This window comes from Aegilops tauschii, chromosome 2, assembly GCF_002575655.3.
Source record: "Aegilops tauschii subsp. strangulata cultivar AL8/78 chromosome 2, Aet v6.0, whole genome shotgun sequence".
In the NCBI taxonomy this organism is placed as follows: Eukaryota; Viridiplantae; Streptophyta; class Magnoliopsida; order Poales; family Poaceae; genus Aegilops; species Aegilops tauschii.
In genome coordinates, this window is record NC_053036.3 from 306765159 (window position 1) to 306837247 (window position 72089).

The 72089-nt window shown below is 46.4% G+C and overlaps 2 protein-coding genes across 2 annotated transcripts; one reads left to right on the top strand and one right to left on the bottom strand.

Moving 5' to 3' along the window:
- Window positions 1-16255: 16255 nt before the first annotated feature.
- Window positions 16256-20982, top strand: LOC109750932 (uncharacterized). The gene is made up of 3 exons (XM_020309852.4): window positions 16256-19967; window positions 20052-20442; window positions 20590-20982. The coding sequence occupies exons 1-2, from the start codon at window positions 17045-17047 to the stop codon at window positions 20438-20440; spliced, it is 3312 nt and encodes a 1103-aa protein (XP_020165441.1). The 5' UTR covers window positions 16256-17044; the 3' UTR covers window positions 20441-20442; window positions 20590-20982.
- Window positions 20983-21758: 776 nt separating this feature from the next.
- Window positions 21759-28197, bottom strand: LOC109750933 (transcription factor PCF6). The gene is made up of 2 exons (XM_020309854.4): window positions 26570-28197; window positions 21759-22174 (listed from the first exon to the last, which is right to left on the bottom strand). Exon 1 carries the CDS (start codon window positions 27848-27850, stop codon window positions 26600-26602), a length of 1251 nt encoding a protein of 416 aa, XP_020165443.1. The 5' UTR covers window positions 27851-28197; the 3' UTR covers window positions 21759-22174; window positions 26570-26599.
- Between the last annotated feature and the right edge of the window lie 43892 nt (window positions 28198-72089).

Consider the following 72089-nt stretch of genomic DNA (forward strand, 5'->3'; position numbering starts at 1 on the left):
GAAGATGGTAATATTAGAGTCGTGCTAGTTGAGTAATTGTGAAATTGAGAAATACTTGTGTTGAGGTTTGCAAGTCCCGTAGCATGCACGTATGGTAACCGTTGTGTGACAAATTTGAAACATGAGGTGTTCTTTGATTGTCATCCTTATGAATGGCGGTCGGGGACGAGCGATGGTCTTTTCCTACCAATCTATCCCCCTAGGAGCATGCGTGTAGTGCTTGGTTTTGATGACTTGTAGATTTTTGCAATAAGTATGTGAGTTCTTTATGACTAATGTTGAGTCCATGGATTATACGCACTCTCACCTTTCCATCATTGCTAGCCTCTTCGGTACCGTGCATTGCCCTTTCTCACCTTGAGAGTTGGTGCAAACTTCGCCGGTGCATCAAAACCCCGTGATATGATACGCTCTATCACACATAAACTTCCTTATATCTTCCTCAAAACAGCCACCACACCTACCTATTATGGCATTTCCATAGCCATTCCGAGATATATTGCCATGCAACTTTCCACCATTCCGTTATTTATGACACACTTCATTATTGTCATATTGCCTTGCATGATCATGTAGTTGACATCGTATTTGTGGCAAAGCCACCATGCATAATTTCATACATGTCACTCTTGATTCATTGCCCATCCCGGTACACCGCCGGAGGCATTCATATGGAGTCATACTTTGTTCTAGTATCGAGATGTAATCTTTGAGTTGTAAATAAATAGAAGTGTGATGATCATCATTAATAGAGCATTGTCCCCAAAAAAGAGAAAGGCCAAAAAAGAAAAAGAAAAATAGAAAGGCCAAAGAAAAATAAATAAAAGGGACAATGCTACTATCCTTTTTCCACACTTGTGCTTCAAAGTAGCACCATGATCTTCATGATAGAGAGTCTCTTATTTTGTCACTTTCATATACTAGTGGGAATTTTTCATTATAGAACTTGGCTTGTATATTCCAACAATGGGCTTCCTCAAATGCCCTAGGTCTTCGTGACCAAGCAAGTTGGATGCACACCCACTTAGTTTCTTTTGTTGAGCGTTCATACATTTATAGCTCTAGTGCATCCGTTGCATGGCAATCCCTACTCCTCGCATTGACAACAATTCATGGGCATCTCCATAGCCCGTTGATTAGTCGCGTCGATGTGAGACTTTCTCCTTTTTTTTCTTCTCCACACAACCTCCATCATCATATTCTATTCCACCCATAGTGCTATGTCCATGGCTCACGCTCATGAATTGCGTGAAAGTTGAAAAAAGTTTGAGAATACTAAAGTATGAAACAATTGCTTGGCTTGTCATCGGGGTTGTGCATGATGAGAGCATTTTGTGTGACGAAGATGGAGCATGGCCAAACTATATGATTTTGTAGGGATGAGCTTTGTTTGGCCATGTTATTTTGATAAGACATAATTGCTTGGTTAGTATGCTTGAAGTATTATTATTTTTATGTCAATATTAAACTTTTGTCTTGAATCTTATGGATCTGAATATTCTTGCCACAATAAAGAAGAGTACATTGATAAATATGTTAGGTAGCATTCCACATCAAAAATTCTGTCTTTATCATTTACCTACTCGGGGACGAGCAAGAATTAAGCTTGGGGATGCTTGATACGTCTCCAACGTATCTATAATTTTTGATTGTTCCATGCTATTATATTATCCATCTAGGATGTTTTATATGCTATTTTATATGATTTTTGGGACTAACCTATTAACCTAGAGCCCAGTGCCAGTTTCTGTTTTTTCCTTGTTTTTGAGTATCGCAGAAAAGGAAAACCAAACGAAGTCCAATTGACCTGAAAATTCACGGAGCTTATTTTTGGACCAGAAGAAGCCCACGGAGTATCGGAGATGGGCCAGAAGAGTCCCGAGGCACCCACGAGGGTGGGGGCGCGCCCCCCTACCTCGTGGCCGCCTCGGAGACCCCCCTGACTTGTTCCCGACGCCAAAACCTCTTATATATACAGAAACCCCCAGAACATAACCTAGATCGGGAGTTCCGCCACCGCAAGCCTCTATAGCCACCAAAAACCAATCGGGAACCTGTTCCGGCACCCTGCCGGAGGGGGGATCCCTCACCGGTGGCCATCTTCATCATCCCGGCGCTCTCCATGACGAGGAGGGAGTAGTTCACCCTCGGGGCTGAGGGTATGTACCAGCAGCTATGTGTTTGATCTCTCTCTCTCTCTCGTGTTCTTGATTTGGCACGATCTTGATGCATCGCAAACTTTGCTATTATAGTTGGATCTTATGATGTTTCTCCCCCTCTACTTTCTTGTAATTGATTGAGTTTTCCCTTTGAAGTTATCTTATCGGATTGAGTCTTTAAGGATTTGAGAACACTTGATGTATGTCTTGCATGTGCTTATCTGTGGTGACAATGGGATATTCACGTGATCCACTTGATGTATGTTTTGGTGATCAACTTGCGAGTTTCGTGACCTTGTGAACTTATGCATAGGGGTTGGCACACGTTTTCGTCTTGACTCTCCGGTAGAAACTTTGGGGCACTCTTTGAAGTTCTTTGTGTTGGTTGAATAGATGAATCTGAGATTGTGTGATGCATATCGTATAATCATACCCACGGATACTTGAGGTGACCTTGGAGTATCTAGGTGACATTAGGGTTTTGGTTGATTTGTGTCTTAAGGTGTTATTCTAGTACGAACTCTATGATAGATCAAACAGAAAGAATAGCTTCGTGTTATTTTACTGCGGACTCTTGAATAGATCGATCAGAAAGGATAACTTTGAGGTGGTTTCGTACCCTACCATAATCTCTTCGTTTGTTCTTCGCTATTAGTGACTTTGGAGTGACTCTTTGTTGCATGTTGAGGGACTGTTATATGACCTAATTATGTTATCCTTGTTGAGAGAACTTGCACTAGTGAAATTATGAACCCTAGGCCTTGTTTCCTAGCATTGCAATACCGTTTACGCTCACTTTTATCATTAGTTACCTTGCACTTTTTATATTTTCAGATTACAAAAACCTATATCTACCATCCATATTGCACTTGTATCACCATCTCTTCGCCAAACTAGTGCACCTATACAATATGCCATTGTATTGGGTGTGTTGGGGACACAAGAGACACTTTGTTATTTGGTTGCAGGGTTGCTTGAGAGAGACTATCTTCATCCTACGCCTCCCACAGATTGATAAACCTTAGGTCATCCACTTGAGGGAAATTTGCTACTGTCCTACAAACCTCTGCACTTGGAGGCCCAACAACGTCTACAAGAAGAAGATTGTGTAGTAGACATCAAGGAGCTATCAGGACCCAGCGAGAGATCTGCTTCGATAGGTAGCACTGTCTTCTCTGAAGACCTTGTTTTCACTCCAGATTTTTCCATCACCCACTCAAATGGTTGATTCACAGGAAGAGTAGTTTAATGTACAAACATTGTTGACAAATGAAATGTAATGAAGAAAAGGATTGGCAAGATATCATTGAAATATATGATGCCTGGTTAAACAGGATGGCATTGCATATTTCACATATATTATGGTTGGCTAAAAGAGATTAGACTGCATAATTCTCATATATGATATAGAAACTAAACAGGTGGCATTACAGAACATGTCTAAACTAAGAAAATGACATATATGATGTCGGAAGTAGGCACTACAAGGCAACATATGCATGATATGACCAACATCATCTTGCCAAGTTAGAGCAAACACCTTGGGGGATAAATAGGAGTGGTCAGCTGCGTCTGAATCTGCCTCAGAACAGATATCTTCCTCTGGGTTACAATCTGGAGAGGGGGTAGGGTTTGCCATTGAACCCACCAAGGAGCGATGTCTGCATGACGTTGTATTGCCGCACAAAACTCTTCTCTTTTTCTCTACATGTTCAGCATGACTGTGTATAATATCTGAGATGGTAACAACCAGTGGATGGATCCAAAAATAATGATAGCAGGCTGATGATACCTTCAATTTAATAAGAAGACAGATGGTGATTGCTTTACTATTTGTTTCCCACCTAAGATGAACAACATAGGCATACCCTAGGTGAACCAGATAATAGACAGACATACTATTCATTGCTGGCTCGATATGTGCCCCACAAGTAATTTTAAAACTCAAGTTTGAACATTAATTTGGACCTGACTTGGAGTCTAAGAGGTGAACATGACGATAAAGTAGCAGGTAATATTAAGCAATGCATAACATAAGCAGAAACAAAAGAGTGCGACCTCTCTTGTGGACCTGTGTACTCCTCAGGTTCATCTACCGAGTCGATGATGGTGATGCAGTTGCGGTGGGTGCCGGCGGCAGGGAAGGAGATCTGAGGCGGCGAAAGATGGTCAGGAGTCGTGATGTCTGGTTTGGTGGATGCTTCTGTCGATGGAGCAGCTCAGGTGAGGTGGGCGACATCGCGACAGGAGCAGGACAAACCACACAAAGTTTTCTTCGACACCTATCTGTAACTAAAGTAATTCTATAAGGGCTCCTTTGGCTTGCAGGATTCTAAAAACGCGGGGATAGGAAAAACACCGGAATAGGATAGGAATGCACATGGGAAACAGAGCATTTGTAAACACATGATTTCTGTCAACTTGGGTGTTTGGTTCACAGGAATTGGAAGAGGAGAGGAATGCAAAGAAACATGGCCAAATTAAAGTGAAACCATATGAAAGTGTGTATAGTTAGAATGTTATTCTGCCAATAATGCACTTAGTCTTGTTTTCATGCATAGGATTTTGAAAAGTAGGTCCAGGTGGATGTTTTTCTCGATTCCTTTCAACGAAATGCATGAATAATTGAATAGTAGAGTGCCATAGGAAAATTTCCTATTGCTATGTTTTTCCTTCACTTTTTCCTTTGAACCAAAATAGCCCTTGTTAGATAATAACAAGAAATAAACGAGACACAAAGACACGGATTTTTACGTGGAAATCCTTGCGGGAGAAAACCACGGACGCACGAAGGCGCAATCACTATGAGGAGGAGTATTACAAGCACGAGACGACAGGCCGTCTTAGGTGCGACTACATGGAGTATATATGAGGGCAATACATGAGAGTCCTTGGAGGACAAGTAAACAAGTTGTACTCGTACGCGTCGATGTCAATGCAAAGGCCCACACCAGTTGTACTACGTCTAGTCCAACACGGTATAATTTGGATCACAATTTAACAGTCTCCACCTTGATCCAAATCCCTCCAGTAGTCGAAGAAAGTAAATAACTCCATCCAAATCAGCATAAACACCTTGTGCGTCAAAGTCCATAGGACTAGTGAGAAATACCAACTAAGCCTGAGCAAAGCTCAAACTTATTGGTAGGAACTGGCTTTGTCATCATGTCAGCGGGATTATCATGAGTACTTATCTTGCATACCTTTAAATTGCCTTCAGCAACAACATCTTGAATATAGTGAAACCTGACATCAATGTGCTTTGTTCTCGCATGATACATTGGATTCTTTGTAAGATATATGGCACTTTGACTGTCACAAAATATGGTAGGGCAAGATGAATCTCCACAAAGCTCAGCGTACAAACCTCTCAACCAGATAGCTTCTTTGCATGCCTCAGAAATAGCCATATACTCGGCATGAGTAGTGGAACATGCCACAATAGACTGTAAAGTTGCTCTCCAACTCACAGCACAACCACCAATGGTGAAAACATAACCTGTGAGTGATCTTCTCTTATCCAAATCACCAGCAAAATCAGAATCAACAAATCCAACAAGTCCATCTCTAGTTTTCCCAAACTGTAAATAAGCATTAGAAGTACCTCACAAGTATGTGAAAATCTAGTGAACTGCTTTCCAATGCTCTTTTCCAGGATTAGCCATGTATCTAGTGACAACACTCAATGCATATGATAAATCCGGACAAGAACAAACCATGGCATACATAAGTGAACCAACTGCACTTGAATAGGGAACTCTAGACATGTACTCAATATCTACATCTGACTTAGGACATAAAACTGATGATAATTTGAAGTGTGCAGCTAACAGAGTACTTACTAGCTTGGCATTATGCATATTAAAACGACGAAGAACTTTATCAATATATCCTTCTGACTTAGATATACTTTTCCAGATGGTCTATCTCTGGATATTTCCATGCCAAGTATTTTCTTTGCTGCACCCAAATCCTTCATCTCAAATTCATTACTCAATTGCTTCTTTAGTTCATTAATCTCTGACATACTCTTTGCAGCAATAAACATATCATCAACATAAAGGAGCAAATAAATAGTTGAACCATTGACAGTTTTGAAATAAACACAACTATCATAATTAGACCTTTTGAAACCTTAAGAGAGCATAAAGGTTTCAAATCTCTTGTACCACTGTCTAGGGGATTGCTTCAATCCATAAAGAGATTTCTTTAATTTACAGACAAGCTTTTCTTTTCCAGGAATAACAAAACCTTCAGGTTGTCCCATATAAATATCCTCTTCTAATTCTCCATGTAAAAATGCAGTTTTAACATCCAATTGTTCAAGCTCAAGATCATGCATGGCAACAATACTGAGTAAAGTGCGAATAGAGCTATGCTTCACAACAGGAGAAAAGACTTCGTTATAGTCAATACCTGGAATCTAACTGTAATATTTAGCAACTAACCTTGCTTTATATCTTGTCTCATCATTAGGAGAAACACCTTCTTTCCTCTTGAAAACCCACTTGCAACGAATAGGTTTCTTCTCTCTAGGTAAGTTTACTAAATCCCAAGTGCCATTCTTTTCAAGTGATTCCATCTCATCGTGCATAGCGATCATCCACTTATTACTATCACCAGAAACAATAGCCTCGGAATATGAAGAAGGCTCAGCATTACCTTCAATTTCTTCTGCAACAGATAAAGCAAAAGAAACAATATTGCACTCTTCAATTAACCTGTCAGGTTTATTAGTACCCCGCCTAACTCTGTCACGTGCAAGATTCCAACCGGATGGAACGATAGGCTGATTTGGAGTGGGAGTGACATGTTCATCATCAACGACGGGATCATCATGTGCATCAACAATTTCATTACCAGAAGTATCACCTGAATCAATAACATGCTCCACCTGAACAGTAGGATGCTGAACAATAGGCTGATGTTCATTCTCAACAGGAACATTAGTAGATGAAACATCATGTAACATAGCAGATTCATTAAAGATAACATTTCTGCTAATAACCACCTTCTGGGTTTCAGGATTCCACAATTTAAAACCTTTAACACCAGACTTATAACCAAGAAAGATGCACTTAACAACCCTAGGCTCCAACTTTCCATTATCAACATGAGCATAAGCAGTGCAACCAAAAACTCTCAACTGTGAATAATCAGTAGGTGAACCAGACCATACCTCAATTGGAGTTTTCTTATTAAGAGCAATAGATGGTGAACGGTTAATGAGATAACAAGCAGTGAAAGCGGCCTCGGCCAAAATCGCCTATGCATACCTGCATTGGACAACATGCAACGGGCTCTGGAAATAATGGTCCTGTTCATACGCTCAGCAACACCGTTTTGTTGAGGAGTATAAGGAACGATGTAATGTCTGACAATGCCTTCAGACTTGCAATAATTCTTAAATTACTTAGAACAGAATTCCATACCATTATCAGTGCGAAGTATCTTTACCTTCTTTTTAGTTTTTCTTTCAATCATAATCTTCCACTCCTTAAATGCTGAGAATGCTTCATGTTTATGCTTCAAGAAATAAGGCCAAACTTTTCTTGAATAATCATCAATAATAGTCAGGATGTAACTAGCACCACCTAGTGACTTTCTGCGAGATGGTCCCCATAAATCAGAATGCACATAATCAAGAATACCTTTAGTTGTATGAGTCGAAGTGTTGAACTTCACCCTCTTGTGCTTGCAGAAGATACAATGCTCACAAAATTTCAATCTACCAGGTTCATATCCATCAAGAAGACCTCTCTTATTTAACTCTGCCAAACCAAGTTCACTCATATGTCCAAGACGCATATGCCAAAGGTTAGCAGCATCACAATCAAAATTCTTTGAAATAACTAGAGTAGCGTTACCTGAAACGGTAGAACCTCGAAGGTAATAAAGACCATTGGTCGAACTTAAATCACCTTTCATCACAATAAGGGAACCTTTGGTGACTTTCAAAACACTATCCCCACCTGAATATTGTACCCCTTTGCATCAAGGGCACTCACAGAGATAAGATTTCTCTTCATCTTTGGAATATACCGAACATCTGTCAAAGTTCTGATTGTACCATCAAACATCTTGATTCGAACAGAACCTATGCCTTCAATCTTGCATGGTGAATTATCAAAACCCAAAACAGAACCAGCAGCAGTAGTAGAATCAAAAGTAGTAAACCAATCTCTATGCGGGCACATATGAAAGGTGCATGCAGTGTCAAGTACCCACTCATCATTGGTCTCAGCACATCCAGCAAGAACGACAAGAGCATCATCAGAACTATTATCATGAGCAACGTTAGCAGAATTTTCACCTTGTTTGTTACCTTTCCTCTTTTCCTTATTCTGCAACTTGAAACACTCAGAGATGTCATGCCCGTCTCTCTTGCAATACATGCAATACTTCTTGTCTCTGGATTGCGACCGGCCCCTGTAGCCGTTGTTACTTTTGCCTCTGTTTCCATTATGTGAGTTCTTCTCCTTTGTCCTGGCACGAACAGATAATCCCTCGGCTTGGGATGAACTTGAACCATCATGAGGCACCATTAATTTCATCTTCTCCTTAGAGTTCAAAGCTTCATAACTTCATTAAGTGTGAGAGTATCACGACTGTATAATATGGTGTCTCTAAAATTGGTATAAGAACTTGGCAGTGAATAAAGTAACATTAAAGCAGTATCTTCCTCTTCATATTTAATCTCCATTGCAGCTAGATCAGATATGATCTCTTTAAATTCTGAAATACGATTCAAAACATTACCTCCCTCCGGTAACCTGTGCAGGAATAATTTTTGCTTCAGATGCATCTTGCTGGTGAGATCTTTAGTCATGCAAATCCCTTCCAGCTTTAACCATAGAGCGGCGGTAGTTTTCTCGCTCAAAACTTCCTGCAAAATATTATTATGCAAATGGAGTTGAATTTTTGACAAAGCCTTACGATCAATTCTTTTCTCCTCATCAGTCCAGTCCTCAATTCGGTTATTTCCAAAACTATCCAGTGCTTCATCATAGTCGGTTTGTGCCAACAACACCCGCATTTTGACTTGCCATAGGGTAAACCTTGTGTCACGGTCCAGCGGCGGAAGATCGTACTTCATGGAAGCCATGAGTAGATAAAATGTGCACAAAGTAGTACAAGTCGGAAGAAATAATTCTTGACAGAATTAATATGCATATCAAACAAAAGTAGGATAAATAGCACCTGGTAGTATAGGCAGTGGACGTAGCAACAGGAGACTTAACCAAAGAACTGATTTTGGCTTCACGTGGAAGTAGTAGCTCACGTAGTAGATCTGAGGTGAATTAAACTAGTACTACTACTTTGCTTCTGGTCGGCGAGTAGTACTACTAGCGATCCGTCAAATCACCCTGGACTCCGCTGCCGTGTTGGTCTGATCTCGGGAGTAGCAGCGGCAGCAGATCGCGTCCGGACTTGGAGCCTGTAGCAGCGGCAGACCCGTCACACGTGACGAGCGTACGGTACACAAGGGCGGCGGGTAGTAGATCACAAATCGCAGCAGCGGCGTTGAGCGGCGCAGCAGCAGAAATTCTGTCAGATTGGACAACTCGCCGTGATGTGCGCGGCGGCGGCACACGCAACCCTAATCCTCTCGGTCTCAAATCTTCTCGTATCTAAACCTCAACTCTGTATACCACTTGTTAGATAATAACGAGAAATAAACGAGACACGGAGACACGGATTTTTACGTGGAAACCCTTGAGGGAGAAAACCACGGACGCATGAAGGCGCAATCACTATGAGGAGGAGTATTACAAGCACGAGACGACAGGTCGTCTTAGGTGCGACTACATGGAGTATATATGAGGGCAATACATGAGAGTCCTTGGAGGACAAGTAAACGAGTTGTACTCGTACGCTTCGACGTCAACGCAAAGGCCCACACCAGTTGTACTACTTCTAGTCCAACACGGTATAATTTGGATCACAATTTAACAGCCTAATGGATCGACATGAATGTAGAGTAATAAGTGATGCAACAAGTGCACAACCTCTTTGGCGTAGCCGTGTCGACCACAGTATCATTGGGTTGGTCGCTGAAGAAGTTGCGGTGGAGGTGGCTGCCGAGGTGTGGAGGAAGATCTGATGCGTTTGTAGATGGCGTACAGAGCACTGCTCTGTTGTGATGGATGGTTCCGTCGATGGAGCAGCTCCGGCGAGCCGTAAGACGTCGAGGCTGATGCAGTACAAGACAGACATCGTTAATCTCAAGTGGGATTCTAATAGCATCTCCAATAGATGATGTAAACTACATTACCAAAAAGTGATAGATGTAAAATTTACATCACGAAAAAACACCTAACTACAACAGATGAGGTAAAAACTGTTGACTCTGAACTTAACTGTCGAAACTGAAGTTTACTGTGGAATCTGAATGTTACTATCGGAACTGAACGCACTGGTAGCAGAGAGGCACTTCACATGTAGTTTAGGCGGCTCGAGCACTAGTAGTAGAGAAACAGTGATCTAAATCAGCAGGCGATCGGCGGGGAATAGAGTAGCAGATAGCAGCCGGAGCAGCAGCGCCTGGAGGAGCAGCGAACTAGAGTAAGAGCAGCAACTCGTGTAGCTGCAGCAGCCCGTGTACCAGCATTAGCAGCGAGAGCAAGAGCAGAGCAGCAGCACGAGCGAGGGGGGGAGTAGAGCAGCAGCGCGACCGAGCGAGAGCCGGAGCAGCAGCACCAGCTCCGGCTGGTATGGACGCCGCCGCCGAGGGAGCCTCGCACTGGGAGAGAGCCGTCATGGAGATGTCGCCGGCGGCGCCGACTACGAGGTAGCCGCGCCATGGGGGTGCGGAATCGAGCACCGGCGGCACCGGAGGTTAAGTTAAGGAGAAGGTGCGATGCGATGAGTGTACAAACTCTTTGGTGGCGCCGAGTAGGCCTCGGCTTCGTCTGAGGAGTTAGTGAGGATGTTGCGGTTCCGGTGGAGCAGGTTAAGGCGGCGCTGTGGGGATGGAGCAGCCGCGATAGACGAGGCGATCGTCGGAGCAGCTCCTTGGAGGTGGAGGACGGGGCGGCTGACCGGTGGGATGACGAGATCGACGATGGATCCTCGTCCGGGGCAGTGGATGAGGGACGTCGAGCTGTTGCGATGGATGAGGTTGTCGGGGAAGAGGCTCCGGCTGGGCAGCAGTGGGGTGGCGGATGAATGAGGGTGGGGTTTCGCGGCTGGATTAGAGAGGTTATGGCGGCCTGGGATTTCGAATGGTGAAAAGAAGGTGATGGGAGGGGCGGAACCATGACTTAGGGATGCGCTTGTCCAAAATGTAGGGTGTGTTACAAAAGTACTCCCACCGATTTGATCTAGCGTCCCTATCGGCTCAGAGTTAGAAGGGGGATTTCGCGTGTCGGGATTTGGCAGCTGGAGGGAGTTTTCGCGCGCGTTGTAATTTCGGAATAGCAAGGCGCGGGTTGTGAAGGCGCGAGTTTTGGGAGCACGATATCTGAATTTTCGGGATAACAAGGCGCGGGTTGAATTTTAGGGAGAAGCCTAACTTGTAATAATGTACGTACCAAAACAATTCGCATTTCCCGCAACGAAAAAAATGAAAAAAAAACTATCCACACCACATAAAGAGAGAGTCGTGTCCCATTTTACTGTACAAATGCTATTCAAAGCTATGAATCCTTTTTATGTTCAATTAAATTCTTTCGCTGGTTGTATAATGCATGTAACCTATTTATATGAATATTTTAGTGCATTCCAAATGTCTATACTACCGCTGCAATTTGAACTAAATTTGAATTCATTTCTCTATTTGAATAAGAATCTACAATTATGATTGTTACCAACTTAAACCAACATTCGTGTATTATCTTTACAACACACCACATGATTACTATAGAGATAGATATAAACTATGTGTACTATATGAACTCGAATTCAGAATTTTGAATACACTTGATGTTGATTCCAAATAATATTTGATGTACTAATTAGATCTCCATAATCTAAACCATGTTTCATATGTACATTGTGTTTAGCACGCAAAGTATAGTGCCCCGCCCCCTACATTATGACAAGTATTTAGCCCTGAGCTGCAAAAGCCACCCATTATCACAAATTCAAATAAATGTTCAATATATTATATGTAGTATAACATGTTCATAACCACACCATGAGTATCACCATTATATATATTCATGCATGCGTCGGTTTAAAACACTATGATATCTTCTTCAAATATCCCAATCCACTTTTATAATGAATTATGATCTCTATTCGTCTTTTACACCAACACAATCCTCTTATCTTTGTAGCTAGCGCTAACTTTCTCTCATGCATGCACACGCCCGCCTCCCTCTCACCCTCCCTCGGCATTCTCTAGCTCCATCGCGCACATTCGTCATTTCACTTTAGGTCGTTCACCCACGGTGTGTGTACCCCCAGCTCCATCTTTTCGGCACACACCGATCGATATACCTCTCTAGCCAGGTGTGCCTACCACAAACACAAGATTTCCCTCTTTTGTTCTCACTGTCCATGCCTCACTCCCGTCCCACTTTTTATCAATCTAATACTCGCACACTCCTTCCCCCTCGATATAGTAGGCCTCTCGCACCACCTCCTAGCTGCATCCCTCTCTCTCTATCCTCTCTCCGGGTCTTATTTGCTTCTAACACATACTCCCTCCGTTCCAAAATGTAAGTATATTTAAAGATTCCACTACAAACTACATACGAATGTATGTGGACATATTTTAGAGTATAGATTCACTCATTTTGCTCCGTATGTAGTTCATAGTGGAATCTCTAAAAAGACTTATATTTAGGAACGGATGGAGTACGTGCATGTATACCGACCGATCTCCCTACATATACCTAGGTCGACTATAACTCTTTTTCCCCATGCATCGATCGACATACCTCACAAGTTATGTCTCTCCCTTTCTTCAACAAAGGACGATTGATCTTCCGATGTAGTTACGTCTGCTTACCACAACCATATCGTCCGCCCTCATAATTCGTGTATGCCTCCTGACCCGTCTCTCACACGCACGTGCACAGATAGGCATGCATTCCCTCTCTTATTGATATTGCACGTGTGCCCTCCGTTTGTCTAGCAGGCCTCTCCCACCATTTGTGAGAAGCAACTCCACCACCAACCCCTCCGACACTCTAGCTCTATCTCTCTCCCAACCTTATTCCTCTCCTACACACGCACAGGTAGACACACGTATAAGCAGGACCCGTAGAAGTATTTATATAATATAAACATGTATATTGTTTCGTATTTAGACAGTTAAGAATTTCCATCCATTTTTTAACCATTTTCTCTCCAAACATGTGTCCGGATCACAACGCGGATGGATGGTTGGAGTCATTTTCGTAGGTGCATGCCCCTGCGCAGTTTCGATGTTTCTCTAGGGAGAGCTCTCTGGACTCCATTGCGACATAAGTGTAGCATGATTTCATTCGCGATCCGGACTTGGAACTTGATGTTGCCAACAAATCTGTGGGTCCATCATGAAAATCGATTTCATTCACGATCCGGACTTGGAACTTGATGTTGCCAACAAATCTGTGGGTCCATCGTGAAAATCGATTTCATTCGCGATCCGGACTTGGAACTTGATGTTGCCAACAAATATGTGGGTCCATCGTGAAAATCTACTCGCCATGCGCTTAAGCTTGCAACCCAGCCTTTTGAAGGGGTTGGGAAAAGCTTGGCTCCAACTAAGCATGGATCAAGGGTTTCGCGGTGGACATTTCTGCACTGCAAAGATCCGATCGGAAACGAAACAAAGTAAGTCAGAGTGCGTTGGAGAAAGGCTTGAATGCACAGCTGCCTCTGAGGTTACATCATATGAAGTGCAAATGCCAGACGCAGTGGAGAAAATAATTCTTGGCAATTGAGGAGGATAGATGAGTGCCGGGCACTCATCACCTGCTCTTGATCTAGTGGACATCCCCGATGAGATAGTCAGTGGCAACATTCAACAGGCAAAGGATGAGGTTTCTTTGGCAACTTGCATTGAACACTGCCCGTCGTTGCTTCGGCAGGAAAACAGTGCACCGCTTCATGATTTTGCCTTTATTTTCAAAAAGAAGATGATTTTACTTTACTTTATACCTAGGCACACTGTTCATCTCTAATCTATCCATCGCCATACATTGTTAGGCATGGCCTCCATACACTAGTGGCCTAATTTATCTGCCGCCGTAGATATGCTATGATCAGACATTTCGTCTGTATTCGGGAGAAAAACATCACTGTGTTCCTTTTTTTTTAGAAATGAAGGAGGACCCCCGGCCTCTCTGCATCTAGACGATGCATACAACCATTTTATTAATTATTCACATAGAATCTTACAAAGTCATACAACAGTAAGACTAAAGCCACCGTCTAGGCAACATCTGCCGCTACTCCTATCCAGTTGATGTAGGGATACTGATAGTTTGGGCCTAATACCAAACAGACCTCGCAGCCAAATCTAACATCTATGATCTGAGGTCCCAACCAGGACGCCTGCCGGGTATGGGGCACCCACCAGTCCGGCGCACACTTCAACCCGGACGCCTGCCGGGTATGAGGCCGCCGCAGCCACCTGCCACCAATCCATCTTCAGAGCTGTACTGTTGCATCTACCGTGCCAGGTCTTTCTGCCATCGACGCCACCATGACGCCAGACAGCGTCGTCCTCCTGCGCGAGTCCATCCTCGCACATCGGACGCCGAATCTGCACTGCGCTACGCCGTCGAGATCCGTCGCCATCAATGTGTAGGATGAAGCACCGCTCCACCTAAGATGCGGTCCACTGGTCCCTCGAGCCCGTGCACACCTCCAAGAACGACGCCCCCAAGGGGGGAACGACATAAGAACGCCGCCGTCTTCCGATCAACTGATTTAGGGTTTCCCCCGGAGGTAGCAGACAGTGACCTTGAAACTCTCCTCGGCGATGCCTTCAAGAAGGGAATGTCGCAAAATAGCGCCGCCACCGCCGGCTTTGGCAGTAAGCCGAAAGCAAGTTTTCACCCGGATCTGTTCGAAGGACCTCCATCAAGCACTCGTGCACGGATCGCCGCCATCTTTGCCGTGGACTGGACGATGGATCCAGGCCGCCACAGGTGCTCCTCGACCGCGGGGAGAACGCGCCTGCGCTGTCGTTGCCATCACATTCGCCGGCGGGCGCCCGCTGCTCCTTGCCGCCGATGCACATCACTGTGTTCTTGTTCTCGATACGATAGCTTTATTTAGGTTTCACATGCTCTGGAACACACATAGAATATACCTTGGTTGCCGAGGGCCTAACTTTCTTTGCATGTACAGACAAGGTATATTTGGCCGAACGGGAGACTGCTACTGCGAAGGCCGAATTCATGCAGAACGTTAGATATATATTGACCTCACTAAACAAACCAGATGCCTACCCTGCATGTGTACGTGCTCGATCTATACTGATTCTATATAGAGCATATCGGCTGTTGAATTATCTGCATGCATGGTACAAAAGTTCTTGGCCTAACCAGTGATGTGTGCCGGTATGTCAGCACATATTTTCATACGCTTAGTTATTTCAGATGACTGACCCGGTCAAAAACATATACTCCCTCCGCCCCATAATATTTTTGACACTAGTTCAAAGATGTGCTAAAGATATCAACAGGATTCCTTTGGAGAATCTGAATTCCGTAGCTTAATTATTACCTGATGTTGAAACGAAAATTATAGACACTGCCTGATGCGATCGCTGTGAAATGCTCATGGTTAGTGTGCGATAGATGTGATGTAAAATTTGGCTGGCTCTATGTGTTGCTGGCTAGGCTATCTAGCTAGGTCCAGGGGGTGGATCTAACTCAAGCCGACACCACATGAACCTAGCGAGCGAGCTGTGGAGATGAAATGACAGGTAGCTAGCTACTTGGCCAAAGATATGATTGAAAAGTAAACACTTTAAGAAAATGGTTTCCGTGAATTCCGTGAAACGCAAAGATACTCTCAACCGTTATCACCAGTGCCGGTGAAATAACTGAACCTGACGGTCGTGCGCATATACTTTTGATACACAGCGAGGAGATCACTGAAGAGTCTCGGTTTCTTTTTGAAAAGGGGATAGCCCGCGCCTCTGCACTATTGTGATGCACATATCCAATCGATGTTATTATTGCCTTATCATTCTTATTAATAGCTACATCTGATGTATTCCTAGGATTCGTTTGAAATTCTTCCCAACCAAAATATGAATCATAGCATGCTTATATAACTTTGAAGAGGCCAGCTCGTCCTAATAGTTGAGTGGGAGTGCATGCAAAATCTCGAAGCCCTAAGAAATGAAAAAGGTACGAGATGAAACACACGTAATCCTAGCCACAAAGTGTTTATGTTAACTCATCGCAAAAAAAAATGTGCTTATGTTAACGACACCTCTTTTTCCCAAACCAAAACGGCGCTTTCGGCTAGCGGGCGATCCACACGAACACACGTACTCCTACTTTACTGCGACAAGTCTACTTCTATCGTCTATGCGTCATCGTGTTCAGGGCGAGGCAATTGTGTGGCTGACGGCCGGGTCCAAGACACTCCCCACGCCCTTCCCCGCGCACCACCTGCTCGGGGAAATGCCAGCGGTCAATGCCATCGCCATGCGCCCACAGCACAGTGCACCTGCACGCCGCCCTTAAAGCTTCACTCCTCTGCTTACTGCCTCCCTCCCCTTGCGCTTGCGGGAGCGACCAGTGACCAGTGCCACCCACCTCGCCCATGGCCTGCTGTTTCCTGGTGGCGTAGTCATAGACTCATAGTGGGTGGGGAAGGAGGTCCATGGCACTCTGTTTCTTGCCGCCAGTCTAGTCTAGTAAGTGTTCCGCTGTGCAGCCCGAGCTCCTGCCTGAGTTTGGGTTTGGGTTTGTTTCTCGCGTACGGCAATGGCGACCGTGGCGCACTTCTTGCTCAAGATTTTTCTATTTGCCGTCTTGAGCTCGGCTGTGGCAGCGGCGGAGCAAAAGGAGACCGAGGCGGCGGCGCTGCGGGAGTTCAAGCGCGCGCTGGTGGACGTCGACGGGCGCCTTTCGAGCTGGGACGACGCGGCGAGCCCGTGCGGGTGGGCCGGCATTGCCTGCTCCTTGGCACGTGAGGTGACCGGCGTCACGCTCCACGGGCTCGGCCTCGGCCTCGGTGGAGCGCTCTCCCCCGCCGTCTGCGCGCTCCCGCGGCTCGCCGTGCTCAACGTGTCCAAGAACGCGCTGTCCGGCCCCGTCCCCGCAGGGCTCGCCGCGTGCCGCGCGCTGGAGGTGCTCGACCTCAGCACCAACTCCCTCCACGGCGCCATCCCGCCAGAGCTCTGCGCGCTCCCGTCCCTCCGCCGGCTCTTCCTCAGCGAGAACCTGCTCACCGGCGAGATCCCCGCCGACATCGGCAACCTCACCGCCCTGGAGGAGCTCGTCATCTACACCAACAACCTCACCGGCGGGATCCCGGCATCCGTCCGCACGCTGCAGCGTCTCCGTGTGGTCCGTGCGGGTCTCAACGACCTTTCCGGCCCGATCCCGGTCGAGATTAGCGAGTGCGGCAACCTGGAGGTGCTCGGGCTCGCGCAGAACAGCCTCGCCGGGACGCTGCCCCGCGAGCTCTCCCGGCTCAAGAACCTCAGCACGTTGATCCTGTGGCAGAACGCCTTGACCGGCGAGATCCCACCGGAGCTGGGGAACTGCACGAACCTGGAGATGCTGGCGTTGAACGACAACGCCTTCACCGGCGGCGTGCCGAGGGAGCTCGGGGCGCTGCCCATGCTCGTAAAGCTCTACATTTACCGGAACCACCTGGACGGCGCCATCCCAAAGGAGCTCGGGAACCTGCAGAGCGCCGTGGAAATTGACCTGTCAGAGAACAAGCTGACAGGAGCCATCCCGAGCGAGCTCGGCAAGATACAGACCCTACGGCTGCTCCACCTCTTCGAGAACCGCCTGCAAGGCAGCATCCCGCGGGAGCTCGGGAAGCTGGGTGTCATAAGGAGAATAGACCTGTCCATCAACAACCTCACCGGCGCAATTCCGATGGAGTTTCAGAACCTGCCCTGCTTGGAGTACCTGCAGCTGTTCGACAACCAGATCCATGGTGCCATCCCTCCTTTGCTGGGGGCGAGGAGCACACTGTCGGTGCTGGATTTGTCGGACAACCGGCTGACGGGCAGCATCCCGCCTCACCTGTGCAGGCACCAGAAACTCATCTTCTTGAGCCTGGGGTCAAACCGTCTCATCGGTAACATCCCTCCCGGAGTGAAGGCTTGCAAGACCCTGACCCAGCTCCGGCTGGGGGGTAACATGCTGACGGGGAGCCTGCCCGTGGAGCTGTCGGCGATGCAGAACCTGTCGGCGCTTGAGATGAACCAGAACCGCTTCTCCGGCCCGATACCGCCCGAGGTCGGCAAGTTCAGGAGCATAGAGAGGCTGATTCTGTCGGGGAATTACTTCGTGGGGCAGGTCCCCGCTGGCATTGGCAACCTCACGGAACTTGTCGCCTTCAATATATCATCCAACCAGCTCACCGGACCGATTCCTCGGGAGTTGGCAAGGTGCACAAAGCTACAGAGGCTTGATCTCAGCAGAAACTCCTTCACCGGCCTCATTCCTCGGGAGCTCGGCACACTGGTGAACCTGGAGCAGCTCAAGCTATCCGACAACAGTCTGAATGGCACCATTCCTGCAAGTTTCGGAGGCCTTTCCCGGCTCACGGAGCTGCAGATGGGAGGCAACCGTCTGTCTGGTCCTGTGCCAGTTGAGCTTGGCAAACTCAATGCCCTCCAGATTGCTCTAAACCTCAGCTACAACATGCTATCCGGTGAGATCCCAACTCAGCTAGGGAACTTGCGGATGCTGGAATACCTCTTCTTGAACAACAATGAGCTTCAAGGAGAGGTTCCTTCCTCCTTCACTGAACTCTCAAGCCTCATGGAGTGCAACCTTTCCTACAATAATCTTGTTGGGTCGCTTCCCAGCACCCTGTTGTTCCAGCACCTGGACAGCAGCAACTTCCTTGGGAATAATGGCCTCTGTGGCATCAAAGGAAAAGCTTGTCCAGCAAATTCAGTCTACGCAAGCAGTGAAGCAGCATCGCGCAACAAGCGGTTTCTTAGAGAGAAGATCATCAGCGTTGCCTCCATCGTCGTCATATTGGTTTCATTGCTGCTGATTGCACTCGTCTGCTGGCTCTTAAAATCCAACATGCCCAAGCTTGTATCAACTGAAGAGCGCAAGACTGGGTTTTCTGGTCCTCACTACTTTCTTAAGGAGCGGATAACCTATCAGGAGCTTTTGAAAGCCACCGGGAGCTTCTCGGAGAGTGCTGTGATTGGAAGGGGTGCTTCTGGCACAGTCTACAAGGCTGTCATGCCTGATGGTCGACGAGTTGCAGTGAAAAAGCTCAGATGTCAAGGAGAAGGTTCCAGTGTCGACAGAAGCTTCCGAGCCGAGATAACCACCCTTGGAAATGTCAGGCACCGCAACATTGTCAAGCTCTATGGTTTCTGCTCCAACCAGGACTCCAATCTTATACTGTATGAGTACATGGAAAATGGTAGCCTTGGAGAGTTGCTTCATGGCACCAAGGACGCATACCTCCTGGACTGGGACACACGGTACCGGATCGCCTTCGGGGCTGCTGAAGGCCTACGCTACCTTCACAGCGATTGCAAGCCAAAGGTGATTCACCGTGACATTAAGTCCAATAACATACTGCTCGATGAGATGATGGAGGCTCATGTGGGAGACTTTGGTTTGGCAAAAATCATCGACATTTCCAACAGCAGGACAATGTCCGCTGTAGCCGGTTCATACGGTTACATTGCCCCAGGTTCGGTTTATTTACTGAACTGTTGCACTAGGAATTACAGTTATGCGGTTTATGGCTTCTAATTATGTGCTTCTTGTGATGCAGAGTATGCTTTCACCATGAAGGTGACTGAAAAGTGTGATATTTATAGTTTCGGGGTGGTTTTGTTGGAACTAGTGACTGGGCAATGTGCAATTCAGCCTCTTGAGAAAGGAGGAGATCTTGTCAATTTGGTGAGGCGGACAATGAACAGCATGACACCAAATTCTCAAGTTTTTGACAGCAGACTCGATCTGAACTCAAAGAGGGTTGTGGAAGAAATGACTCTGGTGATGAAGATTGCATTGTTCTGCACTAGTGAATCGCCATTGGATAGGCCTAGCATGCGAGAAGTGATATCAATGTTGATTGATGCTAGGGCCTCTTCTTGTGATTCGTTCTCATCTCCAGCATCAGAATCACCTATTAAAGATGATTCTTCCTTTAGGCTTTAGAGGTATGATGAAATGATTTTATGATTTTGCTAAGGAGCTCAACAAGCAGCCTAGCTCCATCCTTATATTTTATTCTGTAATCAGATAGTAATAGCTATTAGGTGGAAGAATAAATATGCTCACATGAAGTCTATCTTGTTACTTGCCAGGCAAATATCTTCAGGCTTTTACCACTCATCTATCAAGGAAGGATCCACGGATTAACTAAGTACATAGCTAAAGACCATCTAGTGTATGCCTGAGCTTCGGGATGGAACAGGAAATCTATCTTTCTGACCTAGATTAACCACTGGTTGAAGCATTTGAAGTTGTATATTCCTACTTCAACAGTTGCTGTTCAAAAGAAGACAAATAATTCAAGGCGCTCCTTCTATGGAACACCCCAGATAGGCCGATAGGTTCAGCTCCGACAGTCGTTAAACGGACCACTCGCGCCTAAGACTGATACCGTAGCGATAGCAGTGTACTGTACATACTGCAAACAGCATACTAACATCATCGGTTATAGTACAATAAGTATATGCACTAAGCTTTCAATCTTCTTTTTCTTGCCAACTTACTGTGATAAAAGATAGAAATAAATTACCTTCGGAACATTCGTTTTGCCCAAATATGGACAAGCCTGAAGCTGCAGCCTGCTCAATGGTTAAAAGCTGATGTCTTGACCGTCTCTCCAGCTTCTGCAGGCAGTGGAGGGATAGACTTCAGATTTTTGGTGTCCTGCAGGGTCAGCAAGGCACACTATATTAGATTTTCTGCAGGCATGCCAGAAGGCAGGTTCAGTTGAAATGCATACCTGCTTTTATCATCAGTCTGCCACAGCAAACAAACAACATCCAAATAAAATATACTGTTCACTCAAGATTCAGACTTTCTTTCCCAGACACTTTGACACATTTTTTTACCCAGTTTGCATAAACATAAGACATCACATTTGCTTAAAAACAAGATAGAAATGCCCCTCAATAGTATCTCAGGCATGAGCAACAACGCAATGCCGTAGAGGAAAATCAAGAAATTGCGTCTGCATTTTCACAAGCTACTCAAACGGTAACCATATTTGAAGCTGAAATTAACATAACAGAAGCCTGCAGCAGTGCAGCAACACAGTGTTGACCAAGTTCAGCTAGTGCACACTTGCTGCAGATACATCACTGAGCAATACAAATTAAACACTGCAAAAAAGGTACTCCCTCTGTAAATTAATATAAGAGCGTTTAGATCACTAATTTACTAATCTAAACGCTCTTATATTAGTTTACGGAGGGAGTACATTTACACCTCGTCAGCGAACCGTATTCAGCACAAAGTAGAGACAGGGTCACACAACACACATAGTTCATCTTATAGATTGGATCAATGAGTTTAGTCACACAACACACGACGGAGAACAAGAAAAATTGACGGGGGATAACTCATCCCAACAATGTCAAAAGAGCTGCCGATTCAGGGCGGCGCACGTGCATCCGTTGACAAAGTTCTAGAATGCAAAGCATGGCAAGGGCACTCCAGCAAGCTTTTGCTCAGGAACCCTCACATCCACAAACAAGATTAATACAACAACGTGGAGTAAAAAAAAAGCACACGATCATCTGAGTAACGATGATGAGGTTCTTCGATGACCATGGTCGATGTCCAAATGATGGTCTGCTTCTAAGAGCGCCGGGAATCATCCCCCCTTGCCATGAATGGAGCTCACAGGAAAATAGGGAGATGATTGGCCATCTTCACTTCCTGTCAAACAATTATGATTTCAATCAGATAAAGGAGAAAGCTACTTATAAATCTACAGTAGAGATGCTACACAATGTAAGCTCAAAAGAACACGTGTAGAGATGCTACTTATAAATCTACAGTACAGATGATTGGCCAAGACTTGCACCTATCATCATCACAACTGTGGACATACGTTGTGCTATATATTATCAGATCTTTCACTCAAATGGTTTGCAGTACTGACAGGCATACAAAGGCTGACCTATGATATTTCAGTCTATATGACATTTACTTTAGCAGAACACTCATTTGGTCAATCTTGGTAGAAGAGCACCAAAACAATTTTAGGACCATCAATAAAAAAAAATAGCAGCACAGTTAGGCATTTATATTGGTGAGTAAAACATACTCCCTCTGTCCAGAAATGTAAGACTAACGGTCTCTTACATTTTGGGGCGGAGGGAGTATCTTCTTTGGTTTATTCTACCAGGACAGATGATAAAACTTCACCTGTCAGGTCCATTTTCAGCATAATGCCAATATATACTTCAAAACAGCATTGGACTACCATATTGTCTAATACTCCCTCCGTAAAGAAATATAAGAGCGTTTAGATCACTAAAGTAGTGATCTAAACACTCTTATATTTCTTTACAGAGGGAGTACTCCGTATGTTCTGGGAGCCTAAAGGAACGTGGTCAACAACAGCTTTAAAGATCTTGGGGACAACAGATTCTAGTTCCAGCAAGTACACCTCGTTAACCCACCTACTATGCATATCTTACGTAGAAATGAGACCTAAGTTGTAGTTAACTAAGCTAAGAAAATGAGCAACCTTTAAGCTGATTACCCCTAGTTTCTTGATAAGCCTAATTTCAAGGCAAGATAAACAAGTCCTTAGGTAGGATCATTTTAAATGCTCAGAATGTTTCCAGGTGGAGAGCTTTTCTAGAAATAAGGAAGGGGAAAACAAATTCAATAAGATCTAAAGGTCTAGCTTCCATTAGAATTTTATACAGCATCAATAAAGGCGAGCATTAAATATCAGGGCTCTGCTATAAAATGATTAACTCAACCTTCTGTGATAGCATGATTAATTTGCAGTGGCATTTATTACATTTCCATGTATATCAGAGCAGTACAGCACGCATATGTGAAACATGGTAGTTGGTGCAGAACTGGAGGGAAAAGGCAAGTTATGAGAAGCTTCTATAAAAACAAAATAATCTTGACAGTTTACAATGATATCCTCTACTATATCGCATTATGAATCTGATAGTAGATTCTAACAATGCCAAGCTGCAACTATGAAGGTAAATGGATCATTGGGAACAATTTTCAGTAAACTCGGTCTCCCACTGGTCTAAGTATGTCATTTGTCAAAACATAACTACACAAATCTAAATGCAACAGTACGTTCCAAATGATATGCCAGCGGAAATGCTTATCTCCACCAACTTGTATCTCCTCCCTATATTCTCTCCTCTCCCACTACCAAAAGTTTAAGAATTAAAAAATCATGGTTCTTTGAAATGCTATAAGATGTACAAAAAAAAAGTGTTAAATTTATGACTCGTGTCCTACACATAATAACAAATTGTGCATGTTTGAATTGCATATTATTCAAACCAATTTGATTGTGTTCTACAGAACACATACGGCCATATTCTTAGCACCAAACTTTGTAAGTGTACATCTTATAGCATTGTAAACATCCGTGTCAATACTGAACACAGCTTTTTATATCGGGTAAAAAGGAAAGAGGGTATAGGAAGGAGATACAAGCGGGTGGAGAAAATTCACTTTACCGAGCCTGGTGTTACTTTCAACGACTGTAGAGGCATTTCTTGTTCTCAAATGAGAACATGCACTACCACGCTAGCCATGCAAAAGATTACTATGAACATGTTGGTTGCTGTTCAGTATGTTATTTATGTACATATCTGAGGTAAAATGCAAAAGGCCAACAGGCACTACCGCGCTAGCCATGCAAAAGATTACTATGGACATATCTGTTACCGTTCACTATGTTATTTATGTACATGTCTGAGCTAAAATGCAAAGGGCTATTGATGGCGATTTAATTGAGTAAACAACTAAGTTATGCTAGCTCACTTAAGAGGTTTTTAAAAGCATTTAGGACCTAATCGCTCATATCTCTGGATTTGTTTATCATACTAAAGAGTTTTAGCACAAGTATGACACATTTCACAAAGCAATAGGCTGAAGAGTTATGATGGCTTATTTAACAGATAAGAGCACTGATTACATACATAATACTATGTAAACAAGGCACTGCAAAAATGAGGTAAGACTCCATGAATCATGTGACACAAATATAAACAGTGTGAATGATGTTCTATTATGTCAGAATGTGGTTTTGTCATAATTAGTGTAATTTTCAGTACTCCAGGATTAGCACTTGGAGATTCACAGTGAACCGTTCCAAGAGTAATCAAGTTTTGAACCCATGTTCATATCAATAATTGACCTTTTGTAGTTAGTACTGTCTTGAAAAGCTAGAGTTTGAGAAGATTATGGTGTATGGTTTGTCCTTCGATAAGATAAATGTCTTATTGATTGGTCTATGTATACCACACACTGAGATAATTTTGAGCGAATACCTAAAAGTTAGACCTAGCAACAAGACCAAAAAACTACTCCCTCTGTTCACAAATATAAGATGTTTTGGATATTTCAATATAGACTACATACGGACTGAAATGAGTGAACATACACACTAAAATGTGTCTGTATACATCCGATTCAGAAAAAAGTTGGAACATCTTACATTTGTAAACAGAGGGAGCATCTCTTATTTACCACATTCCCGCAAAAAAAATCTCTTATTTACCAAAGATCAGGAAATGCATAATGTAGTTTCCCTCCTTTCTATGGCTCTTTTCAATGCACAGAAACTCTTTAACCATCCACCACTAGCAATCTAGCACAATGGCTTAACAACACATAGACTGTCTACCATTATGGCCCGTCTCTAATATTGCAATACTCAACCAACAGAAGGTTATGAACACTGAATGAAACTCTTATACGAAAACAACTCCAATAAAAAACTATCTTACTTGGGTACTAAGAACATCTACAATCAGACCCCCCCCCCCCACTCCCACCCTAAACGACCGGGCGGACAACCCGGACCAAATTTTGCCACTCAACCGGACCCCTCAAACACAGCCCAGACGTCCGGCACACCTCATATCCAGCCTTTATTTGGGGTGGAATACAGGAAGGTCCGGACGCGGCGGCCACGTAGGATCCTGCCCACTCTGACCCACCCTGACTCCACTAAAACTCCACCTGGACCAAACCCTAGCCACTAGGCGCTTCCACTCTCCTCATAATCTCCTCGTCCACTCCACTTCCCCGTCCTCTCCCCTTCCCTCGCCGGAATTTGGCCGGATCCGGCAGCGGCTCCTCATTTGCCGACGACCCCGTGGATCATTGGGACACCCTCGCGGCAGAGTCGTACGAGGAGCTCGCGATCCATGTGGCCCCCGATCTATGAACTATGCCATGTTCAATTTATGTACGTACTATTTTGATCATGTTGCATTGGGGTTGCATGGATTTGGGGGTTCGGATACAAGGGGGGCAGCTGCCGACGCGGACAAATGAGGGGTGTTGGGTTAAGTTTCGAAACATTTCACTTAATAAATAAGAAATTCAATGAAATATTGCAGTTTCACTTTAAGATGTACAAACCCAGTTTTAAGGAAAATATCAGTCATGATATGCACATGAATTCACTTTCGTTACGGTTGAATACTCAGCTCTGCTGAAGACATTTCAATGTCTTCTGAATAAGAAGAGAAAAACATCTACAAAGAAATTCTGGACTGCGCCTCTACTGACACCTAAACAATTAAACCTAGTAAAAGCCCTTCAGGAAATGCTTTTAGACTACATGACAAATCTTTATCTAGATATTTTATCCATTCTGTATTTCCTGTTAGTGCATTTGTTCATATAGCTGACCCCCTTCATGCAATACTAGAACAACGTAGCCTGGGCTTACTACAATTTAAGGCATTAAAAATACAATGCCGGGTAACCAGAAACCGTGCGATTGGCCTGTCCCCTGTGACATAATGGTTGGGGGGAACAGAACACCAAAACAGATCCCTCTCGAGTGAGTAGTGAATTGACACCTGTTGGAAAGTTCAGCCTAATGCTCCCTCCCCCTAAAGTTTTGACACTCGTCAATTGCACAAGAACAGGCCGAGTGTTTTATGGGATTTAGGGGCGCAAGGCCACCTCGAGAACCACCAAAAGGGTGAGATAATCATATCAAATTAGCCAATGGGCAAGCATCCCACCCTTAAACAAATGCCTGAAAACACAAGCAGCCAAAAAGCAAAGGAAGCGTATGCATTTGGAGAGTTCAGCACCTACCAGCATCCAAAAGAAGCGCACAGCCATTGATCAGTTCTTGCCCTTCTCCTTCATGTCGGAGTGCCGGAACCCCTCCCAGAGCTGCAATGCGGCCGCCGCGCCGAAGTGGCTCTCCGCTGTGGTGGGGGAGGCCACCGCGACGGCTGGGCTGAACAAGAAGGGTATGTGCGGAGCATCCAGTGGAGTAGACAGCCTCTGGAGCTGCTGGTGGTGGTGGTGGTGGTGGCCGGAGAGGTGCGGCTGCGAATTGGACTGAAGGGTCCCCCTAGTGTTGTTGACACCCACAAGACCCGAGGACATGGAGAAGTTGAGACTGTAGTCTACTGCCGGACCCGACGCTGGCGCCGCATGGACGGGCATGTAGTGGTCGTGCGAGAAGGAGAAGTGCGGCATCTCCGTCTGCGAATCGCCGCCGCCGGCTGATAAGCTGAAGTGCTGCGCTGGGGCCATGGCGACGGGCGCAATGTTGCCCAGGTGCGGGGCCGGGGAGGCGAAGGTGTGCAGCATCCCGTGCCCGGATTTTCGGGGCTGGGAGAAGCCGAGGTAGTCCGCGGTGGCAGACGCGGTCATCTGCTGCCACGAGTTGTGCTGCTTGTGCTGAGCAACAGCTGGGGTGGCGGCCGCCAATCCAGTGAGGAGCTCGGTGAAGGAAGCCGCCTGCGCCGACGGGGCGCGGCCGCGCACGGCGGCAGTGACCGAGTCGTCCTTGTCCTTCACAGAGGCGCTGCGGTCGCGCGCGCGCTCCCTGGCCTTGACGCGGCTGTCGGAGCGAGAGAGCGAGAGGACGGAGCCCTTGCTGGTCTCGGACGTGCTGCTGCAGCCCGATCTGGTGAGCTGCTGCTGCTGGAGCTGCGAGCCGTCGACCTCCGCGTGAAGAGCAGAAGACTGTTTGTTGGCTGAGGCCGGGTGGTTGGGGAAGGCGGCGGCGTCGAGCTCGGGGAGCTTGTCGATTGCGGCGGCGGCAGCCTTGATGAGCCACTCGACGGCCTTGCTGGGCTGGTCGTAGCCAAGGCGATCCTGCAGGTCGTAGAACTGGATGGCGGTGGCGACGGAGAGGCGGACGCGGCGGTCGCGGATGCCCTTGGCCGTGTAGACCTTGCTGTGGCGGTCCTTGCCGCCGGAGCCGCGCGAGACGCGGTAGATCCGCGAGGAGGGGTGCTGCTGGTGCGGCGGCCACGGCACGAGCGCCAGCCGCTTGGCATCCCCGTGGTCCTGGTCCTGGTCGTCGGGGCGGCCCCGCTTGCCGAGCTCCACGGCTGCGGCGGCGACGCTGAGCTCCATCCGGATGTGAATTGGTCCGCCGGCAAGCCGCCGCCAGTGCCTCTCATGCCCTACCCAGAGCGCATTGGTGGCGAAATTAAGCCAGCCAGGCCGCCGCGGGGAGCCGGGGAGTGGGAGGCGAGCGCGTGGGATTGGGGGCGCAGATCTGCGCGCGATCCCGTGTGCGCCCTGGGGCGATGGGATGGAGTGGAGTGGAGGGAGCACGGCGCGGCGAGGGAGGGAGAGGGAGGGAGAGAGGGGAGGTGGAGTGTGAGTAGGACGAGACGAGACGATGGAGGGAGGGAGGGAAGGTCTCCCGATTTTATGAGAGAGGGGTAGAGGAGGAGGAGGGAGGTGTGCGGAACGAGGCGGTAGGGAGGGGCGTACCATTCTATCGGCCACACTGGTAGCGAGTAGCCCGTCACTCTCTCGCGCCGCGCCGCAGCGTCATCGGCTAGGCTAGTCGGCCGCCGCCGTAGTACCAGCACCAGTCTAGCAGGCAGCAGCGGCAGCGCGTCGCAAGTCGCAACGAATCGGCACATAGTACGTACTGTACATGCGCGCGACGGATCCATGTCTCGTCCATCCATCGCTCAATCCATGTCCGATGGCAACTGGCTCGCTCGCTGTCAGACGTTCGTTCATCACGGCGACGACGGGAGCCCTCCAACCAGTCCAAGGTCTCTCTCTCCGCTCCGTGCCGGCGTCAGTGCAACAAACAAACGCTAGCCGTATCCTGGAAATGCCCGTGACGTCTCTGTCGCGAGGTCCTAGTTGGAGGCCAAATTTGATGTTTTGACTTTTTGATAAAGTTTAGTTGGATCTGACTCTGGTTTAAAAAATTCAAGGTCTGATCTTTTTTCTATGGCTGGGGTCGATAGTGGTATGTTAAGGCAGTCGCCGTCATCTCCTGTCTTATGACTGACCTGTGCTAAACGTCCTATCGCCACAAGGACCGGCGGTAGGTAGGTAAAAGCTACCGCCACCGCCGCTGGCAGTAGGGAGGGCACGTAAACCCCATAAACCCCGAGAACCGTATTGTGCCTTGGGAGGGGAAGAATTCCGCGGTAGTTAGTGCAACCCTACTACCAGTCGTCCTGGTGGTAGGATGCACAAACCTATCGCCGACCTACCTGGCGGTAGGTGGTCTGGGTTCTGTAACTGGAGCTTTTTTAAAATTTACGGTAGGGTGTGCAACCCTGCCGCCAGGGACTACGAGGGTCCTGACCCATTTAAAGTCCTTTTTCTTTGTGCAAAGCTTGAGCGTTTCAATTCAAAAAATTCACCATGCAGTAATATAATTTTGCAAATCAAAATGTTATGATCTCACGCATCGATATGGATGATAGTTCGACACATCAAACATATCAAATAGGTTTACATGTCCAACACAGTAATAGTGTAGCAAATCAACAATACCAAGTAGTTCGACATAGCCAACAAGTTCCCGTTCACAGCTCAACACAAATAGCAAATAGTTTAACTAGTTCAACATAAAGCGAGTATTTCGACATGACCATATCACTTGGTCTTCCTTCCCCCTCTTGGCAGTACGCTCCTCGTTTCTCTTCGAGCGGGTTTCATCCCCCTTCAAAAACTTTTTGACTAAAACTACTTGGAGGGATTGAGAGAGCTTACTTCTCTCGTCATGCAGCCATCTCGATCTGCAAAAAAACAATGGAAAAACAAAGGAGATCGGAGGGGGGAGTGGAGGGGATGAGAGAGGGCAACTGCTCTCCGTTCTTGCGGCGCGGCCGCGGTAGGGGAGAAGATGGGGGCAGGGTTCATGGGTGGGCCACGAGAGCCGGCCCCAGTGCTCTATAACTGTTCAGCACCTACTGTCAGGTCTTCGGCGGTAGAGTATAACAGCCTACCGCCAGGAGCCTCGGCGGTAGGTTTGACGGCAGAGGCCAGTGTCGTTTACTTGCACTGACGTGCATGAGTGGCCTACCCCAAAGTCCGCGGCGGTAGGTAGTTGTACCCTACCGCGATCGACCCCGGCGGTAGGAAAAGGGGTCAGATACCTTTTTTTAAGGGCCAAAACACCAAATTTGGCCTCCCTTGGACACCATCTCTGTCCAAAACCATTTTCAATCTCCTCCACGACGTATTTTTATATACACACAAAAAGAGTAATTTTGAATGTTATGAAACAAAATGATTTCTAGTAATAATCTAATTTACACGTGAAACACTATTAGTATGAGAGTCCTTCCACTATTAACTCGTTTTTTTCTGGATTCGTTTCGGCCTTTCCGGCGATGTTTTTTAGTGGGAGGAGACGTTCTCGTTGACAACGGAGTCGCCTGTGATGGCTTCGTCAATCTCAAATAATGTGTCCGCACAGTCCCTCGGAGATGCTTATAGGGTTGCGTGCGGGAGTGTGTGCTTTTATAGGTGAATGTATATGCGTATATATAAGTTTTTTTCCAAAATAATTCCGGTCTATGCATCATACGGTGCACACAACTATCGTATATATAAGTGTCTGCTTCTGTGCTTGTTAAAAAAAATATTGTACTACTACATGAACAATCGTAGCGAGGAAATTCAATCGGCAAACAGAATTGGAATCGATTGACCGTCGCAACTCCCAAATCTTTGAAACGGTTAGTTGTCTGCCGTGAGACCCCTCTGTAGAGAAACTCCTATCACCCCTCCCCCTCTCGCGACCGCGCCGCCCCCGCGGGCGGCCGGCCGCGCCCCGATCTCTCCCCCCTCCAGCCCCCCCCCTCTTCCCCTCCTCCCCGCCGCCGTCGCTGGCGCCCGCGGCCGGCCTGGCCCCGGGGTCGCTGGTGGCGGCGCCCCCTGCCTTTCCCCTCCCGGTGGCTCTCCGGCGCGGGGCGGAGCTGCGCCGGGGGGTGCTCCTCGGCGGCGACGGTCTTGCTGGCGGTGGGGTGCCTCGTCGCAGGGCGGGCGAGCGGCTGGACGGCGGCGGCGTCGTTGGCGGCGGGGTGGTGCTGCGGCACGTCCTGGCGGTGGAGCTCGGCCTAGATCTAGGCCCTACGGGGCCCATCTGGTCTTGGACGGGCCGGCGGCAGGGCGGGTCGGCGGCGTTGCGCGACGGGGGCTGGCGGTGCCGACGCCAGCCTACTGCAGCACTGCTGGCGGGGCTTAGCGGGCCCGTTTCGGGCCTAGCCGGGCCAGGGGTGGCCTGATATGCCCCGCTGCCGTGTCCGGTCGGCTACCGCGATGGTGCCGGAGGCGCGGGCTTCTCGCACGACGGCGGTGGAGGTGGTTCCCTCCCGCTCGGCCTTGGTGCTGCTGTTCTCGTCGTGTGGCGCTTCTCTCCGGTCTTCTCGGCCTTGTGTTGGTGCTCGTAGTGAGACGGCGTGGGTGGCGGCGCAACCGCGACGGCGCATTGGGCAGTGGTTTGGTTGGTAGGCTTCGGATGGGCCGGTGGTGTTTGGCGTGCGGGAGAAATTCTTGCCGGCTCGTCCGGCTCCGATGCGGTGACAGCGGCGGGTGCCATCATTCCTTCTTGAAGGATGTTGGTGGTAGCCATTGTTAAGGCATATCTCTCTAGATGTAGTTTTGGTGATTGATGACAACATGTTTGCGGACTAATCGGGTGCTTTGAGCATTTCAGAGATTCATCATTTGGCACGAGACGATTTCTTTCCCCTCGGAGTGTCATTCAAGACGGTGTAGCTCTTTCGCTTATTTTGGTGGATTAGTTTCGTAGGAGTCACCGTACTATCAAGAGGGGGTCCGCTTTGGTAAGGCTAGGGTGGAATCAACACGTACACATCCTCTTTACACCCTCTGAGCCTTTCCGCTTCATTGGAGTTTTCTTTCCTCTCTCTTTGGACTGAGTCTGGTCCCAGCGGTAGTACCGCGGTACCCAGCGGTAGTACCACTTAGGGGTCACAAGCGGCAGTACCGCTCCGCAGCGGTAGTACCGCTGGTGGGTCCTCAGCAGTAGTACCGCTACGGTACCAGGCCCCTACCGCGTCGACTCGAGGGGTCTTTTTCATGTCGGATTGTGCGGTACTTCGCAGCGGTAGTACAGCGGCAGTACCGCTCGTGAGCGGTAGTACCGCCCTACCACCGCGGCAGTACCGCCCAAATCCGTATCTCCCTTGCCCTCCAATCTCCACGGTAGTACCACCGGGGGAGCGGTAGTACCGCTGCCTTTTGCGGTAGTACCGCCCTCTGCGGGGCTGTTGTGGGGGGTAACGGTTGGATTGTTCACCCCACTATATAAAGAGGTCTTCTCCCCATAGTTGACCTACCTCTTCCCCAAAAGCTCCATTGTTGCTCCAAGCTCCATTTTCGCCCGATCTCTCTCCCTAGCCAATCAAACTTGTTGATTTGCTCGGGATTGGTTGAGAAGGCCCCGATCTACACTTCCACCAAGAGAAATTTGATTCCCCCCACTTATCCCTAGCGGATCTTGTTACTCTTGGGTGTTTGAGCACCCTAGACGGTTGAGGTCACCTCGGAGCCATAGTCCATTGTGGTGAAGCTTTGCGGTGTCGTTGGGAGCCTCCAATTAAGTTGTGAAGATTGCCCCAACCTTGTTTGTAAAGGTCCGGTCGCCGCCTTCAAGGGCACCAATAGTGGAATCACGACATCTCGCATTGTGTGAAGGCGTGAGGAGAATACGGTGGCCCTAGTGGCTTCTTGGGGAGCATTGTGCCTCCACACCGCTCCAACGGAGACGTACTTCCCCTTAAAAGGAAGGAACTTCGGTAACACATCCTCATCTTCACCGGCTCCACTCTTGGTTATCTCGTTCCTTTACTTTCGCAAGCTTACTTGTGTTAAATCCCTTGCTTGCTTGTGTGCTTGTTGTCATTGCATCATATAGGTTGCTCACTTAGTTGCATATCTAGACAACCTACTTTGATGCAAAGTTTAAATTGGAAAAGAAAAACTAAAAATTGTTAGTTGCCTATTCACCCCCCCTCTAGTCAACTATATCGATCCTTTCAACCATTCTCCACTTCCCTCCGCGTACCGGGGGAAACCATAGGACTCGTCCGGGCAACAGCGTCGTCGACGTCGCATACCTTTTTGGAGATGTTGCTTGGTACGCGGCACTCGGAACCTCGGGCTGTAGTGTAGTGTCTCTGGAGGGCGCAGCGGTGGCGGGCCTTCCGCGCTTAGTCGAGCTACCGTTGTTGGCATTTGTTTCTTCTCTCTTTCTTCTTTGGGCTTGTTGTGCTGCTCGTCCCAGCATCGCGTTTGTACTCTTGGTTGGTGCTTTGGAATACAAAGCGAGGAAACCCTTTTCCGGTAAACGGTTAGTTGTTAAGCGTCCTGCTAAGCAACGTTTCCGTCGCTTATCCATGCCATGCATGGGGTGGTGCACTCTCTGATCGTGCTAGTATTATCTTTGCATATCTAGCTCACTAGCTAGCAGCCTAGCACTCGTACTCCTCGGTCTCCTCCATATGTCTATGCAAATATTAAAACCATCCTATGAATCCTAAGTGAAAGCTAGATTAATTAGGATACTAGTCATTTAACTAAAGGGCATTGTACTATGTGTGGAGTCGAGCAACTCTGGCAGAGTTGTCATGTCGACATGATCACCGTAAATAACTTCCATTATGATGATTTTAGCAGAAAAAATGCCCTGGCAGAATCGTCATCCCATGCCCAATCAACATACAATTTGTAGAGTCCACTCCAAACCGAGTTTGCGAGCTTCCGTACTTGGCGGTTGCAGGAGGCGATATATCACACCCTCCGTCAACCCAAATGTTGGCGCCATGGACATTTCAGGAGGTACACTCCCTTCCGCTGCTGCCTACTTCCCTGCACCAGCGCCGTCTGGTGCCACCTCCATCGTTCGGACCGCCGCGATTGGGCCATGTCGCCTTCGTTGAGCTTGTCCCCGACCTCACACGCTTTGCCGCATGCATGCGCCTGCTTCCCGCTGTCGGCCGCATCACTCCTTCCGCAGCGCAACCTCAAGGTGTTCAACAGGTTTCGTAGGTAAATTTTTCCAACATTTTCTTGTAAATTTAGTCTAATATCTCATAGATTCATGTAGATGACATAGCAATTGCATTTGTGTGGATGGATCCATTGGTAGAGTTTTTTTTTTAGATTCGTTCTCGGGTTCGAGCTTCGAGTTTTTTTCTTCTTCTTTTCTTTTGGGCATGTTTGTGCTATTGCCCCAATGGACACCTTATTTTCTTTTCTGCACTTGCATTTCATGTTTGGATTTGATGGTTGCTTTATTTAAAGCAGTGCGGAAGGCTATTTCAACACTTTTATGTCTAGAAAATATAAGGTTTGCAGGTTGCAGCAGAGGTCCCGCTGACATTTGAGAAACCGCTTAATCTCATAGTAGCAATGTGGAATGTGCGCCACATTTATTTTAATTCACATAAATAAGTATTGGGAATTCGTAGTAGAACATCCTTTTGAAAACAAAAGATTGTTTTTGGAACGTTGATTATTGCCATGGCCTACTCTCCTGAATCTCTCGGGCCACACCTCCTTGAAAAGGGGCACAATGTTCATGCAGGCATGATAGATGGTACTGCGGCGATCGATCATTTGAATCATATGCCGCCTCCTTTTCTTCTTTATCTTCTCAGCTTATCATTGAAAGGAGAAGCGTTGCTTTCCCCTCAAACAAGTTGCGACTTTTTCTCACCCCCTGTACTACATGTGGATCTATATATGATGTGCACAAATTAGACTTGCATGTTTATTTTTTGGGGCCAAAATTCTAAAACATGGTAGTAGTAAGGAACTACTACATATATATGATCACGTATTACGAAATTTAGTGAAAGTCGCACTTACAAGTTGTGAAACATTATAAAACAAGTATACACACATGTAAACAGACTGTCGAGAAATTCACGCTCACAAATTACTACTCCCTCCGTTCTGATTTACTCGTCGTGGTTTAGTTCAAATTTGAACTAAAACCACGACGAGTAAATGAAGGGAGTATATTTAACACGTGCAATAATGTAGTAAACAGTACTTCCTTCATCCAAAAAAGCTTGTCCCGCAAATGGATGTATTTAGCACTAACTTGATGCTAGATATATCCATTTGAGGGACAAATTTTTTCGGACAAAGGAGTACCTGCAATTATATGTGGGCATTGTTTTTTTAAGCAATATATGTGCACAGTGTTGGTAACCGAAAGCTGAACTCCATAACAGTAGCTCACATTGTTGGCATATGCTCGCAGGGAACATCAAGGTACAGTAGCAAGCTCATGTTCAGTGCCGTGCTGGTATTCTTGACATCTCACTCTCTCACCTCCGCTGAGCTAGAATTGAAGGAGAAGAAAGGGGTACGTGATTTCTCTCGCTTTTGCTTGTGCGGTTGTCATGGCACTTGGCTTGCCTGTTCTTTTCACACACATTTTTCTCCCATCGATCTGAGAAACTGCAACGAGCCAGTACTTGCCACCAACAAGCTCCAATCATTGCCCTAAGGAGAAGATTGGGCTACAAAGCTTTTGTTCCTTGCTCAAGGAAAAAATAGCACCGACCCACCCTTGTGCTTTGATTTATTACATTGTTTACTTCATGAATTACTCCTACCCCACAAAGACAGTAAAACATGAACAGTAAATTATTGTGGTCATATTAAATTGTTTGCTCTTTCTTCTTGTTTTCTTGTGCATATTGTGGAGGCGAGACGAAATTTTCTACTCCCTCAATTCCTAAATACTCCCTCCATCCGAAAATACTTGTCAAAGAAATGGATGTATCTAGATCTATTTTAGTTCTAAATACATCCACTTTTATCCATTTCCGTGACAAGTAATTCCAAACGGAGGGGGTATAAGTCTTTCTAGCGATTTCAATATGGACTACATACGATGTATATAGACATAGTTTAGAGTGTAGATTCACTCATTTTGCTTTGTATGTAGTCATATTAGAATCTCTAAAAAGACTTACATTTAGAAACGGAGGGAGTAGAAGTCAACTGCCGTGGATTAAAAAAAGGTGGCAGGAGTTAAGTCAACTTGTATTCTAGTTATAGAGAAGAAGAGGAGTGGAGTCAACTTCAAATATATAAACATGTTCTTCTTTTTTCCAAATTTTGTAATGTAAGCTTCATGACTTGGCATGGGACCAAAGGTCCAAGGAAGTTGTTTACATATTTGGTAGTGTACTATGGCAAAATAATATGATCTTTGTGTATTTCCCTGGGACCAAAATAAGAGAGTTGTTGTAGAGGTATTAAGGCCAGGTTATTCAGATTGTATCTGGTCACGTTAGCTGGGGACCAGGGTGATTTAAACTATTATCCTAAGAGCACCAATTCCTTGTCTATTATCTTAGAATTAGCATGGCTAGAATCAGAATATTAAGTACAAACCCCTTTAACTTTTCCAATTGAGAGAGTACATTATCTTCAATCCTCAGTTTGAAGATTAATTTAAGAATGTACTCAGCCATATTCAGTGTAGTCTCACTAACATTATGAGCTATTCTTGGATTCATCTAATTACCACTGTCAATCAGTATAGGTTTAGTGGTATATATATGGATTTGAAGTTGTGATTGGCAAGCAAAAGGGATGATATAGCACGTGTACTTGGAGTAGGGCATTTAAGAGACCGAGCTCCATGGAGGCCTTAATTTTGAAAACTTCAAAATTCAAACTTTTCAGTTTCAAAGAATTCTAGAAAAATACCCATGTACACAAGGATGTAATGTGTATATGTGTAAAATTTCAGAATGAAATGCCTTAAATTGCGAGCTGCACAAAAAATACACAATCATGAACTTTGAGGATGCACATATGCGAAAAAGCTAAAGCTATAGTTTTTTTTGTAGCTCCCATTTTAACGTATTTTGACCTGAAAATTTACACGCATGTACATTATATCTCTAGGTTCATGTGTATTTTTTCAGAATAAAAAGGAACTGGTAAGTTTGAATTTTGAAGTTTCCAAATTCGGCCTCCATGGAGCTCAGCCCCTGTTTGGCATTTTTGGTATACTTAACACTTGTGAACGAGATCATAAAACCTTAGTCGGCTACTTGTGTACTGTAGTATACTCCCCCGTTCCAAATTACTCGTCGTGGTTTTAGTTCAAACTAAAACCACGACGAGTAATTTGGAACGGAGGGAGTAGCATATTAGTACTACTACTTGGAGTATAAGATATTGTTTCAGGTGAGGTTAGGCCCTCTTTCCATTTGTTTATTGAACAAATTAGAGAGGTGAAAGTTTATGTGCATGCATGGTACTAGCTGCACTACTTTTCCTTCTCTTGTAAAGAGGCCATGTCTCGAATCTCCAAGCACTTTCTATCTGTTTGCAAGATATAGGGTGTACTACACCTGGGTCTTGTTTATTGGTCTCTTCGTATTTTGTAGTAAGATAGTATTACAAGCTCTATTCGGGGGCCCCAATCTAGAAAGCAAAATTTGAGTTGTAGCCAGATCAATGGAAAAAACAAAGACCTAAGAGCATCTACAACCATAGTTCACAAATCATGGCCACTATACGTCCGCAAACGCGTTCATGAACAATGCACCGTGATCCTGCAAGTGTCGCGGGAAACCACGGCCATCTATGGGACCAGGAGGCCCCTTGCTGGTTCGGCAAGGGGGGGGGGGGTCGCGTTGCACAAAGAGCAGACGAGCGTGGGGCAGCACGACAGAGATCACGCAGGCAATTTTACTCAGGTTCAGGCTGCTGTGAGGCGTAAAACCCTACTCCTGCTTTGGTGAAATAATGGTGGAAAGGTGGTGGTGGAGCGTAGTACACTTGCCCGGCAAGGGTTGCCTCAGGGCGGCAGTGGCTATGCGCGTACGGGGGTGTGAGTTATCCAACCTTCTAACCCTGTCTACGGTTGCCATGGGCCTCCTTTTATAGATCAAGGGCTTACCACAATGGCAAAGTAGTCATTACGCACTGATAAGATAGCAAACAGTGCTATCATACCTAACTCTACGGGCTGACAGGGCGCATTAAATGCACCGCTCAACGTCACATCGTTGGTTGCCCGGCAAGGCTTGCCGAGCTATCTTGCCAGCTCCACGCCTGCTTGCTTGACACGTCGCTGGACGGGTGTCATCTGTGGGGTTTTCTTGTAGGAAGAGGCTGCCATGTGGCGTATGGCTGCCACTTAGTCACTCTGCGGCTTGACACCGCACTGATCGACGACGTGGGTCGTGGTGGAGTGATTGGTGAGGTGGTTTTGCCTCCGTGAGTCCCGGCAGGCCCTGCCGGGACGCCTTGGTTGTTTTCTTCTGAGGGTGGTCTCGCCCCTTGCCGGGCTCGCCTGCCCGGCAAAGGAGGCCCTTCTCTTGATGATATCTTGCCTCTCTGGCTTGATCTTGGTCCCTCTGATCTGCATGTTGGTCCTTCGAGTCTCTTGATTTCTTGTACTCCGACTTGGGCTGGTGCTTCAATCTTGTTCCTGGGCCTGTGCACAGTCAGGGCAACAGACACAGGGTTTGTTGCACCAACAGAAGCCCCCGGGCCTGCCCCGAACGCGCTGCCAAGCGTCATCGGGGTAGGGCCTAACAAGTGCACAGGCAGGGTTGCTGAAGAGGCTGGTCCCTTGAGGTCTTCTTTGCTTCTTCATTAGCCTTGATTCCGGGCCAGTTTCCGGTTTCTCTGCGCGTCATGCAAAGCCAATAGTGGTGGGGCCGCTCCAGTAATGGCCCATGAATGGCTTTATCGCACGGGGTAGAAACTGCCAATTCACTCTTCCCACCACGCCCTTATCCTTGGCCACGTATGCTGCATGCATCGCACGGGGTAGGTAACGGAGGCGCGTGCCATGGGAGAGCATCAAGGCGAGGGCCTGGTCGTCTTGAATTGGTGGAGGAGGACGGTGGCCGCCCGTTGAGGGAGCGGCTCCCCTCCCCAGCCCGCTTATAAAGGGGAGGGACGGAAGAGGGCAGAGTCACTCATCTTCGCATTCCTCCTCTTCTGTCTTCTGCTTCTACTGGTTATGTTGAAGAGAAGAGCCTGGGGCCAGCCCCCGGGCTCTTGGTTGGGGCTAATGTTGCCACACACAGGTGCTGATGCTCGGGGAGTGAGCCTGGTCCTGGTTGTGGCGAATTTCTTGGTTCCTTCGAGGCTCGGCCGGGGGGCGGGGCTGGAGACCATTGGTAATCCCAGCACTGCCCCTCCCGGAAGTCTTGGGGTTGATGTCGGCAAGAGGCGCGCCTTCCTGCCCGCCAAGGTGGGGAGCGGTGCGCCTCGAGCCCCCTGGCCGTCTCGGGCGCTCGTCGTCTTCCCGGGGAAGGCGCCGGACTGGAGTCTTGGCCTTCCCCTGGAACGGTGTTGAGGAAGACGAAGCTAGGGGAGAAGGAGAAGGCGGGAGGCAGGCCGACCAGTAGGAGCACGACTGCATCGACGCGTTCGTCTCGTGCTGGCGACTTGCTGCCCGTCTGTATGGCTATTCCCCCCACTTCCCAACGTCGTCATCACCGTTTCTTCCGGTTGCCGGGAAAAGGCTTGTCCCCCTGGTGCTTCCGCTTCCCTCAGGAGTCTTCTGGTTGGGCCCCGGCGTCTTCCTCTGCCGGTGCCTATGCTGGAGCTCCCCGTTTGGTCCTGGAAGCGGTGACCAGGGAGCCGTCGGGGTGCTCCGCATGTCTTCCTCCTTCGCAGCCTCGCCACTCCCGATCTTGTCAGGCCGCGCTTGTCAGTTCCTGACAAGGATCAGGGTGGCGTTGTGCCGGCGTGTCGCCCGTCCTCTTCTCTTCCCACCGCACTACCTGGGATAAGAGGGACATGGAGAGGAGTTTATGGAGCACTTAACTTTTTTCAATCTTAAATCTGTAGGCACTTGCCAAATTTTAATTCAAATAATGTAATCTCTTGAGTCCTTGTTTGTGTTCTGTAATGCTTGTACTTGTTTCAGCATATTAATGAAAAAGATGAACCTTGCCGAGAAACCATGCATGTGTATGTCCATGCAGAGGCGAGATGCCTCTTTAATGTAAATAAATGAGTTTTCCCGGCAAGCTATCCTGCCGGCACCTTTTTTGTCTGCCGGAGAATCATATATGCCGGGGAACAGACAAAGGGGCCAGCCCCCGCCAACTTCTTTTTAGGAAAGGCCACTACAACCATTCCGTCCGAAGCAACGTTCGAGTCAGGGGTGGGAGCACCCAAGTCTTAGGAGAGTGGTGAGGTTTTCTTATGCACAAGTTATAGCATACAGAACACTAACGGGCAGGAGGTAAAACTTATCTGTTTGGCTTGTCGGCGATCGCAGTGCCGGGCAGTCTTCTCAACTCCTTCTCGAAGCCAAGTTCACGGCAGGAACCTGCAACTTCATGCAGATGAGAATGAATGCAGGATGCGATCCTATCTATATGCATATGCAAATGCTCATGAAATGCTTATGCAGTGATCTTGGAATGCTTATGCATGCATGCAATCTTGGTCGGGGCCCCCCACAACGCTTCTCTATTTTCTCTTGCACGGGGTCATCGCCCCAACTTTGTACAAGGGGTTACATGCAGCTGAGGCAAGGCCTGTACAAAAGGGTGGCTGCCGGGCAGGGCCCGACAGCCGCGCCTTACGGGTAGAACTTGCGGAGATGCTCAATATTCCATGAGTTTTGCAACCGAGTGCCATCTCCGGTCTCCAGACGGACTGCGCCAGGTCTGGTGACTCGTACTACCCGGTAAGGGCCTTCCCTCTTCGGTGAAAACTTGTTTGTACACTTGGCGGACTAAACGCACCTAAGGACAAGGTCACCTTCCTCAAAACACCGGGCATGAACCATGCGGCTATGATAGCGACGCAGGGCTTGCTGATAGCGTGCAGCACGCGTAGCAGCCCAGAGACGGTTCTCCTCGAGTAGCACAACATCGTCACGCCGGTGCTGATCTTGTGCTACTTCATCGTAGGCAAGCACTCAAGGTGATCCGTAAATGAGTTTCGTGGGGATTACTGCTTCTGCCCCGTAGACCAGGGAGAAGGGAGTCTGCCTGGTAGCTCGATTTGGTGTCGTTCTGAGGGACCAGAGAACTACCGGCAGCTCCTCGATCCACTGCCTGTCGTGCTTCTGCAGCGTATCAAAGGTTCTTGTCTTGAGCCCACGCAACACCTCAGCATTCGCCCTCTCAGCTTGTCCATTGCTCCGGGGGTGTGCCACAAAGGCAAATGAGATCTTGCATCCGAGGGCATGAACATACTGCATGAAGGCGCGACTCGTGAACTGGGTGCCGTTGTCGGTAATGATCCTTGCCGAAACTCCAAAACGACACACCAAATCTTTCAAGAACTTGATAGCTGACTGAGCAGTCACCTTTCTCACGGCAGTCACTTCCAACCACTTTGTAAACTTGTCGATAGCAACAAACAAGAATTCAAAGCCCCTGATTGCTCGGGGGAAGGGGCCGAGGATATTGAGCCCCCAGACCAAAAATTGCCATGATAGAGGGATTGTTTGAAGAGCTTGGGCAGGCAGGTGGGTTTTCTTGGAATGGAACTGGCAGGCTTCACATTTCGTGACTAGCTCGACCGCATCTTGGAGGGCTGTGGGCCAATATAATCCTTACCGGAATGCTTTCCCAACTAATGTCCTTGATCCAATGTGGGAGCTGCACATGCCTTTGTGAATCTCAGGCAGCAGTTCCTTTCCTTCTTCCTAGCAGACACACTTCAATTTCACACTGTTGGGCCTCCTTCTGTACAGAGTGTCATCGACAAACTGATACATACTGGCCCTCTGGGCTACTTTTTCAGCTTCATCTTGGTCGCCGGGAAGCTCTCCGGTTTGGAGGTAGTGGACAATGTGCTTGCCCAAGTTGGAGCCTGGGGCTCGGCAACAAGGACTAGCGGCACCTCCTCTTCTGCGGGAGCACATGCCTCGTTCGCGAGGTCCATGGGCCCGACTGGAGGGTGTGGTCCGGCAGGCTGCGAAGAGTTGTTTCCGGCAGGGTCTCTGCCAGGAGTGGACGACTCTACCGAGAGAGGCTTACCGGTGTCCAACTTTCTCCTTTTTCCGGGCCATTGTTGCTGGGGATATGCAGGGCTGAGTGAGATGGAGAACAAAAGTCCCTGGTTCCACAGGAAGCTTCTGTGAAGCACACTTTGACAGATGATCAGCTATGCTGTTTTTCGCACAGGGTACGTGCTCTGTTTGCAATCCGTCAAAGCGCTCCTCAAGTCTCCTCACTTCCTCGACGTATGCCTCCATCAATGGACTTTGGTAATCCTTGTTGACTTGTCTCACCGCAAGCTGTGAATCTCCTCGAACGGTCAGCTTCTTAACTCCCAATTCCACTACAATCCTCAGCCCGGCAAGGATCCCTTCATACTCAGTTGTATTGTTGGTTGCTTCTTCCCGGGCAAAATGCATTTGGACGACGTACTTCAAGTGCTCCCCGGAGGGGGCAACAAGAAGCACGCCAGCTCCTGCACCTTGTAGGGAAAAACTGAAAACACACCATCAAAATACATAATCCATTCTTGGCGCGATTCCTTGCCGGGGATAACTGTCTCTGTCACTTCCTCATCAGGGGTTGGCATCCATTCTGCAATAAACTCTGCCAATGCCCTGCTCTGAATAGTTGATGTGCTCTCAAACTTCAAACCAAAGCTGGATAACTCCAAAGCCCACTCCACTATTCTGCCGGTAGCCTCTCGGTTTCGGAGTATCCTTTGCAACGGAAAACGAGTGACAACTGTGATCTCGTGGGCTTGGAAGTAGTGGCGCAATTTCCTTGAGGCCATGATGAGACCAAAAATCAACTTTTGCACGCCAGAGTACCTCGATCTAGCCCTCTGTAACAAGGAGCTGACAAAGTACACTAGGCGCTGCACCACTTTCTTCTTGCTGCGTCCTGGGGGTTGCTCTCGTTGCCGTGCTCACTGCTGTCCTGATCCTTCTCTGACTCTGCCAGACTCTGCTCACTCTCTGCCTCATCCACTTCTCGCTGTGCTACCAAGGCTGCACTGACCACTTGGTTGGTTGCCACTAAGTACAGCAGCAACGGTTCCTGGGGTTTGGGAGCAACCAATGTAGGCACAGAGGACAAATAGGTCTTCAACTCTTGCAAAGCTGCATCTGCTTCCGGGGTCCACTTCATAGGCCCTGCCTTCTTCAAAATTTTAAAGAACGGCAGGGCGCGCTTGGCAGACTTGGAGATGAATCTGCTTAACGCGGCAACGCATCCTGTCAGACGCCTCACATCCTTAACTGTCCTTGGCGCTTGGATCTGCTCGATAGCCTTGATCTTGTCGGGGTTGGCTTCGATCCACGGTGGGACACAAAGAACCTAAGCAACTTGCTGGAGGGAGCACCAAATACACACTTCTTCGGGTTGAGCTTCAAATTGATCTTGCGCAGATTAGAAAATGTCTCCTCCAAATCCTGGATAAGGGTGGCTCTATCCTTGGTCTTGACCACAATGTCATCCATATAAGCTTCTATGTTTCGGTGCAGCTGTGGCTCAAAACCAATCTGGACTGCTCTTGCAAAAGTGGACCCGGCACTCTTTAATCCAAATGGCATGCGGACAAAGCAGTACGTACCACATGGAGTGATGAACGACGTCTTCTCTTCATCTTCCTTGGACATGAAGATTTGGTGATACCCAGAATATGCATCCAGAAAGGAGAGCAAATCACAACCTGAAGTGGAATCCACAATCTGATCGATGCGCGGAAAGGGAAACGGGTCTTTCGGGCAAGCCTTGTTGAGATCTGTGAAATCTATGCAAAGCCTCCATTTCCCGTTAGCCTTCCGGACTACCACTGGATTTGCCAACCATGTTGGATGCAGCACTCCTCTGACCAAACTAGCTGCCTCAAGTTTCTTAATCTCTTCCGCAATGAACTGCTGCCTCTTCGAGGCCTACTTCCGGACTTTCTGCTTGACAGGTCGGGCGTGTGGGCATACAACAAGGTGGTGCTCGATTACCTCCCTGGGAACACCGGGGATATCAGATGGTTGCCAGGCAAACACATTGATATTCGCCCGCAGGAAGGCAACGAGCGCGCTTTCCTATTTGTCATCGAGGGTGGCGCTGATAGTGAAAGTACCATCAACGCCAGCCAGCCCTGCTGGGACCTTCTTCACTTGGGGTGCCGCGACCTTGGATCTCTTGTTGTTGGAATACTCCGACACGTCATCAATGGGTGCCATGCACTCGGTGGGGGCACGCTTCCCGGACTCTTTGCTGGAGGTCCTACAATCTCTCTTCTTTCCTTTGCTTTCCTTGGCGGGAACTGCTGCTGCTGCTGCCTCTGCCGCGACCGCGTCCCAGTATATCTTGTCCATACAGATGATTGCATCCTTCTCATCTGACGGGACGGTGATGACTCCCGGTGGCCTAGACATCTTCAAGGTGTTGTAGGCATAGTGGGATCCTACCATGAATTTAGCCAAGGCCGGGCGCCCAAGAATCCCATTGTATGGCAGGGGGAGATCAACCACATCAAACACGATCCTCAGTCCGGTAGTTCAGTTCTCCCCCAAGCATTACATGCAACGTGATCTTTCCCTTAGGATGACTCCTGCCGGGATTAACTCCTTGAAACGTGTCGGTAACCTCTAGCTCTTCCTCTGCTATTTGAAGCTTGCTGATAACTGCTGGGGAAATCAGATTCAACCCGGCCCCGTTGTCCACCAACATCTTTGTGACCTTAAGGTTGCGGATTGTTGGGGAAACCAACAATGGCAAACACCCTACCGCAGTGGTACGTCTAGGATGATCCTCCTCGTCAAAGATGATGGGCGTACGGGACCATTTGAGCGGCTTCCGGGCCTCAGACGCTGGTTCCACGGCATTGACCTCTCGTGCCCACCGCTTGAGCTGGTGGTGAGAAGTGTGCAGAGATGCACCTCCGTCAATGCACAGGGCGTCTGTGGCCTTCTGAAACTCTTGCTCACTGGTTTCATCTTCATCCCTTCCATTACTCTCATCATCACATGCTTCCTTCTCTCGACCTCTGGCGGGCTTTCCTTGGTTCCGAAAGGGTTTGCCGAGGCAGTTTACTTCACCACCTCGGCCCTTACCGCCAGCGACATTCTGACCCTTTTCCTTATCACGCTTCTCATACTTTGCTTTCTGTCTCTTGACAAGCTGCTCAACCTGATAACACTCTTGAAGGTCGTGGCCCTTGGTCCGATGAATCTTGTAGTACGGCCCATACCTTTCTCGGCTTTCTCGGCAGCAGCGGCTTCCTGGCTGTCAGCGCACACGGCAGCTTCCTCGCTGGGGGCCTCAGCTTTGGCTTTCTTGCCAGTACTAGGCGTACCCGATCCTTCAACAGTCATCACTGCCTTATCTCTCTGCTTCTTATTGCGCTTCTTGCTCTTCTTCTGGCTGGTTGATTCGTCCTCATCCTCTAAATCAACATCGGTGCAATCTTCCTCTTCGGGCAACTTCCTTCCCTCCTCCATCCGAGCACACTTATCCACCAACGTCTAAAGCTCCTTCACAGTCTTGGGCAACCGCATGTTCATCTTGGAACGGATGCGACGGTTGCGCACATTGGACTCGAAGGCAGCTATTACGGCTGCCGGATGGATATTTGGGATATTTCTATGAATTTTGCTGAATCTCTATAAATAAATACTAACGGAGGGTTTCTCCTTCCTTCAGTTGGAGAAGCTGCAAGTCGCCGGGTCGACCCGGCTCTTGGTGGCCACCGGTGAAGGCACCGATGAACTCATGGCACAGTGAAAGTGCTAGTTATCGACTAGAGGGGGGGGGGGTGAATAGGCGATTTTTATGAAAGTCTTCAAAACATGGAAGTTTCAAAGACAAACAATAGAAATGAACCTATTGACATGCAGCGGAAGGGACTACACTAGACAAGCCATAGTCAAGTATTCAATGAAGTGAAAGCACGAAGACTATTAGCAGCTAGGTAGTATGGACCAGGATGGAAGATAGTATGAAGCCATACAGTAATAGTCGTCACACAGTGAAGTCAATCAGATCAAGCAAGCAGGCAATGACTTCACGAAGACAAACAGTAAGTAAAGAGAGCGAGAAGATAGAACCAGTTGCTTGGTGAGGACGAGGATTTGTTGGACCAGTTCCAGTTGCTGTGACAACTATACGTCTGGTTAGGGAGGCTGAGATTCAACTCCGAAGACCGCGTCTTCACCTTATTCCCCTTGAGCTAAGGACACTTAGTCCTCACCCAATCACTCTGGTAAGTCTTCAAGGTAGACTTCCAAACCTTCACAGACTTCGTTCACCGACAATCCACAATGACTCTTGGATGCTCAGAACGCGACGCCTAACCGGCTGGAGGATTCACAGTCCTCAAGTGTAACAAGTCTTCAGGTCACGCGGACAAAAAGACTTCAGTGATGCCAAACACTCTTTGGGCTCTGGGTGTTTTGGGCTTTGTCCTCGCAAGGATCTCTCTCTGAAATGCTTCGGAGGTGGGTTGCTCTCAAACGACAAAAGCCGTGTACTAACTCTGAGCAGCCACCAATTTATGGTGTACGGGGTGGGCTATTTATAGCCAGAAGGCAACCCGACCTAATTTGTCCGAAATGACCCTGGGTCACTAAGGAACTGACACGTGTCCAACGGTCAGATTTCAAACACACGCGGCAGCTTGACTTGGGCTACAAGTAAAGCTGACTTATCCGACTCTGGATAAGATTTGCTCTCATTGTCTTCGCTCGAAGACATATGATTTGGTTGAGCATCACTTCAGTCACTCTGACTTTGTTCACATGGACCCCACTTAACAGTACGGTGGTTCCTATGACTCAACAAAGAAGAAAAGGAAACTACGAAACAACTATGTCTTCGCTCTCCATAGTCTTCATGCGATGTCTTCTTATGTCATAGTCTTCAACGTGAATATCTTCACAGACCACCATTATCTTCAATGTCTTCACACATTTTTAGGGGTCATCTCCGGTAGGTAGACCGAATCAATGAGGGACTACTACCTATGTTATCCTATAATTCTCACAAACACATTAGTCCCTCAACCAGGTTTGTCATCAATACTCCAAAACCAACTAGGGGTGGCACTAGATGCACTTACAATCTCCCCCTTTTTGGTGATTGATGACAAACTGGTTGAAGTTTTCAACAGGGATAAAAGTATGTGAAATTGTAAGGGTTAAGGTATTGTCTTCATAAGTAGCAAAAGGCTCCCCCTGAAGATGTGCATATAAATAGTTTGCGTTTGAATGCAAATGCACATGGCAGGTTTTACTTGTGGAGATCCTCTTCAACTAATGAAGACAATTCATCATGCATGAAAGGATGTAACGAAGGTAATGACATGCATAATGAAAAATGGACGTCTGCGGAATGACTTCATGCGGAATTTATCGCCGCACATGCGGAATTTATCGTCGCATCACATAGTTGACAGAAAGGTAGTAGACGACCATCAAGTTTAAGTGTTACAACTCAAAGAACCAAAAGTATCAAAAGCGAGAGTTGTAAACACTTGGCAAAAAGTATAGCAACCACCCATAAGGACCCGCTTGAAGACTATCAACCCATATGCTTCTCCCCCTTTTGTCAGTAAGGACCAAAAAGGTTTGAAGACATAGAGCCTCTACTCGTTCCCATGAGGAGTAGGTGAAGGTGCAGGGTTGACGTTGTAGTCCGGTGGTGGAGAAGAACTTGGTGCAGTGTCGATACGAGGTGAAGTAGCATCATCTTCGTCATCTATGACTCTGGCATTGACAGTTGCCGCTGAGGATGAGTACTTAGAGTCTTCGAGTGAGGGAGTCCGACACAAGACAGCATTCCTGGGAGGAGTGGAATCAAATTTGAATCTCTCTGTGAAGCCATCTTGTTGAAGATCATCTTCAGAACTGAGCAATGTCAGACTTTTCCACGACCGCCGATAGGTTTCATGAGTGACAAATGCATTCTTGGTGGCAAGATTTCGAATGCGATTAACATCCACCAAGAGGCTCTCCATCTGACGATTGAGCTAGTCATGATGCTTATCTTGTTTCTGATGCAAGGCCAAGAGAAGCTCCCGGTCATTGAGTACACGAGATCGCTTCCGAGGCCTTTGAGCAATAGTGCTTTCAGTGGCTTCAGTATGGGCACGATGAGGTGCACGTGTATTTCCAGCCAAAGGATAAACACGAGTTGCAGCAAGAACTCCTTCAATAGGTTGAGTGAAACATTGACGATCTACGTTGTGAAGATAAATTGGCTCCTTGGCAGGCTCTAGGTATATGGCTTCGACAGACATATCAACCTCTGGCAAGAATATGAGATGGTTGCGCGCAAAAGGCTGATAGTTGATAGCAGAGTGAAGCTTGATGAGGCGCATTACTCATGGAGCATAAAATTTCAGACCAAATAGATCAGAGCCAGATGCAGCAAGTTGTCTGATGAAGAAATCCTGAGCATTGAAGCTGACACCATTGAGAATATAGAAAACCAATGTCTTCATTGAGCCTTCAAGCTTTGCTGCTGAAGAATGTCCTTTGACGGGCCATAGAGTTCGCCTTATAATATGATAGATGGTGTGGGGCAGATACTCTAGGTCTTCAACAAAGAATTCCTTTGGATATTCAGCATCTTGTGGCAGTGGCTTCATCATGCTCAGCATTTGGCTCATATTTGGCTCAGGCTTCTGGAATATGCTCTCCAAAGCATTGCGGTGAAGCTGACAACCAGGTTCATACAGTTCACCTGGAGTGGGCAGGGCAGTAAGCTCAATGATATCAAGAGCTTTGGCTTCATGGTGTACATTGCTTGTCATCCACTCAAGGACCCAAGTCTTCGGATCCCTGTTGTAGCCGCGAATGTGAAGAGTAGCATAGAATTGTAGCAGAAGCTCCTCATTCCAATTTTCTTTGTCGGTCGCAAACTGCAGAAGACCAGCATCTCTGAAGCAGTCTAGGGCTTCTTCCAAGTAGGGCGGGCCAGCAATGGCTTCGCAGTCTAGACGCATATGGGGAAAAAAGCGCCCTTGATTGTATAAGACACAAGAATAATAACTGCGTTGTTGATAGCTCCAGAACCGATTATATGTAATTCTTGGCCTTGAATATGGGTCCTTGGCACTATCAAAGAAGGTGTTGTGTGCTTTGAAGCCATTCACATTGAACGATCCCGGCGAAGACGCAGTACCTGGAAACCTTGGCAGCCGGGGCTTTGGCTTCTGAACCTGAGGCCTGTGCTCCAAATGATAGTCAAACTGTGGTCCGGGAGCAGGCGGAGGAACCAGAATAGGCCATCGAACAGTGACAAGCTGGCCGCGATCAAATGCTTGCTCAATGGTGTGAGGCCTTGGAGGCGGTACAGGAGCATTGGCATTGACATGGGCTTCAGACTGCACATTGGCTTCAGGTGCATCATTGGCTTCAGGTGCATCATTGGCTTCAGGCACCATATTCACTTCAGGCGCCACATTAGCTTCAGCCATGACAACGTCATTGGCTTCAGTAGTGTTGTTTGTGGCCGCCTCAGTATTTTCAACCTCCACTTGAGTAGCTGGAGGGTCGGGCACAGACTCGTTCTCCTCGAGGACATCTTCTTGGGAAACAGGGGGTGTAGCAGCTCTTTCTTCATCTCGTGGTTCTTGATTGTCATCGGCTGATGCAGCCGAAATGTCTTCAGCAGCTTTTGCTTCAGACGCAGAGACGTTCACAGTTGGAGTGGCGTCAGGAAACACTTGTCGTGCCACTGAGTTGTGTTGCACTCCTTCTGGAACGCTCGACAGAGCGACCTGTGGCCTTGGTCCTTTGCGAAGCCTGCGGAATGCGGGCGACGCGTTTGGAGAGGAAGTTGGTAGTACCACATAGTCGTCATCGTCAAGCACCGGAGTGGTGACTTGAGGTGGTGGAGTACTTGGTGATTCTTCTTGACGGGGGGAGTCTTGAGGGCGATCAGCCCATGAATCATCCTGAGCAATTGGCGTCAGGGGACGACCAATGCTGATGAGTTCGCTGTTCGTGAGAACAGGCGATGATACCATTTGGTGCTCTATCTGAGGAAGGACTTCATCATCATCTACATTGTCTTGGGGACCAATGTCTTTAGCTACGGTGGGGTCAACAGCTGGAACTTCTTCAGCTTCAAGAGCCTCTGTGGAAGCAGGCTCGTGAAGTACTAGCTGATGCTCTTGGTGTTCAGATGCAGGACGAGCAACTGAGATGGGCTCGACAACAAGGGGCTCTGAGGGATCAGCCCAATCTTTCTTCGAAGACTTCGTCTTCCGCTTCTTGGGCTGTGGTGCATCATCAGTGGCATTCTTGTTCTTGCGCTTTCTGGCTTCGGCTTCAGCAGCCCTTGTTTTCCTGAGTTCTGAAGCTACTGTGGGGACCTTAGGCTTCGAGCCTGTCATACTGGCAGGGAAGACAATGCGAGGTGCTTTGATACGTCCATTTTGCATCATGCTTTTATATCGATATTTATTGCATTATGGGTTGTTATTATACATTATGTCACAATACTTATGCCTATTCTCTCTTATTTTACAAGGTTTACATAAAGAGGGAGAATGCCGGCAGCTGGAATTCTGGGCTGGAAAAGGAGCAAATATTAGAGACCTATTCAGCACAACTCCAAAAGTCCTGAAACTCCACGGAAGTTGTTTTTGGAAATAATAAAAAATACTAAGCGAAGAAAATACTAGAGGGGACCCACACCCTGGGCACGAGGGTGGGGGGCGCGCCCTACCCCCCTGGGCACGCCCCCTGCCTCGTGGGCCCCCCGGTGGCCCTCCGGTGCCCATCTTCTGCTATATGAAGTCTTTCGTCCAAAGAAAAATCATAAGCAAGCTTTCGGGACGAGACTCCGCCGCCACGAGGCGGAACCTTGGTGGAACCAATCTAGGGCTCTGGTGGAGCTGTTCTACCGGGGACACTTCCCTCCGGGAGGGGGAAATCATCGCCATCGTCATCACCAACGCTCCTCTCATCGAGAGGGGGCCAATCTCCATGAACATCTTCACCAGCACCATCTCCTCTCAAACCCTAGTTCATCTCTTGTATCCAATTCTTGTCTCTAAGTCTCAGATTGGTACTTGTAGGTTGCTAGTAGTGTTGATTACTCCTTGTAGTTGATGCTAGTCGGTTTATTTGGTGGAAGATCATATGTTCAGATCCTTTATGCATATTAATACCCCTCTGATTATGAACATGAATATGCTTTGTGAGTAGTTACTTTTGTTCCCGAGGACATGGGAGAAGTCTTGCTATTAGTAGTCATGTGTATTTGGTATTCGTTCGATATTTTGATGAGATGTATGTTGTCTCTCCTCCAGTGGTGTTATGTGAACATCTACTACATGACACTTCACCATTATTTGGGCCTAGAGGAAGGCATTGGGAAGTAATAAGTAGATGATGGGTTGCTAGAGTGACAGAAGCTTAAACCCTAGTTTATGCGTTGCTCGTAAGGGGCTGATTTGGATCCATATGTTTCATGCTATGGTTAGGTTTACCTTAATACTTCTTTTGTAGTTGCGGATGCTTGCAATAGGGGTTAATCATAAGTGGGATGCTTGTCCAAGTAAGGACAGCACCCAAGCACCGGTCCACCTACATATCAAATTATCAAAGTACCGAACGCGAATCATATGAACGTGATGAAAACTAGCTTGACGATAATTCCCATGTGTCCTCGGGAGCGCCTTTCTCTATATAAGAGTTTGCCCAGGCTTGTCCTTTACTACAAAAAGGATTGGGCCACCTTGCTGCACTTTATTTACTTTTGTTACTTGTTGCTCGTTACAAATTATCTTATCACAAAACTATCCGTTACCTATAATTTCAGTGTTTGCAGAGAATACCTTGCTGAAAACCGCTTATCATTTCCTTCTGCTCCTCGTTGGGTTCGACACTCTTACTTATCGAAAGGACTATGATAGATCCCCTATACTTGTGGGTCATCAAGACTCTTTTCTGGTGCCGTTGCCGGGGAGTGAAGCGCCTTTGGTAGGTGGAATTTGGTAAGGAAAAATTTATATAGTGTGCTGAAATTTGCTGTCACTTGTTACTATGGAAAGTAATCCTCTGAGGGGCTTGTTCGGGGTATCTTCACCCCGACCAGTAGAGCAAAGAGTTGCTCCTCAACCTACCGAACCTACTGAAAATGAAAATGTCTACTTTGAAATTCCTTCTGGTATGATAGAAAAACTGCTAGCTAATCCTTTTGCAGGAGATGGAACATTACATCCTGATGAGCACCAAATCTATGTGGATTAAGTTTGTGGATTATTTAAGCTTGCGGGTATGCCCGATGATGTTTTCAAGAAGAAGGTCTTCCCTTTATCTTTGAAGGGAGATGCATTGACATGGTATAGGCTATGTGATGATATGGGATCATGGAACTACAAACGATTGAAATTGGAATTTCATTAGAAGTTTTATCCTATGCATCTTGTTCATCGTGATCGTAATTATATATATAATTTTTGGCCTCGCGAAGGAGAAAGCATCGCTCAAGCTTGGGGGAGGCTTAAGTCAATGTTATATTCATGCCCCAATCATGAGCTCTCAAGAGAAATGATTATTCAAAAAATTTATGCTCGGCTTTCTGACAACAATCGCACCATGCTCGATACTTCTTGTACTGGTTCTTTTATGATGAAGACTATTGAATTCAAATGGGATTTATTGGAAAGAATTAAATGCAACTCTGAAGATTGGGACCTCAACGAAGGTAAGGAGTCAGGTATAACACCTAAGTTTGATTGTGTTAAATCTTCTATGGATACCTATGTTTTCCGTAAATTTAGCACTAAATATGGACTTGACTCTGAGATAGTAGCTTCTTTTTGTGAATCTTTTGCTGCTCACGTTGATCTCCCTAAGGAGAAGTGGTTTAAATATCATCCTCCCATAGAAGTAAAAGTAGTTGAACCTATTAAAGTTGAAGAAAAGACTATCACTTATAATGATCCTGTTGTTCCTATGCTTATGTTGAGAAACCACCTTTCCCTGTTAGAATAAAGGATCATGCTAAAGCTTCAACTGTGGTTCGTAAAAGCAATATTAGAACTTATACACCTCCTGAGCAAGTTAAAGTTGAACCTAATATTGCTATTGTTAAAGATCTCTTGGCTGATAATATTGATGGGCATGTTATTTATTTCTGTGATGAGACTACTAGAATTGCTAAACCTGGTGCTAAAGACAAACATAGACCTGTAGTAGGCATGCCTGTTATTTCTGTTAAAATAGGAGATCATTGTTATCATGGCTTATGTGACATGGGTGCTAGTGCTAGTGCAATACCTATTGACTTATACAAAGAAATTATGCATGGTATTGCACCCGTTGAGTTAGAAGAAATTGATGTCACCATTAATCTTGCCAATAGGGATACTATATCACCAATTGGGATTGTTAGAGATGTTGAAGTCTTGTGTGGGAAAACTAAATATCCTGCTGATTTTCTTGTTCTTGGTTCCCCACAAGATAGCTTTTGTCCCATTATATTTGGTAGACCCTTCTTAAACACTGTTAATGCTAATATAGACTGCGAAAAGGATGTTGTTACCATTGGTCTAGGTGATATGTCTCATGAGTTTAACTTTTCTAAATTTCGTAGACAACACCGTGAAGAGGAATTGCCTAGTAAAGATGAAATTATTGGTCTTGCTTCTATTGACGTACCTCCTAGTGATCCTTTAGAACAATATTTGCTAGACCATGAAAATGATATGTTTATGAATGAAAGAAGGGAAATAGATGAAGTGTTCTTTAAATAGGGACCTATTCTGAAACACAACTTGCCTGTTGAAATCCTAGGGGATCCTCCTCCACCCAAGGGTGATCCCGTGTTTGAGCTTAAACCATTGCCTGATACTCTTAAATATGCTTATCTTGATGAAAAGAAGATATATCCTGTTATTATTAGTGCTAACCTTTCAGAGAAGGAGGAAGAAAAATTATTGAAAACTCTGAAGAAGCACCGTGTTGCTATTGGATATACTCTTGATGATCTTAAGGGCATTAGTCCCACTCTATGTCAACACAAAATAAATTTGGAGAAAGACGCCAAACAAGTTATTGATCATCAACGACGATTAAATCCTAAGATGAAAGAAGTGGTAAGAAAGGAAATATTAAAACTCCTTGAGGCAGGTATAATCTATCCCGTTGCTGATAGTCAGTGGGTAAGTCCTGTCCATTGTGTCCCTAAGAAGGGAGGTATTACTCTCGTTCCTTATGATAAAGATGAATTGATTCCGCAAAGAATTATTACAGGTTATAGGATGGTAATTGATTTCCACAAATTAAATAAGGCTACTAAAAAGATGATTACCCCTTACCTTTTATTGATCAAATGCTATAAATATTATCTAAACACACACATTTTTGCTTTCTAGATGGTTATTCTGGTTTCTCTCAAATACCTGTGTCAGCTGATGATCAATCTAAGACCACTTTTACTTGCCCTTTCGGTACTTTTGCTTATAGACGTATGCCTGTTGGTTTATGTAATGCACCTGCTACCTTTCAAAGATGCATGATGGCTATATTCTCTGACTTTTGTGAAAAGATTTGTGAGGTTTTCATGGACGATTTCTCCGTTTATGGATCCTCTTTTGATGATTGCTTGAGCAACCTTGATCGAGTTTTGCAGAGATGTGAAGAGAATAACCTTGTCTTGAATTGGGAGAAGTGCCACTTTATGGTTAATGAAGGTATTGTCTTCGGGCATAAAATTTCTGAAAGAGGTATTGAAGTTGATAAAGCTAAAGTTGATGCTATTGAAAAGATGTCGTGTCCTAAGGACATCAAAGGTATAAGAAGTTTTCTTGGTCATGCCGGTTTTTATAGGAGGTTCATTAAGGACTTCTCAAAAATTTCTCGGCCTCTGAATAATCTATTACAAAAGGATATACCATTTGTCTTTGATGATGATTGTGTAGATGCATTTGAAATACTTAAGAAAGCATTGATTTCTGCACCTATCGTTCAGCCACCTGATTAGAATTTACCCTTTGAAATTATGTGTGATGCTAGTGATTATGCTGTAGGTGCTGTTCTAGGGCAAATAGTTGATAAGAAACTAAATGTTATTCAATATGCTAGTAAAACTCTAGACAATGCCCAGAGAAATTATGCTACTACTGAAAAGAATTCTTAGCAGTTGTATTTTCTTGTGATAAGTTCAGACCTTATATTGTTGATTCTAAAGTAACTATTCACACTGATCATGCTGCTATTAAAAATCTTATGGAAAAGAAAGATGCTAAACCTAGACTTATTAGATGGGTTCTCTTGCTACAAGAATTTGATTTACATATTATTGATAGAAAGGGAGCTGAGAACCCCGTTGCAGATAACTTGTCTAGGTTAGAAAATGTTCTTGATGACCCACTACCTATTGATGATAGCTTTCCTGATGAACAATTAAATGTCATAAATGCTTCTCGTACTGCTCCATGGTATGCTGATTATGCTAATTACATTGTTGCTAAATTTATACCACCTAGTTTCACATACCAGCAAAAGAAAAAGTTTTCTATGATTTAAGACATTACTTTTGGGATGACCCACATCTTTATAAAGAAGGAGTAGATGGTGTTATTAGGCGTTGTGTACCTGAGCATGAACAGGAATAGATCCTACGCAAGTGTCACTCCAAGGCTTATGGAGGACACCACGCTGGAGATAGAACTGCACATAAGGTATTGCAATCCGGTTTTTATTGGCCTACTCTCTTCAAGGATGCCCGTAAGTTTGTCTTATCTTGTGATGAATGTCAAAGAATTGGTAATATTAGTAGACGTCAGCAAATGCCTGTGAATTATTCACTTGTTATTGAACCATTTGATGTTTGGGGCTTTGATTATATGGGACCGTTTCCTGCCTCTAATGGGTCTACTCATATTTTAGTTGCTGTTGATTATGTTACTAAGTGGGTAGAAGCTATTCCAACTAATAGTGCTGATCATAACACTTATATTAAAATTCTTAAAGAAGTTATTTTTCTGAGGTTTGGAGTCCCTAGGTATTTAATGACTGATGGTGGTTCACATTTTATTCATGGTGCCTTTCGTAAAATGCTTGCTAATTATGATGTTAATCATAGAATTGCATCTCATTATCACCCACAGTCTAGTGGTCAAGTAGAATTGAGTAATAGAGAACTCAAATTAATTTTGCAAAAGACTGTTAATAGATCTAGAAAGAATTGGTCCAAGAAACTTGATGATGCATTATGGGCCTATAGAACTGCATATAAAAATCCTATGGGTATGTCTCCGTATAAATGGTTTATGGAAAAGCATGTCACTTACCTCTCGAACTAGAACATAAGGCTTATTGGGCCATTAAAGAGCTCAATTATGACTTCAAACTTGCCGGTGAGAAGAGGCTATTTGACATTAGCTCACTTGATGAATGGAGAACCCAGGCTTATGAGAATGCCAAATTGTTTAAAGAAAAAGTTAAAAGATGGCATGACAAAAGGATACAAAAGCGTGAGTTTAATGTAGGTGATTATGTATTGGTATACAACTCTCGTTTAAGATTTTTTGCAGGGAAACTTCTCTCTAAATGGGAAGGTCCTTACATTATCGAGGAGGTCTATCGTTCCGGTGCCATAAAAATCAACAACTTCGAAGGCACAAATCCGAAGGTGGTGAACGGTCAAAGAATCAAACATTATATCTCAGGTAATCCTATAAATGTTGAAACCAATGTTATTGAAATCGTAACCCCGGAGGAATACATAAGGGACACTTTCGAGAATGCTTCAGACTCCGAAAAGGAATAGGTATATGGTACGGTAAGTAAACCGACTCCAAAACAGTTCTAATGGCAATTTTTCTCTGTTTTGGAATATTTTGAAAAATAGAAAAATAAGAAGCAGTCCGGGAAGGACACGAGGGCTCCACGAGGGTGGAGGGTGCACCCTACCCCCCTGGGCGCGCCCCCTGCCTCGTGGGAACCTCGTGCGCTCTACGGACTCCGTTTCCTTGCACCATACTTCTTTTGGTCGGTAAAAATTCATTATATAATCTCCCGAAGGTTTTGACCACCGTATCACGCAATTATCCTCTGTTCTTGTTTCGAGCTGTTTTCTGTCAGGGTTGTCAAGGCCAGGCATCATGTCGTCCCCCTCCTCCGACAATGGTGACAACGATGCTTGGCTAATGAAGATAGAGCTGAAGAGGGAAGAACCCATGGAGATCAACAAGGATGAAGGTATCAAGAAGGCCACGGAGGACCAAGTTCCGGCAACAGAAGACATCCTTCAACTTGATCACAATCTTCTTGCCCCAACTGAGATCCAAGCTTTCAAGATGATTGAGTTAGCTCGTATACAAAACAAGTATCTCACACGTGAAAATATTTTGTTGAAGGAGCATATCGTTGCACTCAAGGGCACTATCCGCAAGTTGGAGGATCTCTTACGCTCGATGTGCGACTACCCATCATCACCACCATCTTCTTCACCAGCAAGGGAGACATAATCATATGGGTATGGGCACTCCCCTTGGCAACTGCCAAGCTTGGGGGAGGTGCCCCGGTATCGTATCACCATCACACTTCTATCTTTACCTTTTTTTAGTTCGATCCTTTTGGTAATATGTTGATCTAGTAGAATAAAAGTTTTTGGTATGATCTAGTTTTTAGTTTTTCTTTATGATCCCTCTATGTAATCGAGTCCGTGAGCTATATAATAAAGATTAGTGTTGAGTCAAGGGCTTGATTATTTTGCTATGATCTTGAGGGAATAAAAGAAAAGAGAAAAAGAGTAAAAAGAAACAAGAGATCATATTGATCTTATAGAGAGTAATGACTTCACATAGAAAGAGTATGATGATTAAAAGTTGTTGAGAGTTGACAAACATAGCTTTGGTCATCGTTGCAATTAATAGGAAGTAATAAAGAAAGAGAGGTTTCACATATAAATATACTATCTTGGACATCTTTTATGATTGTGAGCACTCATTAAAATATGACATGCTAAAGAGTTGATGGTGGACAAGGAAGACAACGTAATGGGTTATGTTTTCTTATATCTGAAATAAAGTATATTGTCATGGATTATCCAACATGTTGAGCTTTCCTTTCCCCCTCATGCTAGCCAAATTCTTTGCACCAAGTAGAGATACTACTTGTGCTTCCAAATATCCTTAAACCCAGTTTTGCCATGAGAGTCCACCATATCTACCTATGGATTGAGTAAGATCCTTCAAGTAAGTTATCATCGGTGCAAGCAATAAAAAAATTGCTCTCTAAATATGTATGACTTATTAGTGTGGGAGAAAATAAGCTTTATACGATCTTGTGATGTGGAAGTAATAAAAGCGACGGACTGCATAATAAAGGTCCATATCACAAGTGGCAATATAAAGTGACGTTCTTTTGCATTAGGATTTCGTGCATCCAACCATGAAAGTGCATGACAACCTCTGCTTCCCTCTGTGAAGGGCCTATCTTTTACTTTTATCTCTTACCCTTATGCAAGAGTCATGGTGATCTTCACCTTTCCTCTTTTTACATTTTATCCTTTGGCAAGCACAGTGTGTTGGAAAGATCCTGATATATATATCCAATTGGATGTAAGTTAGCATGAACTATTATTGTTGACATTACCCTTGAGGTAAAAGGTTGGGAGGCGAAACAATAAGCCCCTATCTTTCTCTGTGTCCGATTAAAACTCCGTAACCATAAGTATCGCGTGAGTGTTAGCAATTGTGAAAGACTAAATGATAGTTGAGTATGTGGACTTGCTGAAAAGCTCTTACATAGACTCTTTCCGATAATATGATAAATTGCAATTGCCTCAATGACTGAGACTATAGTTTGTTAGTTCTCAATAAAGTTTCTGATTCATACTTGACATTGTGAATAGATTATTACTTGAGTATAAGAAATCATATGACAATATCCATATATGTTGCTGTTATAAGAATGATCATGATGCCCTCACGTCCGTATTTTATTTTATCGACACCTCTACCTCTAAACATGTGGACATATTTATCGTTATCGGCTTCCGCTTGAGGACAAACGAGGTCTAAGCTTGGGGGAGTTGATACGTCCATTTTGCATCATGCTTTTATATCGATATTTATTGCATTATGGGCTGTTATTATACATTATGTCACAATACTTATGCCTATTCTCTCTTATTTTACAAGGTTTGCATAAAGAGGGAGAATGCCGGCAGCTGGAATTCTGGGCTGGAAAAGGAGCAAATATTAGAGACCTATTCTGCAGAACTCCAAAAGTCCTGAAACTCCACGGAAGTTATTTTTGGAAATAATAAAAAATACTGAGCGAAGAAAATACCAGAGGGGACCCACACCCTGGGCACGAGGGTGGGGGGCGCGCCCTACCCCCCTGGGCATGCCCCCCTGCCTTGTGGGCCCCCTGGTGGCCCTCCGGTGCCCATCTTCTGCTATTTGAAGTCTTTCATCCGAAGAAAAATCATAAGCAAGCTTTCGGGACGAGACTCCGCCGCCACGAGGCGGAACCTTGGCGGAACCAATCTAGGGCTCTGGCGGAGCTGTTCTGCCGGGGACACTTCCCTCCGGGAGGGGGAAATCATCGCCATCGTCATCACCAATGCTCCTCTCATCGGGAGGGGTCCAATCTCCATCAACATCTTCACCAACACCATCTCCTCTCAAACCCTAGTTCATCTCTTGTATCCAATTCTTGTCTCTAAGTCTGAGATTGGTACTTGTAGGTTGCTAGTAGCGTTGATTACTCCTTGTAGTTGATGCTAGTTGGTTTATTTGGTGGAAGATCATATGTTCAGATCCTTTATGCATATTAATACCCCTCTGATTATGAACATGAATATGCTTTGTGAGTAGTTACTTTTGTTCCCGAGGACATGGGAGAAGTCTTGCTATTAGTAGTCATGTGAATTTGGTATTCGTTCAATATTTTGATGAGATGTATGTTGTCTCTCCTCCAGTGGTGTTATGTGAACGTCGACTACATGACACTTCACCATTATTTGGGCCTAGAGGAAGGCATTGGGAATTAATAAGTAGATGATGGGTTGCTAGAGTGACAGAAGCTTAAACCCTAGTTTATGCGTTGCTTTGTAAGGGGCTGATTTGGATCCATATGTTTCATGCTATGGTTAGGTTTACCTTAATACTTCTTTTGTTGTTGCGGATGCTTGCAATAGGGGTTAATCATAAGTGGGATGCTTGTCCAAGTAAGGACAACACCCAAGCACCGGTCCACCCACATATCAAATTATCAAAGTACCGAACGCGAATCATATGAACATGATGAAAACTAGCTTGATGATAATTCCCATGTGTCCTCGGGAGCGCTTTTCTCTATATAAGAGTTTGCCCAGGCTTGTCCTTTACTACAAAAAGGATTGGGCCACCTTGCTGCACTTTATTTACTTTTGTTACTTGTTGCTCGTTACAAATTATCTTATCACAAAACTATCTGTTACCTATAAAAGAGAATACCTTGCTGAAAACCGCTTATCATTTCCTTCTGCTCCTCGTTGGGTTTGACACTCTTACTTGTCGAAAGGACTACAATAGATCCCCTATACTTGTGGGTCATCCTGCTTCCTGCCCTGATGCTTCAGCTTGGGCCACAGCAAGCTTCTTCTTGGCAGCCATCTTGGGGTCGATGCCAGGACGCCCAAGTGCCTTGCGCTTTTCTGCTTCATTGTGATCTTGAACACATTTTGCAGCGAGGTGTTTCATTCGCTCTCTTGAACCTTTTGCTTCCTCACGTTTCTTGTGAAACGCCTCCTTGAGGTCATGCAGCATCTGCTTGAAGTTTTGAACATCAGCCACGCTGAGCTTGGCCATGTGCTTCTTGAATTGAGCCTTATCATAGTCAATTTTGTTCTTCATCTCGACGATCTTCTGAGCCAGAGCCAGCTCATGAGCAATGGCTCCGTGGAAAGAGACACTGATGCCAATTGTGAGCTGAAGATCATCGATACTGAGGCTTGGGTTGTCAAACCATTCATCAGTGAAGTTATTCAAGATATCCACATCAAAGAGGGGCAGATCATTGAAGATCTCCGCCTCTTGCTTGCTCTTTATCAACAGCTCAAGAGCATCATCACCAAGATCTTCGTCACTTGACAGATCAATAGCTTCATTCTCGTTCCTCAGAACGACAGCTGGGGTTAGTGCTTGCCCAGAAATCTGGATGGGCTTCTTCTTCTTTAAAGACTTCTCGGTCTTCTTGGAGAAGCGAGAGAGATCTTCAGACTGCACACTTGCTTCAGGAGGTGCAGTGGCCAGTGGCTTCGCATGCGAAGCTTTAGGTGCAGGAGAGGGCTTTGAAGCCTTTGTTTTCTTCTGCTTTTGTGGCTTTGGTGGAGCTGGCGCTTCATCAGTATCAGCATCATCCGCAGATTGATCCACTGTAGCCCTCTGAGCGGCGATGTGGGAGAGGAAACCATCAAAGTTGTCGAAGGGGCCGATGACATTGGGATTGGCATCACGTGTGCCATCAGCCCTAGGAGCAGAAGGACCTGGGTTGAAATTACATCCAAGATTCTTCTTGTTCTTCGTAGCAGAATCCTTGGCAAACTTGTAGTTGCGCTTGAACAGATTGTCTTCGCGACACCATAGCAGAGAGGATGGGTCAGCATTCTCTGGCTGTGGTCCGCGAACCATGCAAGGATAGAAACCTTGAGCAATGGCTTCAGACTTGGACTTGGGTTGTAGATTTTTGTATAAGATATCTCCCAAGTTCGCTTGATGGCATTCTTCTCTGCATACTCTGCAGTCACAAATCTGTACAGAAACCATTGTTCAGCCTAGTATCTACGAATCCATTGGATTCGAGTCTTGCGTTCGCCATAGGTTTCTTCAGGGTCTGTCTTGTAATTCATAGAAATCTGGTGGCAAATCTTTGGAAGTGTTCCCACGGCGCTGTCTGCCGCCCTTTCTTGCTGACTTTTCAGTGGCCATGTAGTTCAAACCGAATGGCTTCAGAATTTGCAAAGGCTTCCGTCTGCTGGTGAGACAAGAACTGGCTTCAGGAGAATTGATGTGACGCTGTAAGAATTCTGCAAATGAATGCAGACTATGAGAACCAAGGGATTCTCCCACGGACATGTACCTGTGACAACATTAGAGATGCGAGGGAAGGGGAAGAGGTCATATGCTGTGACGCCCGGATGATTAAGCTACAGTAATTCCCTGCTAATGATGCCACGTCACCAAGGTTACTGTTGTTAAACTCACGTTGGTTCGAAACCGACTCAAATTCGAATTCAAAATCAAGTCACCATAAAGGTTTTCAAATATTAAAACTATAATATTCGGGATGTGCCAAATAATTCATAAGTAATATTGGTGAATAAACCAAGTCTTTATAAAAGGTTTAAATGCACTAAACTAAACTAAACAGTAGCAAATGCAATTATTTAAATGCTTTTAAAATAGTAAACAAATGTTAAACTAGTTTATTTAGTCACCAAACTTTTTAAGGCAGTGGGTTATTCCGAGACATTAATTTAGGAGCTCTTGTCATATTTTACTAAACTGAAAATAAAGTATAACTAAAATAAAATAGAAAAGAATAAATAAAAGGAAAAGAACAAATAAAAAAGACAAAAGAAAATTAAAAGCCCCCCTCCCTCGCTGGGCCTCGGCCCAGCTGGCCACTGGGCTAGCCAGGCCGGCCCAGCCGGCGCCCCACTCCCCACCTGCATATCCCCACTCTAGGGGAACCCTAACCCGTAACCCCCACTCCCTCGACTCTCCCTCTCCCCCTCGATCCAGATCAGATTGGGGCTGACCTCGTGGCCGTCGCGCGGAGCCGCCTCACCGGCCCCCGCCCTCGTCCTCGCGCCACCGCCCCCTCTCACTCAACGGCGCCCCTCGCCGCGGCGACCGCGCCCTCGACGCCGCTGGACCATGTCGCCGTCGCCCGGAACGCCGCCTCGACCATGTCGCCTCAACCACGCCTCCCTCGCCAGACTGCCTCCCCTGCGTGCGTCGTCCCCATCCCCCACCCCGAGCACCACTGCCTTGTCCCCTACGACCTGCCGTGAGGACCCCTCCTCTCCCCCTTTCCCTCTGTCGCCGGCGCCGTTCGCGACGCCCCGGCCTCCTCTACCACGAGCACGCACGCGCCATGCCCGTCGCCGCCCTCTGCTTGTCGGGCCGCTCGGAGCCGCGCCTCCCGCCTCGCCCTTCCCCCATCTCCGTCGCGCTCCAGCACCCGCTCGTGGCCACCGCCGCCCTTCGCCGTCCCGCACCCGAGCGCTCCGTGCGCGCTCGGCCGCGCTCACCACTGCATCCGCCACGCTCCCGCGCACTCCCCGCCGCGTCGAGCCCGCGCATGCCCCACTCGCTCCTTTGCCTGCTGCTGCTGCTGCTCGCGCCAACCCCGCCACCGCGCGCTCACCGCAGCGCCCTACAGCTCCTCCGCCGCCCGGCGCCCGCTGCTGCGGCCTCGCTGGCCCGCACGCTCGCAGCCGCCTCCGCTCGTGCTCGCCGCTTGCCATTGCCGCTCGGCCCCGCCGTCCCTTGCCGTAGCCTCGCCCGCGCCTGACCACGCTCGGGCTCGCCGGCGCGTCCGCGCCTAGCGCGCCCACGGGCACGCGCCCATTCGGGTGGCGCTTGCACCTGTCGCCCGTGCCCGCTAGCCCCTTCGGGCCACTGACCAGAGGGGCCCAGCCCACAGAACGTTTTAAAACAAAATGAAAACTAAAATAAAAATGAATTAATAAAATTAATAATTCATTAAATTAATTAATTAGTGAATTAATTAAGTTAATTAATCATGTTTAATTAACCTAATTAATTAGTTAGTTTAATTAAACAGTAATTGGATTAGCTAAACCCTAATTAACCTAAACAGAGGATGAACGGTGGGTCCCGCTGGACCCACAGGCCAGGTTTGACTCTGGTCAGATGGGTTTGACCTGCTGACGTCATGGTGGTGTCATGCTGACATCACCTTTCACTGTTTTGGATAATGTTCAATTTAAATAATTAAATAAATTTCAAAAATGCCTAAAACTTTGATAAATCATAGAAAATAAACCGTAACTCGGATGAAAAAGTTTTATACATGAAAGTTGCTCAGAACAACGAGAAGAATCCGAACACGCTGTCCATTTACATGTTAGATGCCTCTAACTATCTGAACATGGAACTTTCCCCCTCCGGTCATCTGTCTGACACACGTCCGGAACCGGGAAAACATTCCCGGTTGACTTCCCCCTTCACCGGTATCGTGTAGCACCGTGTTAGAACACGTCTAGATCCGCCTGTTGTCCTGTTATGCACTTGCTTGCTATGTATTTAATATTTCTCCCCCCTCTTCTCTTCGGTAGACCCCGTGACGATGCTGATGCCCCTGTGATCGACTACGTCACCGACGACCCCTCCTTCTTGTCTGAGCAACCAGGCAAGCCCCCCCTTGATCACCAGATATCGCCTATTCCTTCTCTCTACTGCTTGCATTAGAGTAGTGTAGCATGTTACCGCTTTCGGTTAATCCTATTCTGCTGCATAGCCTGCCATTGTTGCTACAGTTGTTACCCTTACCTGCAATCCTAAATGCTTAGTATAGGATGCTAGTATTCCATCAGTGGCCCTACACTCTTGTCCGTCTGCCATGCTATACTGCCGGGCCGTGATCACTTCGAGAGGTGATCACGGGCATATGCTATATACTTTATACTGTTCGGAGATGGGGGCTGAAGGGGCAGGTGGCTCCATCCTGGTAGAGGTGGGCCTGGGTTCCCGACGGCCCCCGACTGTTACTTTGTGGCGGAGCGACAAGGCAGGTTGAGACCACCTAGGAGAGAGGTGGGTCTGGCCCTGGTCGGCGTCCGCGGTTACTTTAAAATAACACGCTTAACGAGTTCTTGGTATTTGATCCGAGTCTGGCCATTGGCCTATACGCACTAACCAACTACGCGGGAACAGTTATGGGCACTCGACGTCGTGGTATCAGCCGAAGCCTTCTTGACGTCAGCGACTGAGCGGCGCGCACCGGGTTGGACCGCGTAATGCAACTTCCTTTGAAATGGAGGTTGCTAGGTCTGCTCTCCGGCCGCCCACGCAACATGCAGGTGTGCAATGGGCGATGGGCCCAGACCCCTGCGCGCACAGGATTTAGACCGGCGTGCTGACCTATCTGTTGTGCCTAGGTGGGGCTGCGACGTGTTGATCTTCCAAGGCCGGGCATGACCCAGGAAAGTGTGTCCGGCCAAAGGGATCGAGCGTGTTGGGTTATGTGGTGCACCCCCGCAGGGAAGTTTATCTATTCGAATAGCCGTGATCTTCGGTACCAGGACGACCTGGAGTTGTACCTTGACCTTATGACAACTAGAACCGGATACTTAATAAAACACACCCTTCCAAGTGCCAGATACAACCCGGTGATCGCTCTCTAAAAGGGCGACGAGGAGAGGATCGCCAGGTAGGATTATGCTATGCGATGCTACTTGGTGAACTTACCATCTACTCTCTTCTACATGCTGCAAGATGGAGGCTGCCAGAAGCGTAGTCTTCGACAGGATTAGCTATCCCCCTCTTATTCTGGCATTCTGCAGTTCAGTCCACCGATATTGCCCCTTTACATAGATACCCATGCATAAGTAGTGTAGAGCCTTTCTTGCGAGTACTTTGGATGAGTACTCACGGTTGCTTTTCTCCCCCTTTCCTTTCTTCCTGGTTGTCGCAACCAGATGCTGGAGCCCAGGAGCCAGACGCCACCGTCGATGACGACTCCTACTACACCGGAGGTGCCTACTACTACGTACAGGCCGCTGACAACGACCAGGAGTAGTTTAGGAGGATCCCAGGCAGGAGGCATGTGCCTCTTTCGAACTGTATCCCAGTTTGTGCTAGCCTTCTTAAGGCAAACTTGTTACTTATGTCTGTACTCAGATATTGTTGCTTTCGCTGACTCGTCTATGATCGAGCACTTGTATTCGAGCCCTCGAGGCCCCTGGCTTGTATTATGATGCTTGTATGACTTATTTTATTTTTAGAGTTGTGTTGTGATATCTCCCCGTGAGTCCTTGATCTTGATCGTACACGTTTGCGTGTATGATTAGTGTATGATTGAATCGGGGGCGTCACATATGCATTCTCAGAAGATTTTGAAGATAAATTAGTTTGAAGACATTGACCTCATAGCGCGAAGACATTCACTTATTTGTTGAGAGTTGGTTCCAGATTTGTGCGAATCCAAGAATAGGTACAAGTGACGAATCTAACTTATTGTAAAGCATAAGTGAATATACTAGGCATGATATGAGATACAGACCAGGATAGATTCAATTTTGTAGGCATAGAAACCACTTTTCATGGAGAAGGATGAATCTATCGGATCAAAAAGGTAGTAGAAAGTAAGTTTTAATTACCACACGAAGAACTGCTAGACGGAGTGGAGTGGGAGGCCGAGCAGTTCAATCTCCCATGCCCTAACTTGGCGACGAAGACACCTACGGCGGCGGCGGCGGAGATGAGGTCCGCGGCCGGCGTGAGGATGGCGTCAGTGAGGTCGCGGTAGCTAAGCGCTTCGTCGCGGGCGTCGTCGAGAGCTAGCGGTGGCGCTAGGGTTTGTGCCAGGTGGAGAGGTGGGAGAAGGATTTTGACCGCGATGTGATGTGTATTTATAAGGAAAGGGACAACACAACGCAATTACGCAGGTGCCCCTGGCGGTTCACATATGAGGGACATGTGGCGAACATGCAACACATTGGAAGTTTTTCCATGTTCCCACGCACGCCTGGACTGTCGGGTGGTCGTTCTGGCTTCTCTGGGTTTCAGGCAAAAAGGATATAGCATTTAAAACAGATTCAACTTTTGTCTCTATATCTTCTGCTAACAAGGACGCAGAGAAGACATTCGACAGTTTCAATAGAATGCATATGATTTGGATAGATAGAATTTGAGGTAGAAGCATAGAAGAGGTTGGGGTCCGATCACATTCACTTAGATCAAAAGATTCAAGCAAGAAGACATAGCTATAAGTGAATGCTGTAGAGGACAAAACACAATTATATGTATATATAAGACCAAATCAACATTGTGAAGATAAACATGAAGACAAACCAAATGCGAAGACTTTGCAAATGTAACGCCAAATGAAACACTTCAAACAAAAGTTTGGTGGTGGTGTTACCCACCGTATAGGAAGTATTAGACCCAGACACGGCGCACAATTATCATGGCGCTCCGAAGTCAATTTCCGCATTAATGTATTCACACTTAGAGTGTATGTCTTCATTGATTGAAGATATACGTTACTTTGTGTGTTGCACATCTAAGTCATCAACATGCATAAGTGTTAGGATGTGTGTCCAATTACAGGACATTTGAGGATTCTAAGATATTTAGCTCACACCGCAACTTGCAAAACCTTTTCTCATCCAAGGGCTTTGTGAAGATATCTTCCAATTGCTCTTCAGTGTTGACGTGAATGATATGAATATCTTCCTTCATGACATGATCTCTGAGAAAGTGATGACGAATTTCAATGTGCTTTGTCTTTGAGTGCTGGACTGGGTTGTTGGCAATCTTGATGGCGCTTTCATTGTCGCAGTAGAGTGGTACTTGCTTCAGATGGACACCATAGTCCTTGAGAGTATGCTTCATCCATAGAAGCTGAGCGCAGCAAGATCCAGCAGCAATGTATTCAGATTCAGTAGTGGAGAGAGACACACAGTTCTGCTTCTTTGAAGACCAACAGACAAATGATCGTCCAGAAAGTGACATGTGCCTGATGTGGACTTGCGATCAACCTTTTCACCAGCATAACCAGCATCTGAGAATCCAACTAGATCAAGCTCTGAGCCCTTTGGATACCATAATCCTAGTGTTGGGGTGTAAGCCAAATATCGAAGAGTTCGCTTCACAGCTAAGTGATGCGATTCCTTTGGTGCCGCTTGGAATCGGGCACACATGCAAACACTAAGCATTATATCTGGCCTAGATTCACATAAATAAAGTAAAGAACCAATCATGGAGCGGTATACCTTTTGATCGAACTCTTTACCATTGGCGTCAGGACCCAGATGACTTTTGGTTGGCATTGGCGTCGTGTAACCTTTGCAATTTTGCATTCCAAACTTCTTCAGGCAATCTTTGAGGTATTTCTCTTGAGATATGAAGATCCCGCTGCTCTGCTGATGGATTTGAAGACCAAGGAAGAACTTCAGCTCGCCCATCATGGACATCTGATATTGCTCTTGCATCATGTGTCCAAACTCATCACTGTATCTCTTGTCAGTGCAGCCGAAGATAATGTCATCCACATAGATTTGGCACACAAATAGTTCTCCATCATATGTCTTTGTGAAGAGTGTAGGATCTAGAGAACCAGGTTTGAAACCTTTGCTCTTCAGGAAGTCTTTGAGTGTGTCATACCAAGCACGAGGGGCTTGTTTGAGGCCATACAGTGCCTTGTTGAGCTTGTATACCATATCAGGATGTTTTGGATCTTCAAAACCAGGAGGTTGTGCAACATACACTTCTTCTTCAATCTTGTCGTTGAGAAAGGCACTCTTCACATCCATTTGATACAGAAGGATGTTGTGATGGTTGCGATAGGCTAGCAGTATGCGAATGGCTTCAAGCCTAGTCACCAGAGCAAATGTTTCATCGAAGTCAATTCCTTCAACTTGAGTGTATCCTTGAGCAACTAGACGAGCCTTGTTTCGGACAACTTGACCATGCTCATCTTGCTTGTTGCGATATATCCATTTGGTGCCAATGATGTTGTGCTTGCGAGGATCAGGACGCTTGACCAATTCCCACACATTGTTCAGCTCGAACTGTTGAAGCTCTTCTTGCATAGCTTGAGTCCATTCAGGTTCCATGAAGGCTTCGGCAACTTTGTTGGGTTCAGATATTGAGACGAATGCAAAGTGCCCACAGAAATTTGCTAGCTGTGTTGCTCTTGAACGAGTGAGTGGACCTGGTGCATTGATGCTATCAATTATCTTCTCAATCTGTACTTCATTTGCAACACGAGGGTGAACTAGACGAAGATTTTGCTCCTGCTGATCATTGTCTTCATTCTGAGCACTGGCTTCAGGTTGAGCATTGTCTTCAGGTTGATTAGGTGCAGAAATGATAAGTTCCTCTTCAGCCTGTGCTTCAGACGGTATGATTTCTCCAGTTCCCACCATAAGCTTGATGGATTCACTAGGTGGAACTTCATCTAGCACATTTGGCAGGTGCTCTCTTTGTGAGCCGTTAGTCTCATCGAACCGCACATCCACAGTTTCAACCACTTTATAGTGAAAGAGGTTGAAGACTCTGTAGGAGTGCGAATCCTTTCCGTAACCAAGCATAAAACCTTCATGTGCTTTCGGTGCAAATTTTGAAGTGTGATGTGGATCCTTGATCCAGAACCTAGCACCAAATACTCTGAAGTAACTTACATTTGGCTTCTTACCAGTCAGGAGCTCATAGGATGTTTTCTTCAGGAGCTTGTGAAGATAAACACGGTTGATGACATGGTATGCAGTATCAATAGCTTCGGGCCAGAACTTCCTTGGAGTCTTGTACTCATCAAGCATCGTCCGAGCCATCTCAATGAGTGTTCTGTTCTTGCGCTCCATGATCCCATTCTGCTGAGGTGTGTATGGATCAGAGAACTCATGAGTGATGCCAAATGTATCCAGGTAAAGGTCGAGGCCAGTGTTCTTGAACTCTGTGCCGTTGTCACTTCTTATGTGCTTGATCTTGATGCCATAGTTTGTCATGGCACGATTTGCGAAGCGTCTGAAGACATCCTGCACTTCATTCTTGTAGAGGATTATATGCATCCATGTATATCTTGAATAATCATCAACAATGATGAAACCATAGAGGCAAGCAGTGGTAGTAAGAGTAGAGTAGTGATTAGGTCCAAAGAGATCCATGTGAAGCAGCTCGAAGGGTTGAGATGTAGTCATGATTGTCTTCGAGGGATGCTTGGCCCTCGTCATCTTTCCAGCTTCGCAGGCACCACACAGATGATCCTTCTTGAACTTGACGCCCTCGATGCCTACGACGTGTTTCTTCTTCGCGAGTGTGTACAAGTTCCTCATGCCCGCATGCCCTAGCCTCCGATGCCAGAGCCAACACTCTGAAGCTTTTGCTAGAAGACATACGGCCAGTTGTGGTCCTGCTGAGAAATCTACCATATATAGATCATCTTTCCGGTACCCTTCAAAGACTAGAGACTTGTCAGATTCCATTAGAACAAGGCAACGATATTTTCCAAATATCATAATCATGTTCAAATCACAAAGCATTGAGACAGACATTAAGTTGAAACCAAGGGATTCAACAAGCATCACTTTATCCATGTGCTGATCCTTTGAGATTGCAACTCTACCTAGACCCAATACCTTGCTTTTACCAGTGTCAGCAAATGTGATGTGACTCTTGTCAGATGGACGTAAGGTTGAGTCCATGAGAAGACTTCGATCACCAGTCATGTGATTAGTGCATCCACTGTCCATAATCCATTCTGAAGCATTTGGTGTCATACCCTATAGTACAGTTGGGGGGATAGGCTTCACCAAGAGTATTGTGAAGCATAAACATTTGACGGACAAGAGGATTATCAAAGCTCAGATCAAGGTTAGGACTGATAGGATGATTGGCAAGCGATTCAGGAACAAAATACATAGTAAGACCATTTGGGCATTTTATCTTGCGCCCCACAAGATGTTTTAGGTCCCCAGCATAAGCATCTGACGCCTTTGATTTCCGGCTGGAGACCTTTCCCTGCAAAAGAGAGTTAAGTTTTCTTAACCACCCACATTTTCAGGGGTGGCTTCGAAGCAATGAGTCTAAGTGCAGCATCTGAGAACTTTGGCTTTGGAGCCCTAGCAAATAGCCTTGCAGGAGGTGAATAATACTCATATGAATAAGCAGAATAGTTATTAGTCTTGTGAACATAGCGGTTTGATGATACACTCTCATATTAATAAGTCTGAGTATGATTTCCCTGCAAAACATTGGCGTTAGGGTGACTCTGGTGAGTCCTCTGTCTGTATGAAGCCTTTGGGCCATATGAAGCCTTTGGTCTAGGGTTTGTCTTCTTCCTTGGTGGTGTCATGATGAAATTCACAGGAAGATTCTCAAGACACTTTTTGGGCACCCAGATCTTCTTCATGGGTGGTCCATTCCTGCAGTTAGTACCAATATACCTGGCAAACACTTCACCATTCTGATTCTTAAACAGTTTATAGTTTGCATCAAAGGATTCATCAATGATAATCGGGTTAGCACAAGTGAAGCCAGATAAGGTGGATGGGTCCACTAAAGGTCCCTTTGCAACAAACCATGTGGTTTTGGGGTACTGCTCAACCTTCCAGTAAGAACCATCAACATTCATTTTCCTCTCGAACCCAACACCCTCTTTCCTAGGGTTTTGGTTCAGAATATGCTTTTTGAGGACATCACATAGTGTCTGATGCCCTTTGAGACTTTTGTACATCCCAGTCTCAAGCAATGTCTTCAACTTGGCATTTTCATCAGCAATAGTAGTGACATCCTCAGCAGAGGGGTTAGTTACCACATCAGTAGTTGAAGATATTGCAGCAGTAGCAGTAGTGGAACATTCAGCAACAGAAGTAGCGTTATCACGCTCAAGGCATTTTAGACATGGTGGGTCAAATCCTTCCTGAGCGGGACTGATCTGTTGAGCACCAAGTGACTTGTTCTCTTTTTGAAGATCTTCATGAACTGCTCTCAATTTCTCGAGTTCTTACTTCCTTTGAAGATAATCATAGGAAAGCTTTTCATGAGTTGTTGAGAGCGTTTCATGACGACTTTCAAGTTCCTTGTACTTAACATGAAGATTTTTGATGTCTTCAACTAAGGATTGAGATCGCGTCATTTCCGCGTCCAACAGGTCATCGCTTTTGTCTAATAGTTTTTGAATATGTTCCATAGCTTTCTGTTGTTCAGTTGCAATTTTAGCAAGTGTTTTGTAGCTAGGTTTGGATTCACAATCAGAGTCATCTTCACTTGATGTTTGAAAGTAAGCATCGCGTGAGTTTACCTTGGCACCACGTGCCATGAAGCAGTAGGTGGGGGCAGAGTCTTCCTTGTCATTAGCATCAGCATTGATGACGGAGCCATTGTCTTCAGTGTTGAAGATGGACTTGGCAACGTAGGCTGTAGCTAGAACCAGACTTGCAACGCCAGAGTCGGACTCCTCCTCAGACTCCACCTCTGCCTCCTTAGAAGCAGACTCCTCCTCTGAATCCATCTCCTTGCCAACAAAAGTACGCGCCTTGCCAGATGAGCTCTTCTTATGTGATGAAGACTTGGAAGAAGACTTTGAGGATTTCTTCTTCTTCTTGTTGTCATCAGAATCATATTCCTTGCTCTTCTTCTTTTTCTTGTTCTCATTGTCCCACTGAGGACACTCAGAGATGTAGTGACCAGGTTTCTTGCACTTGTGGCATGTTCTCTTATTGTGGTC

Excerpts from the sequence above, each read along its gene's own strand:
- LOC109750932 (XM_020309852.4), top strand. The coding sequence starts at position 17,045 with ATGGCGACCGTGGCGCACTTCTTGCTCAAGATTTTTCTATTTGCCGTC. Across the intron at positions 19,968-20,051 it reads ATACGGTTACATTGCCCCAG|AGTATGCTTTCACCATGAAG; the intron begins GTTCGGTTTATT and ends CTTGTGATGCAG.
- LOC109750933 (XM_020309854.4), bottom strand. The coding sequence starts at position 27,850 with ATGGAGCTCAGCGTCGCCGCCGCAGCCGTGGAGCTCGGCAAGCGGGGC.